We start from the raw sequence: 72089 nt of genomic DNA, 5'->3' as shown, positions 1-72089 counted from the left end.
CATGGTGGAATCCCCACCGATCCCCCTGCCAGGCGGGGATCTGGGGCGAGGGTGGAAGCAGGGCTGGCCAAGGCAGTGGTGATGTCAGGGTCAGCAACTGGGATTATGTCCATGCTCCGTCATGGTACTGAAGATTCTGCTGGAAGATGGTAGGTTTCTTTGTTGCAGCTTCAGGCTCTGCAGACCATATTTTGTAGTTTTACATCAACCAGGACCTCATTTTTAGATAAATGTGAATATGTTTTGAGTAGCTGCTTGTGGCTCCCAATCATCTACTTAGTAACTTATCCTCAAATGTGAACAGACATCCAGGACATCACCAGGCATTCGAGGAATTGTCTCAACAAGAGAAAGAGACACTATGGCAAATAAACAGGAAAAAAACGATCATAGAGGGAATCTGAGTAATGCTGAAGACATAAAGCATTAATTTAATCAAAGAGAGCGGTGAAGGTCATAGATAGCAGTAAAGCACCAATGTGGTGCCAAATAAAACTACAGTCAGATGCCAAAAGGCAGCTTTTGCAAGTTAAAAAAATATGATTCTAAGCAGGAACACCACGAGGAAAAGTTGAGTAAATATCCCAGGAAGAAAAGCAAAAGTATAAAAGATGGAAAATATAAAGAAAAGAGATAAAGTAATCAATCTAGGAAGTACAAAATTTGACTGAGAAGGATTCCTACTAGTGAAAGGAAGATATTTTCAAAGAGATGACAGAAAATAATTTCCCAGAGCTGAAATACTTAAATCTCCTGATTGAGTGATTCCAAGGAATGAAAAACAAGTGTCGTTAGGTACATCATGCTGAAATTTCAGAATCCAAGAAAAAAGAAAAATCAGACCACCTTCTAGGGAGGAAACCAACTCACCTAGAAGGCAACAAGCTGGGGACTGGCATGAGACCACAGTATCCCACTGGCTGCTAAAAGATACTAAAGAGCCATCAAATTTGAGGGGAAATTGTTTTCAATCCAGCTTTCATATATAGCAAATTATCAGAGGAGCTTGAGAGTAGAATAGATATTTTCAGACAAGAGCTGAGAAGATTGACTTGCTCACACACCCTTTCCAAAGAATTTAGTTGAGGACGTGCTCCAGAAAAATCACTGGGCATTGTACGGGAAAGGAAAAACACGTGGGATCCAGGAAACATGGACATGAACATTAGGACATGGTACATACCTGTAGTTTTTCCTAATGTACCAAATGTATCCAACCTTGAGACTATCTCCAAGTATGAAGCTGGACGGTGCATCCTATTTGTCAAAAATGCTCACTGGTGTCTTTTAAAAAAGTTGTGCTTTCCTTCATTGATTGACCCTGATGAAGTGAAACTTGTTCTGCTTAACTAAAATGGTGCTATTGTACTTCATAAGAAACCTAATTAAAGGTTTTATGTTCGTGAAAGCAAATGTGACTAAATAAACTAAAATGTTGACAATGTCAACATCATAAACGTTATAAACATGCCCAATGAACCACTAAAATAGATGTTTTTGATGCCCAAATGCCTACACATAATTTTCCTGCTAAATATCTGTCCTATTTACTAGTCCAAAAACACAATATCAGGTTTTCTAAGAGAGAATGATAAAGAGCATACTTTGATATCCTCTCTCCTTTAAGATTTTAAATAACATTGTACTTACGGGGTAGTTTCTGCCCACGTACAGAGCACAAGACACACATAGATTCATATTTATGACCAAGTTTCTAGTATTGTGATAATAAACTTTAATTACCATGCAAAGACAAGAAATCACTCCATCAGGAAGTCAAAATTTTAAATTTCATTAAAAACCTTACATCAAGGGTGGGGCACTTTGGCTCACTGCTATAATCCTAGCACTTTGCGGGGAGGATTGCATGAGACCAGGAGTTCAAGACCAGCCTGAGCAACATAGAAAGACCCAGTCTCTACAAAAAAATAGAAAAATTAGCTGGGTGTGGTGGCACGAACGTGTAGGCCCAGCTCCTTGGAGGCTAAGGCAGGAGGATTGTTTGAGCTCAGATTTGAGGTTGCTGTGAGCTGTGATGATGCCACTGCACTCTAGCCCGGGCAACTCTTGTCTTAAACACCCCCACCCGCCCAAAATACTTTAAATCAAAACTAAAGTCTATTAAACTTGTTGACAATATTTACAACCCAGTCATTTTTCAGATAGTTTCTAACACAGGGTATCATTTTTTTCTATTTATTTTTGCTTGAAGGAATAGATTTTCTTTGTCCTTCTTTTCCATGCAATTATTTCATGGTGGGTTAAATGTACTAAAAATTTAAACTTCTCTTCTTTGAAAGTAGCATCTGTAGTGACTGTCGTTCTTATTAAAGGAACAGTGATACTTTTTATTAAAAAACTGACAACAACAAAAGAACTTATGCTCAGGTATGTACAATGAGTCAAATAAAAAGATATAATTTGGTTAGCTACATTCTTAGATCCCACCTCATCTGTGCCATAGCTGTTACATCTCTGTATTGTCCCTGATCTCTTACTAGAGTACTTTCCTTTCATCTATTTTCCCTTTCCTAAAAATGAATAAAACCTATTAATGACTAGGTTTGAAATATATTTTATTTTCAATTTTGTAAGCCTTTAAGATAATTTCTATATTTAAAATGAAACATCCAAGGGAGTAACTTGACTTTCCGTGTAGCAGCTGTTATATGTTAGGTCCACTGACACAGTGGCCACTGAGTCTACGCTTTGTAAGGACGGGATATGATCGAAGCAGCCTCCGCTGCTTTGCTGGAAATTAGCACTCGCGCGTAATGACAGCAACGGATTCAAAATCGAGAACCGCCATTAGAAGACCGAGAGGCCGCAGCTGCCCGCGTTTTCCCTTCCGCTCCTTCCGTGTTTTGCGTCTCCATCCAGCGTCGTGTTGCTGCTCCAGAAGTTACAAAACACCGCTCATAGATCGCTTGTTTCTTCTTCTTCTGCAACCTCCGTGTTTGCTTCTATTGTGCAATCCCTATGTTTAAACTTCACCTGTGACTCTTAAATTCCAATATCCTGGTCTCCAATCACAACCTTCCAGCGCTACTGTCCTCCTAGTCCATCTGCCCGTTGTCCCCACTGAGACCAAGCTCCAGACCTCACTGTGAGTCACTCTAACGAAGACACATTATCCCAATTCCTTTGTTTTCCCCTAGTGGCCATCCCGCAAATTCCTGTACCCAAACCGTCCTTACCCACGTTGTCAGGTGAGGCTAGAAAAAAAAACCTCACACTCCGCTGAAGCCATGATATCACCACAAACGTATGGCTTCCAGCCTCAGCTCAGCTTTCCACACTACGCCCAGAAATTCCCCCACTGGCCTTCAGTGTCTTCTCTCCTCCCCGTGGTGACTCCTCCACTCCTGCTGCCCCTTCTTGCATCTCCCTGGACTAGAAGCCACAGGAAACAAACTCCCTGAACCCCCAGCCCCAACCAGAGAAACTCCCTTTCCATCCTTACCCATCCCCGCTTCCCGTGCCAGGAGCCCTGCCCCCTCCCAATCTTTCCAAAGTGTCCTGGATGCCTGGCTCCTGCCCCTGCCTGGGTCGCTGTCCACCGCAGCGTGTGAGTACACTCGACTGTCCCGAGGAAAGCCCTCCTCTATCCTGCCTTTCACCCCAGGTTCATTCAAGCAGTAGCCTGCAGTTCATGAAGGTGTTCTTCAGGTTGCCTTCTCTGCAGCCAGGACACTGCGGTGGCGCCTGCCACTGCCACTGCTCTCAGTAAGGCCACGACACTTCCCATCTGCCATGCCCCAGAAGTATTTCTTCAAGCCTTTTCTTTCTTGACTCTTCACTGTGACTTGCCCACGCTGACTTCTGCGACAACACTCCCCCTCACTAGGCTTCTGTGCACTGACATTGAGGATGCAACAACCTCTCAGAGCAGGAAAATAGGATATTTCCTGGTAGCTGCAATAGTTTGAAAACTGTTAACTCAGATTTCCTTTTATCTTGCTGACCTCTCAATAGCTATTCCTTTTATAAGAGCCTCTGTCAGTTTGTCTTTCTACTTAGCTCAGAATCTCTTGAAGTAATTTGGACTAATGTCACCAGTTGTTTGGGACTGGTGTCATATGGTTTGGATTGTTCCTATTTCTTGTAACTATTAAAATGATCCTCTTGAACCCTTTTGTCCCTTATGTTCCCTGTGTATGCAACAGCACCGCTGTCCCTACCATTACTCAAGCCAGGCACGTAGACATTAGCCCCAACTCTTCCTTCACATTTGTCACCAAGTGCCCTGTCTTTACATTTCTCGCAATAACATCCGGTAGACTATTACAAGTAGGGGGTGAGGGGCGGGCAGGTTGTAGTGGTCGCACCCCCCTTGAGAGGCACGATCAGAAGGCAAGGTGGTCAAAATTTTGGTAAATTTTTATTATTTTTTGCTTCTTTAAAAGAAAGGAGTATGTACGTGAAAGCAAAAAGAAGGGTAACCACAATGATGAGAGATTTGGAAGCTGTATCATCTGAGGAATCGATTATGTTGCCCATGACTATAACTTTTTGGTAATACCTTGATTTTAACTCTAAATCAGACTCTGCATTGGATGATCACATAAAATCACTCCCCAGCCCCCAAAAAGTTTGACTGAATATATCATGTCCACAATAGATTTTCAAGAACCAATTGTAGTACTTAACTTTAAAGAAATGAGGGTGCTTTTTAAAAATGCGAACCAATAGGCTTAAATAAATTACATTTGTATTTGCTGTTTATAGGATTGGTGTCAGTGTACCTTTTGAGTTTACAGTCAACATATCATCCTGAAATATTCTTTATGAGCTCATAATTACTTTCCCTATTCTCAATTTTAAAAGAAAACTCAAGAAAAGACTAAATTACCCACCATTCTTAAATATCTTTTATACACATATGCCATCATAAATGATGTAAATAAATGCTATGAACAACAATCATAAGAAATGTGGTGGTTTTTAAGTTGTTCATGCTCTTATTTAGTGTTAATACATAAATGGTCTGCCTGTGTGGTCTTATCGTCTGTTTTGTTATAATTAAAAACTTATTATGCAAGTTGAAAAAAAAGAGTGGATTGGAGGTTGGATTAAAAGGCAGTTTGTAGATAAAAATCTTCATGCCTTCAGTGTAGAAACAACAGCTAACGCTGAGATAGTTATCTCCTAAAGGAAAAGAAGGGGCAAAAGGCCACAAAGATCCTTGAGGGGAAAAGAACTGGTGTAGAACATTTTTACCCCCATAATATGCTGAAATAAAAAAAGAAAAAGAAAGAGAAAACAGTACTGAACAGAGTCAGTAAAGTAAAAGAAAGGAAGTCAAGGAAAGACGGAGTTTCAAAGAAGGGCAAGTTAACAGCACCCAAATATGGTTCCATGAGCAAGGAAAATAAAGAGAAAAAATGTTACTGCAATTATCAAGAAAATCACTGAATTTATTTTGAGAGATCAACTTCTGCAATATGGTGGGGATAGATGGATATTAGAATACAGGGGTCAAAAGAAATGATTATGAGGAAATGGTGGAGACTGCCATAAAGAACTCATCCATGGGAAAAAATGAGAAAGAGAGAACTGGTGCTAGAGAGGGTAGCTGGGTGAAAGTATAGCTGTTATAATATTCACCTTGTTAAGTAAACTCTTATTATTTTTTAATTAATTTTTTTTTATTTTTTAGATGAGGGAAATGTCCAGATAAACTCATATTATTTCTAACAATTTGTCTATAGATTCTTTTTACTTTTCCACTAAAATGATTATATCAATTATATAATCCCTTCCTTTTTCCAATAGAGGAGAGTCCAAAAGATATTTGGAAGTAGAGGGAAAATGCTAATATTGTCCTGAAAGGTAACTGAATAAGTACATACTTGTCTATCTCCTTTTCCCAAAATGCATGGAAATGAACCAAAAGTGAAGAAGAAAACTATATATATTGAAACTATGAAATGCATATCATCTCATACCAAAGATGCTAAAAAATATTAATATCTACAAGCTATAAGAGAATGTGGGTCAAGCAAAAGAACTGCCAGGTGGTCCCCATCTATTCTAATAGTGAGTAGAAGCTGACTTTGAAACATAGGTGGGAGGGCTAAGTAGCACCATCCAGCCTTGAGCAGAGACTGAAGGCCTGCAAACAAGTGGAAAAAACCCAGCACAGGAATCATGTGGACACCAAAAGTATCAGGGCAGAGAGTAGAAAACAGGATCACAAGAATAAGTCATCTTGGTCCTTCCTGACCTAGAGTTCTAATAGGGAACATTCCCCAGGATAACTGGCCCTGGTTCTGGGGAGCGGGGGAGGGCAAGTGCAACGTTTAAGAGGAAATGCTCCAGATTCAGTGATAAAGTATATGGAGACAACATATGAGGCTATCCACAGTCCCTTATCTTCCATGTAGTTTTGAAGGATGAAGAAATCAACAACTGCCAATAGTAATCTCTATGGCACAAGTTCTTAGGGTACTATTAATATAGTTCCCAAGTGAACAGGGATAAAGAAAAATCCACATTATTCCCAGGTAGCAGTCCTGGATGGAATTTCCTTCCTTTTCCTCTTTCCTTCTTAAGAACTATCTGTTAAACGCCCAGTATGTAAGAGACATTGTGCTAGACACTGGGAATCCTCACACAAAACAGGGCCTAGTGGGGAAAATATATATTAAAGCCACACAAGTGTACTGAGCAAAATAAAAGAGATGCACAGGGTGCTACACCCCATCTGACAGATGGCCTGCTGAGTCCAGAAGCTTTCAAATGGATAATGAGGACAAAAGAACCAACAAGGGATCTACAAATTAAGTACATCAAGAAGGCAGCAGAAGAGAGTATGCTAAACAAAAGCCAGTGACTTTCACAGAATTATTTCAGGAAAGAGAACATACAAATTAGCAGAGTTACAAGCCTTTTGGCTTGTAAGCCTTCTCCTGTATTAAATTTGTAATTCTTGGGGCATACCAGGATCTAACTCTAGTTATTGGTCTCTATATAATGGAAGTGATTAGGAGAGTATTGAGAAAGACTTACTGGCTCTTGCAAAATAATTTCCTCAGATAAAAAAGTGTATTAGTCTGCTAGGGCTGCCGTAAAAAAGTACCACAGACTAGGTGGCTTAAAGAACAGGAATTTGTCTCACAGTTTTGGAGGCCAGAAGTCAAAGCTCAGGGTACTGGGTGGGGCAGGGTAGGTTCCTTGTGAGGACTGTGAGGGAGGGATCTGTTCCAGGCCCTTCTCTTTGGCTTGTAGAGGGCCATTTTCTCCCTAAATCTTGTCACATCTGTGCACATCTCTGTCCAAATTTCTCCTTTGTATAAGGAGAAATTATAGGGCCCACCCCTAATGACCTCATTTTAACTTGATTATCTCCGTTAAGACCTTATCTCTAAATAGGGCTACATTCTGATGTACTGGGGTTAGGACTTCAGCATATGAATGAGGGGGACACAATTAAACCCATAACAAGAAATAATAACATAGTTTTAGTAAAGCATAAGAAAAAATACAGATTTGATCTTCGTTCCAGTTCCAGGCACATAGCTCCTAAAACCTTTGGAATTTCCTGAGTGATAAGATTATCTTTCATGTGCTGATGAGGTGACTGGTGGCTGGGGACCCCTGGATAGCTTCAGAACGGGGGCTGGTTGACAGAGAGACCAAGACATCATTAGGGGGTTAGAACTTCCAGCCCCAACCCCAACCCCTGGGGAAGGGAGAAGGGCTAGAGATTAAGTTAATTACCATTGGCCCAGTGATTTAATCAATCATACTTACATAATGAAACCTCCATAAAACCCCCTAAAGGATAGGGCTTGGAGAGCTTCCAGGCTGGTGAACACATGGAGGTGCTGGCAGGCTGGTGCACCTGGAGAGGGCTAAAGGCTCTGTGCCCCTTCCCCTGCACCTTGCCCTGTGCATCTCTTCTATATGGCCATTCCTGAGCTGCATCCTTTATAATAAACTGATAATAATACGTGTCTTAGTCCATTTGTGTTGCTATAAAGGAATACCTGAGGCTGGGTAATTTATAAAGAAAAGAGGTTTATTTGGCTCATAGTCCTGCAGGCTGTACAAGAAGCATGGTGCCAGCATCTGCTTCTGGTGAGGGCCTCAGACAGTTTGCACTCACAGCAGAAGGGCAAGGGGAGCCAGTATGTGCAGAGATCACATGGCAAGAGAGGAAGCAAGAGAGAGCAAGGGAAGTGCAGGGCTCTTTTTAACAACCAGCTCTCTTGGAAACTAATAGAGCAAGAACTCACTCATCCCCATACCCAGGGAGGGGATTAATCTATTCATGAGGGATAAGCCCCCATGACCCAAACACCTCCTATTAGGCCCCACCTCCAACACCAGAAATCAAATTTTAACATGAGATTTGGAGGGATCAAACAAACCATATCCAAACTATAGCACTAAGTAAAGTGCTTTAGTGCTTTCCTGAGTTCTGTGAGCCATTCTAGCAAATTATCAAACATGAGGGTTAGAGTCCATGGGAACCCCCAAATTTGTAGTCAGCTGAACAGAAACGTGCATAACCTGAGCACTCCATTTGCAGGTGGCACTTGAAATGGGAGCACCATTGTGGGACTGAGCTTTTAACATACAGGATCAGATGTTAACTACAAGTAGATAGTATCACAGTTTAATTGAATTGTTGGACATAGAGTTGATGTCTAGAGAATTGGAGAAATGTTTGGTCTTGGAAAAGACAACATGCATTCGGTGTCAGGAGGAAAACACTCTCAGGAAGATTAGAAGGAAGGAGGGGCTTCTTTGACAATCAGGGGAGTTCAGAGTGTCCACCAAGTCACATTGTTCTCCAAATCTTCTCTAGTGTCCCCGTTCCAATTCTCAGAGTCCTGCTTTTTTCTGATCCTGTGTCCTAACTTTTGCTTACATGACCTGCTGACTAACTGATAGAGTAACTTAGTAACCCTAAAGATCAAATTTTGAGTTTAGTTTTCAGCTATTTCAGCCTTAGGGGTTTTTGGTGTTTTGGGTTTTGTTTGTCTTTAGAAACCAAAAAATAAAAAACATAGCATTGAAGGACCCAACAGCACCTAAGAAAAATAAACTGAATCAAAGGATGAGAAGGGACTGAAAAGGATGAAGACAATCTTGGAGAACGATTAATCATTTTAACAGAAACTCAGGATCTATAGACATGATATTAGGAATAGCAAGAGAAGTTAGCAAGTTGGATAGGTATAAGGTTGTTATACAAAAGTCAACTGTGCTTCTAGATACAGAAGAGAATCTAGATACAGGCCCAGATACATAGGGCATATAAGTATATGATCTCAATTGTGGGGAAAAGATTATTTAGTAAAGGTGTTGGGACAAATGGTTAGCCATTTAGGAAAAAACATAAATCTGAATCTTACATAAACTGCTTTCAGATATTACAAGAAAAAACCCGAATACTTCTACAATGTGTGAGTAGAGAAGGGTTTTATAAGCATGGCAGAAGGCCCAAAAGCCATATGGAATTTGACTACTTAACTATTTAAAAGTTCTTTATAGCACAAAATACAAACACAAAACAAAAACCCTCCACAAAGTTAAGAGATAAACAACAATCTGGGAGGTGGCATGTTATCATAGTTTGTGGCGTCCCTTTTGTCATTGAGTCCTGTTTGAATGCCAGTTCTAAAACTAACTGTGAATTTGGGCAAATTCCTTAACCTCTCTGAACTCCAGTTTTCTTTGTGTGAAAAATGAAAATAATACCTACTTTTCACCAACTGACGTGAGGATTAAATAGGATAATGTATGTAACGTGTTTAGCAGAGCCAAGCCTAGCCTAGCTTCCTTGCACTCAATAAATGCAAGGGAAAAGATCTGCAATACTTGACAAAAACACTTATTATAAGTTAATAAGAAAAAACAATGCATGTTTTAAAAATGACAAAATACGTGAATAGTCATCTTGCATAAATAGAAATAACAGTGATTAATAATCACATGAAAAAATACATAACTTCACTAATCAAAATGTAAAATAAAACAGGATATGTGATTGTACCTATTAGACTGGCAAAGATTTAAAAGAAAAAATTGATAATGGCTGAGCTAGTGAGAATGTAGCAAAAGAATCATTCTCTTGCATTTTACTGAGAGTATAAATTGGTACGCATTTTAAGATAATTTGTTGGTGCTTATTAAAATTTAAATGTTCACATATGTTTATCTTCACAGTTTCACTTCTAGAAATTTATCCTATTGAAATACTTATTCAAGGAAGCAAAATATTTAATAACTGCAAGAATGGCTACAGAAAAAACAAAAATGACAAATAATGAAGTATATCTATAAGGAAATTCCTTTTCAGCAGACTTTTTTTTTTTTTTGGATATGGGGTCTCGCTCTGTCACCCCAGCTAAAGTGCAGTGGCATCATCATAGCTCACTGCAACCTCAAACTCCTGGGCTCAAGGGATCCTCCTGCCTCAGCCTCTCCAGTGGCTGGGACTACAGGTGCTCACCACCGAGGCTGGCTAATTCTTCTATTTTTTGTAGAGACAGGGTCTCGCTCTAGCTTAGGCTGGTCTTGAACTCCTGGTCTCAAGTGATCTTTCTGCCTCGGCCATCCAAAGAGCTAGGATTACAGGAGTGAGCCACAGCGCCTGGCCTCAGAGAACTTGTGTTCACAATACTACCATGGAAATCCAAGATATATACAAAAATAAGTACGTATATATAGTATGATTCCCTTTTGGCAAAAAGAAAGTAATTATGACATATATGTTAATATATTCATAGAAAAATAATCTATAGAGGTTAAGATTGTAGAATTTTTTCCACCTTTAGGGTTTTTATGTTTAAACCATAAGCATCTATAAATTAATAATTATATATTAGTAATAATTTATAATTGAAATACATGCGGGGGACATCAAAGTGGGTCTCTCCAGAGGAAAAAGATAGCATCTAAAGCTCAAGCAAAATGGAGGCAGACACCCAGCTGTAAAAGTCATTACTTGACAAGCTTCTGCCTACTGACAGTTAATATGCAAATCGAACTTTTCATATACCATACTCATTGAGAAATGTAGTATAAATTAACCACTACTTTAACTTTACAAAGAAAAAAACTGCACTACTGTTTCTTAATTTAGACCTTCGTTAATCCTGAGAGGGAGAGAGCTTTCTTTTCCTCATCTTACTTGAAATTAACTCATGAGTGTAAATTCAAGCATGTCTGTGCAAATGTTTTGCCATGCTAAGAGAAGAAGAGTGCTAGGTTGTATGCATCTTTAGCCTGAGCTTACGTGGAACAGCAAGCAATAAGCATATAAGCTATTCCAAGGAAAAAGGAGTTTTACTGCTCCGTGTCAGTAAAAGCACATATGTTTATTTTAATATTCCAACATGAAGCTTTATATTTAAAAACTGAATGCTATTTTTAAGCACAGTAGTCTTTCTGAGTACAGTATCAATTCTTCACATATATGTAAATGTTGCCCAAAGCTGCAATTTCGTTTTGCTTCCAAAACAATCTCTGCCTTCACATACAGTACCTCTAAATTCATCCTATGTTGTAATAAGACCATTAACATAACATAGGCCATTTCTGTTTCCTTTGCTAATCCAAGTCTTTTATTCCTAATCCTAAAAATGCTTCATTTAAAAAAAGCACTGAAGGGAATAAATGCATGGAAATGGAACTTGCTCAACAGTTTCATGTGTAGGCAGATACAAAAGACATCTGTGTAGCAGCAATTCAGGAATCAGATTACTTTACTTGTCCCTGTTTTTTCAAAGATGGTAGAAGGAACGGGTGTAACCATGGAAATGTTCCTTCCAAAAACACAAATCTTCCAAAGCCTGGAAACATCAAGGAGACCAAGAGCTCTAGCCTTCCAGCAGAGAACTCACCATCACCATGACACAGAGTAGCTAAAAAGAAATCTTTTCCAAAACAGAAAGAAAAGTGCTACAAAAACACAGCCTTCCGCTTTTATCCCAGGCAGGATGGCTTTTATTCTGGCGTAAAACACTTGTTAGCAACTACAGAAATGAAATATACATCTAAAATTTTCTTTAGAAAGACTATTACTCAGTAGCTAGATCCAGTCACTTTCTTTAGATAATTGTGATGTGGAATTTAAATCCTAAATTAAAGCTGGATATCCCTCATTTACTGATTGAAATGGGGGTAATCCTATGGGGGACATGGATCCCTCTTGGTCTAACTTAATCAGAAACAACCAAAACTTGGGACAAATTCATATAAAGACAGCAAAAGTCTCTTTTGCCAAAGAGGCCAGAGTATGGACTAACAACATTGAAATAAATTATTTAAACAAATATTTATCACATCCTATCATATGCTAAGCACTGTCAAACAGATGCCAATAAAAATAGGCCCAATCTCTAACTTTATAGAATTTATATCCAATTTGGTGATCAATTATTAAATAAAGTAAAAAGGACAATTGTATATAGTCTCAAATAATGAGAAGGAAGTAAAACAGGGCAATGAGATGAGGATGACTTGTGTGTTTGGGGTGGGAGGCTACCGGACACAGAAAGGTCCGGAAGATGTGACCTTTGAGCGAGGCTGGAATGCCAGGAAGAGTGAAGGTTGCATAGACCGGGAGGGAGAAAGTTCCAGGCAGAGGAATAGCAAGCACAATGGTTTTGGGACAGGAATAATAAGCTCTGAGAATTTCAGTAAAAGAAAAAGAGGTATAACAGAGAATTAGGGAGAGCCAATCATGGTCTTACGGGCCACAGTAAGGAGTTTAGATTTTATTTTACCTATGATGAGTAAACACTGATGGATTTTCGCTCTGATTAATGTTTTGAAGTCAACAGGCAGGCACTCGCCTTCCTTTAACCTAAATTAATTAGTCATGGAAAAGAACATGATTGCAGGGTCAGGAGTGGGCTGACCTCAACCCCTATCATTATTTTACTGTGGGGGCAACAGATCTCACTACCCAAGAAAGAAAGAAAAATTTTACTCCTAGGACCAAAGAGACACAACTCGGAAATTTACAATAAGAAGTTCATAACCATTTCATAAATCCTTAAACAAACAAACAAAAAAACCCTAAGAATACATTCTAAAGATTTGAGTAATAAAAATTGCAAGAGTTTTTTGTTTGCTTGGTTTTTTTTTTTTTTTTGCTGAACCATGCAACAAAGCTGCTTATTTAAAACATCTGAAAGGTGGTAACCAGTATGAGATCAAATGCAGAAGGTCAGATTATAAAAAATTAACCATATAATGTGAAATATTGAAAACAGAAATATGAAAGATCTGAAAAATCATATGGGTATATTAGAAATGGACACGTGAAGAAAGAACACACAGAAATATAAGAAAGAACACTATGGGAGGATGGTGAAGTCTAATATGCTACTACAAAAAAAATTTCATATTCAAAAGAGAAATGCATTGAATGTCTGAATTCAAAGTGACATAAAACAATGACTTCCACCTAAATACCATGGTCTCTGGTCTATATAGAAGGAAAAGTCTATGTTCAGGTATGCTTTGTGTATAAATTAGATTTTCATATGTCAAACCACTGTTTCAATAAGTATTATTACATTATTGCACTGATAATTTCAGAGATCTATTTCCCATGAAAACCTATGACCTTCTCAAGATATAAAATTTCAAAGAAGTCCATCAGAAGACCTTTAAAAATACATGTTTAATAGAAAAACAATTTCTAATAAACAAGATGAAATATTACCAACAATATGTTATATTATGATACATTCAAGATGATATCTAAAATTTTTAACCCCTGGTGTGGGTTCTGACCAGAGAGCGGGCTGACTCTAGTACCAGAACAGGATCCTGGAGGCCCCTAAAGGGCCAGGTGTTAACCCTTTAGCTACTGGAAGGTTGGGGAGGGGTTCAATGGGAAGGCATTCAGAGGGCTCAGGGTGGCACCATTTACTAACCAGCATGCAAGTCTTTCAGTATTTTAACAACCACTATGGCTGTTCCAGCAGCAGGGAGGGCAGAGCATCAGTCTTGGGCATGTACATATAATACAGTACTCTGCAGCTACTACATCCATTAATATTTAATGACATCAAGAGTCATTCATTAGGCCGGGCGAGGTGGCTCAAGCCTGTAATCCTAGCACTCTGGGAGGCCGAGGTGGGCGGATCGTTTGAGCTCAGGAGTTCGAGACCAGCCTGAGCAAGAGCGAGACCCCATCTCTACTAAAAATAGAAAGAAATTATATGGACAGCTAAAAATATATATATAGAAAAAATTAGCCGGGCATGGTGGTGCATGCCTGTAGTCCCAGCTACTCGGGAGGCTGAGACAGGAGGATCCCTTGAGCTCAGGAGTTTGAGGTTGCTGTGAGCTAGGCAGACGCCACGGCACTCACTCTAGCCTGGGCAACAAAGTGAGACTCTGTCTCAAAAAAAAAAAAAAAAAAAAAAAAGAGTCATTCATTGACCCTGTCTCTACAAAAAAAAAAAAAAAAAAAAAATTAGCTGGGCATGGTGGTGTGCGCCTCTTGTCCTAGCTATTCGGGAGGCTGTGGTAGGAGCATCGCCCGAGCCCAGGAGTTCAAGGCTACAGTGAGCTATGATCTACTATGGAGTAGACAATATTCCAGCCTGGGCAGCAGAGTGAGACCCCGTTTCTAAAGAAAATGGAAAAAAAAAAAAAAAAAGAGTCATCCATGATACATTATCATATGAATAAGGTAGATTGCTTAACAGTGTGCATATTCTGACCCTTTAAGTACGTTGTCGTGTGTGTGGGCAGGAACAGACAGGACTGAGATTTATAGCCTCTAGTAGGATTGTTGGAGATTTTTATTTTTTCTTAATGCTGATTTTTATTTTCCAAATTTCCTACAAGAAAAATAAATACAAGTTCAAATATGCTTAGAATTTAGTATTATACTATTTTAGAAATTTTGATTGGTAAAGAAATATGGGAAGAGGAATACTTACCAGCGAAGAAGCTCTGACTCAAAGAAAGCAGTAATCTACAATTGTTCTCCCTGTTTTTCCATTTTTATTACAAATAATAACACTGTCATAGAAGCACTGTACTCTTATAGCAATTCATTAAGACGCTGGGATCTGAACACTGGAGTTCTATAAACCTGAGGTTGTATTTCACGTCCACAGAATCATGGAATTTTATACCAACAAAGGCCCTTAGAAGATCACATCCTCTGTGCTGCGGCCGGGCAGGCTTCTGTTCAGGCATACTTGGAAGGATACTAACCCTTCTGCTGGGTTTGTTAAAATTCAAGAATCTGCCTTTAACTGACAACATACGACACTTCTACTCTACGTTCCTGACAGAAAGGATAAAATCAAATTCTTTGCTAGACTATGCTTCATAGAAGTTTAGTCTCAAAACACACTCAGGGAGGAGTGCTCAGAAGACATGGCGTCCATCTGTTCACCTGATGGATATATAATCTGTCCTCAGATCATGCCACACAACTGAAAAGGCATACACCAGAATCACAAGATATTGGCTCCTCAAAGATTTATCATGTAAAAAAAAAAAAAAAGCTTCATGCTATTTACTGGAGGGTTGTTATGAAAAATAGTGTTCACAATGTCATATGGCATCAATTTTATAAATAGCCAAAGAAGAAATTTTTCCCAGGCCCAATACCTAAGAAAGTCCGCATTTCCCATGAGCAGTTGCTTTGCTTTTAACCTCAGTTAATGGCTTTGATAATAGCACATGGTTCAGAGCATGAAATCCAGAGCTCTGCTATTTAGTAGCCATGTGACTCTGGGCAAGTCACTTAACTCTCTGTGACTCAGATTTCTCAACTGTTAAATGGGGTAATAATACCTATGTTATAGGATTATTTTTAGAACTAAATGAGCAAATACATGTGAAGCAATTTGAACAGTGCATAGCACATAGTAACTGTTATTATTAATCCAAACCTTTTTATCTCCTATGAAGAAATTGATACTGAACACAAAGGTCTCTTTTCAATAAACGTAAATCAGCTTTCTAATATCCAATGCTCACTTATATTTTTGAAAAAGCAGAGGACATAGTAACTTTATTTACAGTCACTGCATTTGGAGATAAGTTTCAATTTTTTTTTCAGAGCTTTCTATTAGCCAAAGAGGGTGCTGGTGGTGCTGGGCAGGGGTTGCTGGGGAAGAAATACAAAGATTCACTGTACACACAAATAAAAACAAAGAAGTTCCTCAGGGAAAAAAAATGAAAAGTTATTTTTTTATTTCCTTCTCTTTTCTCTTTCCTCCGCCCTCTCTCTCCCCCACCCCTCTTTCTGTGCACATGTGTATGTCTCTCTCTCCCCTTTCCTGCCTGCCCAGCATACATGGCAGACACGAAGGAAAAGAACCTGATTTTATTATTGTTTTATTATTTTCTGTTAATGACAGAGCTGGTTGGATCAACTCATTTTACTCACTCACATATATACAATAAGCACATTTTAGAATACAAAGAAATAAACATCACAACTGAAGAGACAGACACTGCACTTGTAACAGTTAACGACTTTTCTATGGATTTTTCCCCTTTGGAAAGCTTGCAGTGGCAAAGAAAGATATATTGGGTCTAGTTTCTTTCTTTTTTAGAAGTACAGATTCCATCGTTGAAAGTAATACAATAAAAAATTATCTCTCTGAATTTCACATCAATAGCGAAATCTATTATAAATGGAATTTGAGATAACAAAGTTTAAAATTTCCTGGTATGCTCAATGATGCTCAATGCATTTTCAAGCACATTGCTGGGATCTTTGTATCATTTGTGACCACAATTTGTATAAGGATTTCAATAATTTTTGTGCAAGTGAACAAAAGCCAGACACTGCTGGCTGTTTAAAAAAAACTTATTTGTCAAACATCATCAAACAAAAATTCTTTAAAATATGCAAGTATAATTAATACATTCTTCATATTATTATAAAATTAAAATTAACTACTATTTTATCTCCTTCATGTATAGTTAAGAGAGTTTATAGTTATGATGGTTTAAAGAACTAACTACCTCAGTGATTTTAGATAAGAGGCTTGAGAACATACATGAAGAACAAAAGACACAAAAATGGAGAAGTGTTTCCAAGTGACGCAAAGAATGGACTGTGGTAAACAAGAAGCATGCCCAGATCCCCCTTCACGAAAGGACTTGCTGCCCAGCTTGAGGGAGAGAAGTTCGGCTGTCGGTAACTTCAGTCTCTCAGAAAGCTGCAGAAAGCCACCTTGCTGAGGGCGGCCCACATCAGGTAACTAAGCAAGGAGTGGGTAAAGGCATGGCCTTTAAAGAGGTTTGCTGATTAATAAGTTTTGTTCAACAGTACATTGAGCGTAATTGAGGATACCAGAAAATTTTAAGCTTTGTTGTCTCAAATTCCATTTAGATTTGGCTATTGATGTGAAATTCAGAGAGATAAGTTTTCATTAGATTATTTTCAATGATGGAATGCATACTTAAAAAAAGAAAGAAACAAACTGGATCCAGTATATCTTTCTTTGTCACTTCAAGCTTTCCAAGGGGGAAAAATCCACAGAAAAGTCATTAACTGTTAGATGACATGATCTTGTACAATAAAAATCCTACGGAATCCATAAGAAACTGTTAGTGCTAAAAAGCAAGTTTACTAAGGTTGTAGAATATAAGATCGATATTAAAAATCAATTTGATTTTTATTTCTATACATAGGCAATGAACAATCCAAAAATGAAATTAAAAAACTCCATCTACAGTAGCATTAAAAAGAATAAAATACTTAGAGATAAATTTAAACAGAAAAGTATAAGACTTTTACAATGAAAACTATGAAACATCATTGAAGACCTAAAAAAAGATCTAAATTTTAAGAAGATGACTTAAGTAAATAAAAAGACAATCTGTAAAATGGATTGCAAGACCTAATACTGTTAAGATGACAACACTGCCCAAATTGATCTACAAATTCAATGCAGTCCTAATCAAAATCCCAGCTGGCTTCCTTGCAGAAATTGGCAACATGATCCTAGAATTCATACAGAAATCCAAGGGACCCCGAATAGCCAAAATAATCTTGAAAAAGAAGAAAGTTGGAGAACTCACACAGTTTCAAAAATTAGGGTGTGGTGGCTCACACCTGTAATCCCAGCACTGTGGGAGGCCAAAGTGGGAGGATTGCTTGAGGCCAGGAGTTCCAGACCAATCTGGGCAACACAGTGAGATCCTCGTCTCTACAAAAAAATTTTAAAAATTATCTGGGCACAGTGGCATATGCCTATAGTCTCAGCTACCCGGGAGGAGGCTGAGGCAGGAGGATTATTTAAGCTCAGGAGTTCAGTGTTACAGTGAGCTATGATTATGCCACTGCATTCCAGCCTAAGTGATAGAGCAAGACCCCATCTCTAAAAAAAAGAAAAAAAAATTACTACAAAGCTACAGTAATCAAGACTGTGTGATACAGGCATAAGGATAGACATACAAATTAACAAAATAGGATTGAAAGTCCATAAACCCATATAATTATGGTCAATTAAATTTTGACATGACTACCAAGACAAGTCAATGGGGCAGAGAACATTCTTTTAAATAAATGTTTCTGGGAAAACTGGATATTCACCTGTAAAAGAATGAAGGTAGACGCCTATATCATAAATATACAACTGAAAATAGATCAAAGACCTAAATGTAATAGCTAAAATTTATATATTTCATAAATTTAGGTACTTTAAGACTTTTGTAACTCCTAAAAGAAATCACAGGAATAAATCTTTATAACCTTGGATTAGGTAATAATTTCTTAGATATGGCACCAGAAGCACAATCAAAGAAAAAAATAGATAAAATTTTTATCTATAAAATTCTCTTGTGCAACACAATATCAAAATTCCTATAACTCAACAGCAAAAAACCAAACAACCCAATTCAAAAATGGGTAAAGGACTTAAGCAGACATTTCTCCAAAGAAGATATACAAACAGCCAATAGGCATATGAAAAGATACTCAACATCAACTAGCCATTAGAAAAATGTAAACCAAAACCACAATGAAATACCACTTCACAACCAGTAGGATCACTATTACCAGTAAAACAGAAAATGTGTTGTCAAGGATGTGGAGAAATTGGAACCCTCCTGAATTGCTAGTGGGAATGTAAAATGGTAAAGCTGCTGTGTAAAGCAGTTTGGCAATTCCTCAGAAAGTCAAACATAGAAATTGCCATATGAATTCCAGCATGTATTTTCTACGTATCTAACAAAGCTGTTTTTACTCATAACACTTCTGACACCAAATACATGATGTCTTTTCTAACACTACTTCTCCAGCTCTCTGACACCAGGTGGATATACTACAATTCAATTCATTTCTGGCACTGTCTACCCAGAGTTAGTGTCAGATCACACAGCTAAAGGCTCAGTCCGTCAAGATTGCCCCCACTTCAGACACCAGGTGCAAGACCAGGCCGTCAACCCTACTAACCAGCTATAAATCTATAAATTCAGGCGGTTCCTACAGTTTCCTCCTCATGTTTAATAATTTGATAGAACAACTCACAGAACTCAGAAAAGTACTTTGATTGCTACTGTTAGTTGGTTTATTATAAAGGATACACCTCAGGAACAGCCAAATGGAAGAGACGCATAAGGCAGGGTATGGAGGGAGGGCATGAAACTGCCATGCCCTCCCCAGGCACACCACTCTTTCAGTCTCTTGATGTGTTCACCAACCTAAAAACTCTCTCAACTCTGCTGTTTAGGAGTTTTTAAAGGAGATATCATTATGTGGCCATGATTGATTGATCACTGGCCATTGGCGATTAGCTCAATCTCCAATCCCTCCCCTTGCCTAAGAGGTTGGGGAATGGCGATGAAAATTCCAAGCTTCTAATCATGCCTTGGTCTCTTTGGGAACCAGTCCCCCCTCAAATCATCTAGGGGCCCCTCGTCATGTTCAGTAATTTGCTAGATGAAGAAAACCCTAGATGGTTTCAGGATAGGGACTGGTCCCAGAGAGAACAAGACATACTTAGAAATCTGAAAATTCCAAGAGTTTGAGGAGCTATGTGTGCCAGGTACTGGGGACGATGTTTATTATGTAATTATATCATAGTATATATCATAGTATGTATAATTATTATATCACAATATCCGAAAGCATTGTAAGCAGGGACTCAAACAGGTCCTTAAACCAATATTCATAGCAGTATTATTCACAATAGCCAAAAGGTAGAAACAACTCATGTCCATTGAGAGATGAATGGATAAAGAAAATGTGCTATTCTGCAATTCTAGAGGCAATAGGAAAAATAAATAAATGAATAAATTTTTAAAATATGAAATGTGGTATACGCATTGAAAGGAATATTGTTCAGTCTTAAAAAGAAATGAAATTCTAATACATGCTACAATATGGATGAACCTTGAAGACATTATGCTAAGTGAAATAAGACAGACCCAAAAGGACAAATACTGTATGATCCCACTTACATGAGGTATCTAGAATAAGCAAATTCACAGAGATAAAAGGTAGAACAGAGGTTATCAGGGACCAGGAGGATGAAAAAATGACTTATTGTTTAATGGGTACAAAGTTCCTATTTGAGATGATGAAAAGTTCAGGAAATGAACAGTGGTGATAGTTGTACAACATTGTGAATGTACTTAATAGCAGTGAATTATCCATGCCAAAACTGTTAAAAATGTTAAATTTTGTTATATATATTTTACCACAATTTTAAGAAATTATTTTAATGGGCAAAGGATTTGAAGACATTTCTCCAAAGAAGATATACACATGAAAACACGCCCAACATCATTAGCTATTAGGGAAATACAAATCAAAACTACAACGAGGCCAGGCGTGGTGGCTCACGCCTGTAATCCTAGCACTTTGGGAGGCCGGGGCCAGAGAATTCCTTGAGGTCAGGAGTTTGAGACCAGCCTGAGCAAGAGCAAGACCCCATCTCTACAAAAAATAGAAAAAATTAGCAGGGAGTGGTGGCATCCCTGTAGTCCCAACTACTCAGGAGGATGGCTTGAGCCCAGGAGTTTGAAGTTGCAGTGAGCTATAATGATGCCACTGCACTCGAGCCCTGGAGACAGAGTGAGGCCCTGTCTCAGGAAAGAAGAAGAAGAAGAAGACAGCATTTTTCAACAGTATCAGAGAATACCAAGTACCTAGGAATAAATTCAATAAAGAATATGCAAGATCTCTAAGTGAAAACTACAAAAGGACATTTGGACATTAAATGAAGAGCTGAATAAATGGAGAAATACACCACATTTATGGGTTAGAAGGTTCAATAATGTAATCTAATCAAATCTCAATAGGTCTTTTTCATGGATCATGTTAAGCTCATTCTTTATAAAAACATAAAAAATAAAGATTTTTTTAAAGGCAGGAAATTTCTGAAGATTACTATAGAGGAACTTGCCCTATCAGATATCAAGACCTAGTAGTGTTACAGAAATACAGATGGTGAAAAAAAAAGACTTAGTACGAAGCTATGGTAATTAAGACAGCATGAGAAAAATTTGACAAATTAACTTAATTCAACAGGGAGCCACAACAGATCCAGGCATCTATAGAACCTGGGCTATGTCAGAAGAAACATGTCAAATCAATGGGGACAATAGGGACTATTCAATAAACAAAGGTGGATAAAAATGATTGTATATGTGGCAAAAGGTGAAATTAGAATCTATTATCATGCAAGATATAAGATCCAAAGCCAAATGTATTAAAAGCTTAAATTTCAAAAACAAAACTTAAAAGCTCTTAGTAGAAAGCATATGAAAATATTTTATATGCTTTTTATATTTTAGACTTAGTAGGTGGAAAGAGTTTAAAAAATGTAAACAATACAAGAAAAGCACTAACCATAAAATAAAAAATGATAAAATTAGGAATTTTTTTGTTCATCAAAATATAAAAATATCTTTTCTTTTCTTTTTTTTTTTTCTTTCTTTCTTTTTTTTTTTTTAGACAGAGTCTTGCTCTGTCACCCTGGGTAGAGTGCAATGGTATCATCATAGCTCACTGCAACCTCAAACTCCTGGGCTCAAGCAATCCTCTTGTCTCAGCCTCCTGAGTTGCTGGGACAACAGGTGCATGCCACGATGCCCAGCTAATTTTTCTATTTTAATAGAGACAGCATCTCGCTCTTGTTCAGGCTGGTCTTGAACTCCTGAGCTCAAGCAATCCTCCCACCTTGGCCTCCCAGAGTGCTAAGAAAAATATATTTTCAAGATGTCAGAAAACATAGTAATAAATGAGGAGAATATTCTTATAATTGAAATCAAGAATATACAAAGAACTTCAAATCAATAACCAAAAAAAAAAAAAATAGAAAAATGGACAAAAGACAAGAATAGACATTTCATGATGAGAAAATACATATGGCCAATAAACAAATGAAGAGATGCTTAACCTTGTTAATAACAAAAGAATGCTAATCAAGAATACAAAAAGATAACTTCTACCTTTATTCAATCTGTAAATATCAATTGTTAGAGAAGATGCTAATCACAGAATCTCTTATCCATTCCATGGGATTCTAAATGGATACAACCACTCTGGAAAATATTTAGTATTATAGATTTTGAAGAACTGAACATTCATAGCAATTCTACTCATTGGTTCAATACCAAAAGAAATCATTGCTTAAATACAACAGAAAGCAGGAAAAACCTTGAAACAAATTAAATGTCTATCAATAGAAGAATGGAAAATAAACTCTGGTTTATTCACACAACAAAATAGTGTCAGAAGATTCCACATAGTCTTGAAAGATGACATACAGCATGAATCTTTTTTTTAACAGAATTAAGAACAAGTGTTTAATATTTTTCAGAAACAGATAAAATAAAACCATGTAAATCAAAGGAACAATGGCAAAAAATAAAGGTATGATAGTTGCCCGGTGCAAGGAGGCAAGGAATGAGAGAGAATCATGCCACATAACTAGATGTGGGTTAATACCAAGATCCTGGCTGTTGAATTGGATGGTGGCTTCATGGATGCTTAATGAGTATTAAAAGTAAGTAAAAAATAAATGAAGGCCTTGTATGGGCCATTAGTGAAAATGTATCATGAAGCAGAGATTATGACTAATCTATTTCTGTGTACCACTTGTAATCCATTTTTAAAAGGCACAAACAAAAAATAATAATCTCAGACTAAAATTTTAGATTTCTTAAAATATAGGCATATAACAAGGGAGGAATGAAAATATAAATCAGGTTAAATGTTTTATCTTACTTGAAAGTTGGGGGAGGTTAGATAGTGATTAATTCTCACTATTGATAGAAAGATACATTTCAAATGTGACTAGTAAAAATTTAAGCACAACAGATAAAAAACAACCATAATCAACAAAGCTTTACAGGCAAAGGGGGAATAAAGAAATAGGAAAGAAATAAGAAAAGGAATAAGAAATAAGAAAGCTTAACAAATGAAAAACTTCAAACATCAGGAATAAGAAGAAATATCAATTATCACAATAAATTTGTGAGAATTAAAAGAGGATGAAACAAACTCAGTGTTTCAAATATTATTTTATTAATTTAGAAAAAAATGAGGGCAAATTATGACATGCCATTTGAGATTGTAAAAGATTTTAATATAGTATACATTGAATTGGCTTGAGAAGATAAATAAATAAATGGTAACTGGTCAGTACATAAATATATATGTTAATTAACTAAAAATGTAAGTAGCTATAGAGAGTAATGATCTATAATTTCCTTTATCTGACCCAAACAGGATTTTCTTTAAGTAAATAATGTACATCCAAGACTGGTAAGCTAAAGGACAGCTTCTTCTAGCTCCATCTTTTAACTGTTCTTAGCCTCTTCAGGACATAGAAATTCTATTTTGTCCATTAAAACTATGTGTTACTCTCCCCCTCCCCTTCATCTTTTTAAATAGATGAGGAAACCGAGGCTCAGAAATATTAAGTAATCTTTTCAGGTTACAAAGCTGGCAAGTCATACTCCCAGGGTTCAAACCCTGACAACTATACCCCAGAGCCAACATTGAACCACTAGGCTATCAATGATACCATAATCCATGTGAGATAATCTATGCAGTACAAAAACCATATGAAAGACAACCCAGAAACTAAGTAAAACTGTAACTATGCCTTCTGTTTTCCATTACTCTTTAAAGATTGCTATTAAGTTCACAATAGGATAAGAACAAAATAAGAACAAAATTATGCTTGTTCTTTGCTGCCCTCTTATGGAAGATGTACACACAGAGACAAAAATCCACAGCCAATAACTGCAGTGTCACTTTGCCATAATATCTAAACTATATCAGGTATACCTAGCTTTACATGATAGATGAGTTTCTAAAACAAAGTGACTAGTACATAAGAGGTACTCAATAGCTCTAGAACTGAACTGAAAGCTTTATCTACTGACTCTTTGAAATGTATTAATACCAAGAGCTCAATTTTATAAGAATCCTAGCCAGGTACAGTGGTATGCAGCTGTAGTCCCAGCTACTCAGGAGGCTGAGGCAGGAGGATCACTTGAATTGAGGCTGCAGTGAGCTACAATTGCGCCACTGCACTCCAATTTGAGTAACAAAGCAAGCCCTATCACTATAAAAAGATCATCTCAATAGATGCAGAAACAGCATTCGACAAAATTCAGCACTCTTTCATGATAAAGAAAACCCTCAACAAACTAGGCATAGAAGGAATATATCTCAAAATTATAAAAGCCATATATGACAAACCCACAGCCAACATCATACTGAATGGGGAGAAGTTGAAAAAAAGTTCTTGTCCCCACTAAGAACTAGGACAAGACAAAGGTGGCCACCATCACCATTTCTATTCAACACAGTGCTGGAAGTCTTAGCCAAGCAAGAAAAAGAAATAAACGGTATTCAAATTGGGAAATAGGAGGTCCCAAATTTCCAAATTGGGAAATAGGAGCTTTTTGCTGACAACATGATCTTATATCTAGAAGACTCCAAAGATTCCACCAAAAGACTCCTGAAATTGAGAAATAAATTTAGCAAAGTCTCAGGTTACAAAATCAATGTACACAAATCAGTAGCATTTCTATATACCAATAACGGTCAAGCTGAGAGTCAAACCAAAGACTCAGTTCCATTCACAATAGCTACAAAGAAAATAAAATACCCAGCAATATACTTAACTAAGGAGGTTAAAGAGCTCTACAAAGAGAACTATGAAACACTGAGGAAAGAAATTTCAGAGGACACAAACAAATGGAAAAACATATCATGCTCATGGATCAGCAGAAATCAACATTGTTAAAATGTCCATACTACCCAAAGTGATTTACAGATTCAATACAGACTTCATCAAAATAACAACAGTGTATTTCACAGATCTAGAAAAAATAATTCTACACTTTCTGTAGAACCAGAAAAGAGCTCAAATAGCCAAAGCAATCTTAAGCAAAAAGAACAAATCTGGAAGCATTATATTACCAGATTTCAAAGGTAATAGTAACCAAAACAGCATGATGTTGGCACAAAAAGAGACACAGACCAATGGAACAGAACAGAGAACCCAGATATAAAACCATCTACATACAGCCAACTGATCTTTGACAAAGCAGATAACAACATACACTGGGGAAGAAAAGCCCCTTCAATTAATGGTGCTGGGAAAATTAGATAGGCACATGCAGAAAAATGAAACAGGATATATATCTCTCACCAAATTCAGGGATATTCTACAAAATACCTCTACCTGACCAGTATTCCTCAAAACTGTCAAGGTCATGAAAAACAAGGAAAATTTGAGAAACCGTCACAGCCAAGAGGAGCTTAAAAGACACGGTGAATAAATATAACATGGCATCTTGGAAGGGATCATGGAACATAAAATAAACAGTAGATAAAACCCAAGAATATCTGAATAAGGTATGCACTTTATATATAACAACAGTAACATATCTGTATTGTTTACTTTTTTAAGAAAAGTGCACCATAGTCACGCAAGATATTAATAAAGGAAATGGGCTGTAGGGTTCATGGAAACTCTGTACTTTCCTTGCTACTTTCCTGTAAATCTAAAATTCTTCTAAAATAAAAGACTTATTTTCTAGGAAAACACAAAGAATCTTATGATAAATTATTTAAAGTTGAATGACTAATCACCCTTCCAGTGTGATTCATCTTTGTGATATACAGATTTGTATATATCACATTTATCTGAAATTATAAAATTGCCTCAGTAGCCTACTTAGTCACAATAAAGTATGACTAAATAAAATCATAATGTAAAAATTTTCAGATTAATCACTTGTTTCAAGCACCTTTGTCTCTTTTTAAAGCCAAAATCTAAGAAATAGTCAAAGTGAACGGTTCAAGTTTCTTCTAATTTCCTGCTTTTTATTTAATCTTTGTTGGTTGTGAACATAATCTCTCAGGAGAGACTAAGTGTCTTGAACTCTACAATAGACAGACCCGATCAATTCAAAACAAAATCTATGTAGAGAAGCATTGCTTGAAGTTTTAATGTCAGTAAATAGTTATCTCCCTAGTTATTCCAGTTTTGACAAGGCTGTTAATCACTAAACATTAAAGTCAATAACCTTATGAAGTCAAAACAGTGAGTGCTTTTTGCAGCTAAACAGTAACAATAATTGTTTCACTGATTCATGGATGAATGGTCTTCCATGGAAGACATCATGGAGGAGAACTTCTCCAGGCTCTACACTGGAATAGAGTGTTTGGATCCCTAGAATTGGACCTCACCTGGCTCTCTTCACCAGTACTGGGAAAAGCTATGTGTATCACTGAGATGTGTGATGTAAATCATTCCTAAATATTGGGTAGCTACCACAAATTAAGAAAAAAACAAAGTTTCTGGTGTATTCTCCAAAAATATTTCCTGGATTCCCCCTGCCCCCAATCCCCAGTGGCTGTATCACCACAGCCCGTGCCTAGTTCTTCAAGGGCTTTGCTACTCATATCTTCCTTTCTATTTTAAATAACATCCCACTAGTTCAGGCTCTTATCTTCTTACACCAATTCTGTATGAATACTATATTTCTTGAGCACCTATTACTATGTGCAAGTATTGTATTAGGAGCTGATAGGGAGTGATAAACAAAAGAGACATGGTCTAATCTCATATAGCTTATGGTCTAATAAAAGAAAAAAGACACCAAACAAATAAACATGCACATAAATATACTGACAAACAGATCAACAAGGTTTTATTAGGAAAAACAACAGGATACTTTAAGAAAGTTATAGAAAAAATAGGTCCTAATTTACATTGGGACCAGAGAGAAAGGTGTCATTCGGAGAAGGGCTCTCTGTGGAACTGACATTTAAGCCAACATGTGAAGAATAAGTCATAGTAATCAAGGTGAGGAAAGGGAAATCCAGGCAGCAGAAATAGCAAAAACCCTAAGCCTTAAGGAAGGAAAAAGAATGGCATATTTTAGGATTAACATGAGGCCAGTATGGCTGAAAGATGAGACTGGAAAATAGTCAGGGCCTAAGTCTCAAAGCCTTATGGACCATGTTAAGAAGTTTCATTTTATTTGAAGTACTACAGTACCACAAAGTGGTTTTAAACAGGAAAGTGACATGATATAATTCATGCTTTTAAAAGCTTGCTCTAGTTTCTGGGTAGAGAGTGGTAGGGAGCACGGCAAAGGCAGAAGCAGAGAATCGTAAAGGAGGCAACTGCAGGAGTTCCAACAAGAAAGAGGCTTGAATTAAGGTGGCTACACTAGAATTAGAAAAAAGATGAACTTACTATGTTTTAAAGGTAAAAATAATAGAACTTGACACTGGATTAGATGTAGACTGGTTTGAACAATTCAGTAATGAAGGTGGCATGTACTGAGATAAGGAAGCTAGAAGGAGCCAGTTTAGTGGGGAGGGGGAATAAGAATTCAATTTTAGACATGTTCAGTTTAAGATTTCTGTGAAATATTCAAGTAAATCGTCAAGTAATCAGTACATAAATGATAAAATAATGGAAATGGATGAGATCACTTAAAAGAGGGTGTGCAGTAAGAAGAAAAGAGGCTCCGGACTAAGCCTTAAAGAGAGTATAAAAGAAGAAGAGCTTCAAAGACCCAGACAGGAGGAAAGTCAGGAGAGTATTATGCCACTTAAATTTATGTTTAGTAATTGGAACTGTTAAATGAATGTATGAATAGTATTATAGGTTAGTCAATTTGATGAATTTCTTAAAAATTAAATGTTCAAAACCAGCATATTTTAGTGGTTTGTCTCCTAGTATTATTATGATTTCATCATAAACCAGAGCAACCTGTTTTCAACAGGATTACGGGTCTCCTTTCTGTCTTTTGTACACATCCAGTGTGTTCCCACCACAGGGTTTTTACACTTGTTTGCAACACTCTTCCCCCTAGTGGCACTTCGTATCATTCACATCTCAGCTCAGATGTCACCTCCTCAGAGCAGCTTTCTGTGATCATACTCTAAAGTAGCTTTCCTCCAACACATCATGCCACTTCATTTTTTCACAGCACTTCCTATTATCTGTTTCCTACCAGCTAAATGTAACCTACATGAGAGCAAAGATTTTTGTCTATTTTGAGTTCACCATCTTGGAAAAGTGCTTGAAACAGAGTAGGTACTCCATAAATGTATGGAATAAATAAAATATATAATAATTTCCCAATAAGTACAGAAAATAATTTTATTCATGATTTGGAAAATACTAAAGACAGACCTGCATCAGACAGAAATAATATGTATTCTAGAATTCCGAATCCCTTATTGGAGCCTTACCTTTCCTCTAGTCACGAGGACCCCACTGTGCTTCCACACTGCACCCCTCCCACTTCCTGACCAGAGGACTCACTGGGCAGTATCACTTCCTCTCCTACAGTAAGCCTAGCATTTTCTGGGGCCCAACCTTCACCTAGTTATGACACCTAAACATGAAACTAAGCCACAGTCTCTTTATCCACAATCACAGCTAGTGTCAAGGAGCCCTGGACTCTTTGCAGTCTTTCCTATGCCAAGGGCTAACCAAAGGCTAATTTCATCAAAGAAATTTTGTAATAGATGATTTATAAACTGTAGCATCACTTAATGAGGAATAAACAATCTGTTTTCAAAAGCAAATTCTACTAAAAGTGAAATTTATACTATATGGATATTGTTAGCAAAAACATGTATATACTATGTATTTCCAATTTTTAAAAATTGGTACACATTTATTCAGAAAACATTTCCTAAACACATACTTCATCCTAGTAGTCAACTACACATTTTCAAAATGCAGAAGCACAGTAGAAAATAAAGTTATTTTCACAAAAATGTGCAATTTATATTAACAAATGAGTTTATCATTGATATTTTAAATGAATCAATCAATAAACATTTTTAAATTCCTCTATTTTAATCTATTACAACAAACATCAATAGATATAACCCACATAAATAGAAGCTCTTCAATAATTTTAAGGACATAAAGGGGTCCTCAGACCAAACTAAAAGCAGGAAAGGTTAGGAAGATGGTTTTGTGAGTATAGCATGATAACTATAAAGGGAAAGGATTGAATCTGAGGACAATTAACAGCCCTAAATATCTAAAGATTTGTGATACTTCTCTCATTATATATTCAAAAAAACCCAATACAAACCATAAAATAAGTGTAAAGAAAGGAAACAAATTTCTGATATTTTCTCTTATTTCAATGATCTTTCTGAAATATCAAATAACAAAATTTTCCACCTACCCCACACATGTTTAGATACCCCAACTTCGATGATACCCAAAACAGGTGCTTATCCTATATACATGTTGGGCAAACAAGTTCCTTGCTACTCTTAAGTGAGGTCCATTGACCAGCCATGGAGGCATCAGCCTCCCATGGAGCTTGCTAGAATTGCGGAAAGTCAGAGTTCACCCCAGACCTACTAAATCAAAATCCACATTTAACAAGATTCTCCAGATGACTTTTATATAGAGTGAACTTTGAGAAACACTGAATTAATATAGATGCTAACGAATTAGTTATTGATAAATGTTAGATTAACAGAAGAAAGTTCAAAGGACTAACAGGATGGATGGTGATGATAAAGTTAGGAAATGATCTTTCTTTAATATTGAATTCAATTCTCTGGCACATGAAATTGATATTTTATTTGTGATATAACATAAGAAAGTAAACATAGATAGATTCTCTAACTACATAAAATGCATACAACATAATGGATAGATTTTCAGGATCTATGTAATGTTTTTTTAGAATCTATGCTTACATTATTAACTATATCAAAAATTCATTAGAGAACTTCTGCTTCCTGCTATACAGAATAACAGGAACCAGACTTAATCTGCTGTCTTAATAACTAGAAAACTGGACAAAATATAAAACAAGCTGTTTTGAGATACTGGACAGCACATATCACAGAACTACCATTCCTCAGAGAAGAGAATCAAATGAAGAGCTCCCTAAAACTGCCCCAGCTTTTGGCCTACAGGCACATTACAGACTGCAGAAAGGGAAAGAGGATTTCAAGTTAGTCACAGTGGTCCTGCTAAGTTGAGGTATTAAAGGGTGGTGTTCTGAGAGTTTGAAGCAACTGAAAGTTGCAAGGCAAGATAAATGGTAGACAGAAAAATAGCTCCAGAAACCTTCATGAGTCCCCTGGACTCCTTTGCTGAATACTATGATTAGCACACAGAGTATGATTCTACATGAGGTTGCACAAAGAGGAAGTGTGCAACTATGAGCTGGATGGTTCCCAGGGCTCACATATAACTGGATGTAGCAAGGATGGACAAGATAAGAATGCCCACATTTGCCACTTATGTGCAACACAGGACTGGAAATCCTAGCTAGAGCAATTAGACAAGGAAAAGAAATGACAGGCATCCAAACAAGAAGGGAAGAAGAAAACGGGGGAGAAGTTCTGTGACACTGGTGTTGGAAATGATTTTCTGGATATGATACTAAAAGCATAGGCAACACAAGCAAAAATAGACAGATGAGACTATATCAAACTAAACTTCTGTACAGCAAAGGAAACAATCAAAAAATGAAAAGGCAACCCAAAGGATGAGAGAAAATAATTGGTGAACCATATATCTGATAAGGAGTTAATATCCAAAGTATAAAAGGAAGTCATACAACTCAACAGCAAAAATAACAAATATTAATAGCCGTATTTAAAAATGGGCAGAAGACCTGAAGAGCCATTTTCCCAAAGACATACAAACGGTGAAGAGAAGAAAATCAAATGAAGAGAGCCCTAAAACTGCCACAGCTTTTGACAGCTGTGCATAAGGAAAAGGTGCTTACCACTAATCTCAGAGAAATGCAAATCAAAACCACAGTGAGATACCACCTCACACCTAATTAGGATAGCTATTATCAAAAAGTCAAAAGATAAGTGTTGGTGAGAATGTGGAAAAAGGGAAACCTTAAACGTTGTTGGTGGTAATGTAAAATTGGTATAGCCATTATGGAAAACAGTTTGCAGGCTCCTCAAAAAGTAAAAATAGAACTACCATACAATCCAGCAATCCCACTTGTAGGCATATGTATAACGGAAATATTAATAAAATCAATGTGTTGAAAAGATATCTGCACTCCCATGTTCATTACAGCATTATTCATAATAGTGAAGATGTGGAAACCATCTAAGTGTCCATCGGTGAATGAATGGTTAAAGAAAGTGTGTGTGTGTGTGTGTGTGTGTGTGTATAAAATGGGATATTGTTCTGCCTTTAAAAAGGAAATCCTGCCATTTGCAAGAAGATGGATGAACCTGAAAGACATGCTAAGTGAAACAAGCCAGACACAGAAAGACAAATACCTTATGATCTCACTTATATGCGGAATCTAAAAATCAAAATCACTGAAGGAGACGGGAGATGAGATGGTGATTACCAGGGGAAGGGGGCACAGAGATATTGGTCAAAGGGTATAATCTTGCGGTTATAAGAAGAATAAGTTCTGGACACCTAACGTACAGCATGGTGACTATAGTTAATAATACTAAATAGCACACTTGAAATTCACTAAAAGTAGATCTTAAGTATTCTCACACACAAAAAGAAAAGAAAGAAAGAAAAAGGTAACTATGTGAGGTGATGCATATATTAATAAGCTTTATTGTGGCAATAATTTCAACATGTACACGTATATCAGAACATCACATTATACACCTTGAATATATATAATTTTTGTCAACTATATCTCAATAAAGCTGAAAAAAATCCTGGTGATGGTTGACAATTATGTAAATGTGTTAAAAACTATTGAGATATATAATTAAAATGGGTGATTTTAAAAAATTTATTTTATTTTTAGTTTATTTCAGAGTATTACGGGGGTACAAACGCTTTGGTTACATAAATTGCCTTTGGACCACCCAAAAAGTGTGCCCATCCCCCAGACAGCATGCAAAATGGGTGATTTTAAGATATATAAATTATACCTCAATGCAGCTGTTTAAAAAAATGTATACCTGAAAAAAAACAACTATGTAAAACAATATGCATATAATATATTGTAACATATAGCAATGTAACATATCTGTTATAATAATAACGGTACAAAGGAGGTGGGTAGGAACAAAGCTGTATTAGGCAAAAACAATTACTCCAGATGGTAACTTGAATCCACAAGAACGAGAAATGAACAGAATCCAAAATGATAAATAAGGTTAATATAACAAAAGCTATAATTATATACTTGTCTTTGTTCTTTCATTTTCTTTAAAAGACATAAATAATTATAACAATGTATTGTTGGATTTGTAACATCTATAAATATAATATGTACAATAATATCACAAAAAGGAAATAGGATAAAACTATATTGAAATAAGGTTTCTATATCTAACTGGAATTTAGTATAAATCTGAAGCTGATTCTAGTAAGTTAAAATGTACAATATATGGTAAGCCTTAGAGCAACTAGTAAAATTGGTCAAAAAATTAAAAAAAAAATGGTAAAAAAAGTCACTAAAAATTTTAATATGATACATTAGAAAATATTCATTGGATGCAAAAGAAAGCAGTAAAAGAGGGATAGAGAAAGAAAAAGACATAAAACAGAGCAAACAAAAGTAAGACAACATAAATCCAACTGTATCAACATTAAACGTGAATGGATAACAATTGAATCAAAAGGCAGAAATTGTCAGACTTGATTGAAAAAAACAAGATCTAACAAGATAATGTTTACAGGAGATGCACTTTAGGTTCAGTGGCACAAATCATGTAAACAGCAACCACAAGAAAGCTGGAATGCTTGCTTAAATATCAGATAAAATAGACTTTACAATAAAAAGTTACTAGAAGACAAACATATATAAACATATATGCACCTAAGATTAAAGAATGCATGTAGAAAAAAACTTACGGAAGAGACAAATTGACACCTCGGCAGTAGTTGAAGTCTTTAAGACCCCACTTCCAATGAGACATGTAGTAGATTCTGCAACACGTAACACGAAAACTCTTCAGTTTTTCTCCGTCTAAAATCTCCTCCTAAAGTCTCTTTTCCTTCAGTTGCAACTGCATCTGTCCAATTGCTCAAGCCAAAAACCTTTAAGTAGCTTTCTCTGGTGCCCCACGTAAAATCAATCAGTGAATCCCATAACCTCTCCCCTCAAAATATATCCAGAATCCACTTTTCCAATTTACACCTTGATCTGAGCCACCACCATCTCTCACAGGGATTACTGAAATAGTCTCTTAATTGGGCTCCAACTTTTATACACTGGCCTCCTACAGTCTATCTCCATACAACAGCCACGTGAACCTTCCAAAACAAATTAAATCACATCACTCCTTAACCTCAACTGACTTCATTTAGTAAATTTTTAATGAAACCCAAATCCTACAATCTCCCTTTCCTGCTTTATTTCCTACTCTCTTAATCACTCCACTCTCCTTACACTGGCCTCTTTACTGTCCTCAGCAAGTTATTAAACAGAATTTAGAAAATAATCCTATTTTTTTAAAAAATCACATTTATATGCATAAAAAAGTAAGAAACGATAGCCCAAAAATGTGAATAATAATTACTTATGGGCAGTAGGATTATAGACAAATTTTTTATTATTGAAAAAAAATTTCTAATTCAGGCATTACTTATGTATTAAAATCTTTTATCAAACTGTTTATCAAACCCCTTACACCCAGTGTGGTAATAGTTAACCACATTCAAAATCTGGAAATATATCATATGTGTTACAAAAAAATCCTAACAAAATAAAGAAACAAACAAAAACTTGCCTATAGTAATAACTAGCATTTATGCCAGGCACTTTTCACTCATTATTTCCCTTAATTCTCATAATAGCTCCATGCGATGAGAACTATTATTCCCTTGTTTCTGACGTGTAAAGTAAGGCTCAACAAAGTTAAATAAGTTGCTTGAAATGGTACAGTAAGTAGTCAAGTCCAGGTCTATCTGACTTGAATACTCATGTTCTGAATACTAGCTATTGCCTCATCATACACTAGTTTTATACAATAGCGCAAAAGTGAAATGCTCTAAAAACCCAATAACAAGAAAACGGGATAGTGATGCAAATGTTTATTGAAACTAGAATTATGTAAAAATTGAGACATATTACATCAAAAATTGAACTATCACATTCTATACATGAATATAAGAAAATTTACTATTTCATGTGGAAAAGGCTAAAATAAGCCGTTATGTTGAAGTTGGTAATTTAGTGTGGGTAATGGAACTCTAGGTGGTTTTCGTTTTCTTTTGCTTTCTTGATTTTCATAAACACATATTTCTTTGAAACTAAACACTAAATCAGTTTCATAAAATAAAGAAAAACGTTTGTGTTTGCCTGGGAACACATTGCTCAGGCCAATGTGTTCCGGAACACCAAATTCCAAGTCAAGGTTTAAACTGGATAGAACTTCACAAAGGAGATCTACGTTCTTTTAATTGACATCTGGCGACTCTACATGGACCAGTAATTTTCTTCAAAGGAGTGTATGATACTCTCGTTTGTAGCCTAGATTATAATGAGCCTATTAAAGGCTTACTGGCACTGATGATGGCAGTGTAGTTTAGAAGGTCTAAATTTAATCCCTCAGCACAAGAGGAACACAATTCAAAAATATTTTCTAACTTGTTTTGGGGATGTGTATCTTGTCTGGAAGTAATAATACTTAAAAGAAAGCAAGCAAAGACCGAAAGAGAAAATGGAAGCGTTCAAAAATGCAGGCTTATCCCCCGAACCTTGTTTCCGGGTCAGTAAACTTTTGGTGTTGTTTGGCCGCGGCGGACGCCAAGGGCAGTGGTTTCCACTGTCCCCGTCGGCAAGCAGGGCCGACCTCGGCGTTTCCGAACGCGCTCGCCACCAGGTCCAACTAATGCGCCAGGGAAGCGGACGCCGAGACGCGGGGCCCCCGGCCGGAAACCCGCAGCCCGGGTTCCCGCACCTACCCCCTCCTCGGGCCTGCCCAGCGCCCGGCAAAGCCGCCTCGCCTGAATGGCAGCAACAGCGCCGCCGCCGGCAGGGGCTGAGGAGGGCGGGCTTAGGGTTCAGGACCCCGGGGAGGATACACCCTGGCTGGGCGGTGGGGCGCAGCAGCACCCGCGGGAAGAAGCAGGCAGCCTTCAGCCCGAGTTGGCGCCTCCAGGGCGTGGACAGACCGTGGCATGGAGAGAGCGTACCGCGGACTCCACCGCGCCACAGATGCGCCCGCGCCCGCGCCCCGCCCCCGGCCCGGACGCAAGTACGCATGCACCACCCAAGCCCCGCCACCGGGAAGCGTGCGCTCGCCGAGGCCGCGCCCCCTGGAGGACTTCCGGGGGGGCGGCTTCCACTCCTGAGCTGTCTCCCCGTCATTCCCTTAAACGGGGCTGCCCCAGACGGCTTTCAGTTGCAAAGGTTCCCGAGTCCTAGGAGAAAGAGGAGTAAGATTGAAATGTTAGGCATAAATTTGTTGCTGCATAAACGTTTGCTGAATGAATAAACTGGTAAGTGGATGCTTTAGTTTTAACTCCGCCTTTAGAAAGCACCACTCTTTCAAAAACTACAACTGCAACATAGTTTTGGATGTATCCTTGACAAATCTTATTTCACAGTCCTCAAGTGAACTTGGTGAGAATTTTATAAAGGAAGTTTTTGCCAGCACTGTTTTTTGAAACTTTTTACCATACTCTTTTTAAAAAACTGGAATGGTTTGCCCAACTCTAAACTTGAGTCACACAATCTGTCTTCAAACCTCAACAAACTTAGCGCCTATTATTCTGCTCCACCTATCCTTTCCCACGCTCAGGATGGTTAATCTCTACATAGAGCCCAGGTCTACGGCAAAATAACGTAGAGCAGGTGAGGAACTGGGAGATAATACTGTGGTTCAAGAGGTTGAGACCAGTCTATGAACTCCCGACTAATCAATCAGCAACAAGGAAGAAACACGGGGAAAATAAGGCATTTACTTATAATAGGCCTCTGAAACGAGGAAAGTAAGGCATTTTTGGATTCCAACCTAGTGTTCTTTCCATTACCTTTACTCAACAAACATTTGAATGCCATAAAGTTGTGAGGGTGGGTCTTCAATAAGCAGATGTTAAACAAGATTATATTTCTGTGAGAAGCAGCCTGACAAGAACAGACTTTTGAGTCAGATTTTGGTTCAAAATCTCCTTGGGACTTGGGAACCCAGTTGTCATAAGCAAGCTACCTTATCACTTAGTGTCAGTTTGTTCAGTGTTAGTGTAAAATGTGGTAATAGTGCCTGACCCAGTCTTCTTTTGCCTTCAAATATATTACTCTATTGTATTGCCCAGATGAGATCTCTTATAGGTTTATATACTACATACACTGTTAGTTTTAAAGTTATTTATTTAGTTTACTAACTTTTTATTTTTAAAAATATATTTGAGCTATTCTTGGCACAGTGACACATATCCTTGCCTTCATGTATGGGAGAGGGGAACAGAGGATATAATAATTAACTGTAAACACAAGGCTGAATTTGTAATGTTTGAAAAGATACATTAGGGATGAGAACCTTGAGGTAGGAACAGTTAGAACTCAAATCCAAAATTATACACTATTAGTGCATAAATATATGGCTGAAAATAAAAATCATTCTTGACATGTTTCTGAAAACTTTTCCTGTGAAAGTATTCTGAGTTATTATACCTGAATCTGATTGTTAAGGGGAGAAACCCTTCATGAAGAAACAGTACCTTTAAGGAACATACAAAGAAATGCTACGATGGGGGTTGGTTGGGGTTTATCCACAAAAAGTAATTATTATCTAAGAATTAATTTAGTATTCCATGTTATTAATAGAGTCTGTAAGGAGAAAAGCTTAATATTTTAATACGTTTAGAATTCAGCCAACCTGGGACTATTTTGTAAGAATATTTGAAACTCTTTTCTGGAAATCAAGAGCTATATAAGGAGACCACAGATTCCGAGCCTGTATTTTTAGGACAAACCCAAACTCAGTTTCACCCTGCTTTTAGGTTTCAGAATGCAGAGAAAGATGTGTGTGCGTGTGTGTGTGTGTATATATAGACATATATTTTTTTGAGCGGAATGTAAGAAACTCCTTGGTACTGAGAGCCCTCCAAGAGCCAGTAAATATTTCCCTTACAATATTTCATTTAATCCCATTACTGTAGAGTCATTATAGAAAAACAAAATTTCATGAAGCAACTTGGCCAAAAAAAATATTACTTAAAAATTCAATTTACAGAAACAATGAACCTAACGATTCCTGAATCATGTTATCCCTGGACTAGGGAAAAGTTGAAAAGATGTTCAAAGGTTTCAAATAAATGCACAGTAGTTTCATATTAAAAGACATTTACGTTCGAGGTACAGCCCTAACTTTCCAATATCCTTAAATGGCCTTCTACACTTAATGCCTTAATGCCACTTAAGTTGAACTATCTAGTGAGGTGGTTAAGCATTTACTGTGTCTCTAACACTGTCCAGGAGTAAAATCATGTCGTTTGCCCTAGTTTAAGAGAATGTTACCCAACATCTGGTCGCCATAACGACCTAGTTCTCGGAAGTGCCCACACGATACCGACAGCCCACTCCCTTTGCTCCCCTCTCCAGCAGGTTTCCAGGACAAATGCACTGATTCTAGCATTAACTAGCGCGTTCTAAGCCAGACAAGTCACCAGCCCGTAACCCTTAGCAGGCACCGCCCCGATGGTACCGGAAGTTGCGTTACGACGCTCTGCGCCCCGTCCCCGGATGTAGGGTTTTGTATCCGGATTCTTCGCTCGGACTCAGAACTCCGCTTTTGCCTTCGCGGTTAGCACATGCGCGACAGCTCTTTTCCTTTTTCCTTCACTTCCACTAGCTTCCGCCGTCCCGGGAGCCTCCGCCACCGCCGCTGAGGAGTCAGGAAGTTCAAGATGGCCGCCACGGAGACTCAGTCGCTGCGGGAACAGCCAGAGTAAGTAGTCTCTGTGAGTGGGCTGCTGGCTGGAGCCCGGGGCACTGTCGAATTGGAAACGGCGGAGACCTGCACGGGCGGGCGGGAAAGTTCAGGCCTAAGGGCAGGAGCCAAACTTTGCCTTTCCCTGCCCGATACGTTGTGGAGCGGGAGGCGCGGGGAGCGGGCGGGCGGCCTTGGAGCTTCGCTCTCCCAGAGGCCTCGGCTGTTGGGGGGAAGGCGGCCGCGGCCTGCCGCGCGTCGTTGCCCCGGGAGGCGTAGGCGCGAGCGGCCTCTACAGGTCCAGTGCGCGTGGCGGCTGCCGCGGCAATGAAATCGCGCCTTCCCTCCTTCGGAGACCAGCGGAGCTCCCTGGCCGCAGCACTTAGCGGTATCGGTGTTGGGGACATGAGGGTCATTGGTGCCAGGTGGGGCAAGCCTGAAGTCTAGTCTTGGTCACGCAGTATCCCCGGTCGTCCGGCTACTAGTGTCAGCTTTAGGACCTGAAAGCAGAGAGGTGAACGGGTGCTAGGGTCACACTCTAGGACCATCCCAGAGCCAGTCTGTGGCCAGTGGGATACTACATTTTCCATCTGGTACTCTTCACTCCAGCAATCACCCGTTTTTTTGTTTTTGTTTTTTTTTTTTCGCCCCTGCCTGTTGGCAGCTTATTTACCAACTTGCAAACTTGAGGCAAAGTAAGATAGAGTCCTTGGTTTTGAGGCCTGGCAGTTTTTGCCTGCGTTTATAGCCCTTCTTTAGGAGGACTAGTGGAAGAAGTAGCGGGAATTGCTAGCTACTGCCAAACCACTGTGTGTCTGTAATTAAGCTAATGTAGGAATCCATGCAGGCAAGTGGAAACATACTTGCATATGCTGTAAGGGTTAACTGTTGCTTAACTGAAAGCAGTATTTTGTTTTTTCATGTTTATGCTAGGAAAACTCAAACAAGAACCTAAAAAAGAGAATGGATTTTAAAACAGTGTTCCTGTAGTCACCATATTTTGCATCTGCACTATCTAATTTGTTTCTAGCCATCTTAGGAAAGAGGTATAGTCTCCCAGCAACTTGTGACTGAAAAACAGGAACAATCTTTGCCACTAGACAACCTGGCACTTCGTTGTGCATCCAATTCTGGGCTCCTCATTCATCTGCTTGGCTCAGCTAGGCAGAGAATTATACCAAGTTTTTCATTAAGGGCTTTTCAAAGCTGCTTTATTATTTTCACAGTTTGATTTAGCAGAGAACAAATGGATTCTAAAGTTTGAAGCTAGTTTTAGCCTCTTATTGTTTCTCCCCAAGTTCACTATGTGGCAGTTACAGTGTGTACACCAACACGCTACAAATCTCATGCTATACAGCTAAATATTCTACTAATCTGAAAAGTTCTGTAGTATTATGTCCATTTGTTTGATTTTTAGGGATGGTTCACATTGAGGAGTGGGTCAGCTGTATTTTATTCACATACTGTATTCAAATAATGCTAGATTTAATAATATATGTATATTAGGCCCCTATAGTATAAATGACACTGAGATACCGTTTAACTTCCTCTCCCCTCCCCACAGAACATTTAGTGTAAATGGAATATTTCATTTGTATGTGTCCCACGTTCACTGATTTGAAAATATTTAACAAAGTAAGTTTGACGTGAAAGCAAGTACTGTGCATGCTGCTCATAATGAGTGCCAAAATATAGTGTACAGAATAGTTCTTTAGAGGATGATGAGTAGTTTACAGTTATATGGAATCTATTCAAAATAGAAAATTTAGAATAAATATAAAAAGTTTTTAAGCTTCCAGAAGGCTTTAATTCTTACAACAGTCCTCTAGAGGTAGATTCTGTTATTTTACATTATTTACAGATGATGAAACTGAAGCACAGAGAAATTAAGTAACTTGCCCAAGGTTACACTAAGTGGCAGACACATTCAAACTTGGGCAGTCTGATTCTAAAGCCCTGCTCTAACTATATTGTGCTGTCTGGCCTCCCACTATACATTGCATCTTTTTTTTAAATTGCCTTTAAAGTTTGAAATCATTTTTATTTCTTTACACTGTCTCAGAAAGAACCATTTTTTGATGTGACATCTCTAATTTGTTAAAACTTAATTTCCCAAACCTGATTTGGAAAAGATTTGGAAAAGAGGAGAGGTTTGTGTTAAGATGAGTTAGTCTTTTGAACCTGCTGTAATTTTTACATCTACATTAATTGTGTATTGAAAGTATTTTAAAGCCAGGTGTGGTGACATGCGCCTGTAGCTTGAGCCCAGGAGTTAGAATCCAGCCTGAGAAACACAGTAAAACCTTGTCTCTCTAAAAAAAAAAAAAAAAAAAAGTATGGTAAAGAAGCAGTGGGTTTCACTTAGCTCACCGCTAAAAAACATTTTTTTAAGAATTGTCTAACTTGAAAAGTATCTCATTCTTACACAAATTTTGAATTACTCAGTTCTCTATGTCTCCAAAGCATAAGTTGAATGTTTCCCAGATAAATTCATCAAGACTACTCTTTGGAAAAGTATGCGAAGGAGGTTAAAATAACACTAGTAGTTGGTGATTGTACACTATATTATTTTAAAGTTGTTCATGATTATTTTCATTGTTCCAAATGCCCCAAGACCTAGATTGTTTGAAGGGTAAAACAACACTAATGAACAGATACTGTTAAGCATCCATATTGTCTGCACTTCTAATTCCTCTTTGCTTCCAAATAATATGATCTGAAGGATGTTACCCAGTATTCAATAGATTCTCTGTAAATATTTTTTATGACAGCTGTGTAGTAGACCAAGTTGGTATACGTATCCACTTGCTAAATGTGTAATGTTAAATTGTAAATGTAAATGTTACAGTGTACATTTATATAGATGGAATTTATATAGCCTATATTTATTGTCAGTATAAACAATCTAAGAAGACAAGAAACCTTTTCCTAAAGCTTTAAAAGAAAGTTGTTGATAATGAACCTAATTTAGCTGTGTTAGCACAAGCTCATTGTATGTAACAATTTATACTGTTGACTCACTGTTTCAAGTTTTCCTGATTTAGCTAGTTAGACTTCAGTTGTTATTTTCTATGAAATTTGCTTTGAGAGATCAACTGAGGCCAGTGAAGGTCTACTATATGCCTAGCCCCACTGAAAGAGAACTCTTAATAAACTCTAGGTTTATTAAGGTTAACCTAGTTGGCCCTAAGATGCTTGTAGCATTATTATTAAGAACCTACTCATTATTTCTTGAGATAATATTCATTAAATTATGATAGAAATGGGTCACTCATGGTAATGACTCTTATACAGTAATACTGGGCATCATGATGTATTTCTGATTTCCAGAAGCTCTAGGAGCTAGATTTTTTTAATTTTTATTTTTTGAAGGAAGTTGCTTCCTGTGTAGGTAAACTCTTAAGAATTTTGAATAGAACTCCTAAGACTTTTTTAAATTGTTAGAAAACATTAGAAAAGATAAGGATTCAAAAAGCAGATTTTTCTTTGGAAGGGGAGTTAATTAAATTTAAATAATTTTGAATATTGTGACTTCAGCACATAGGTATGTGCCTACTATGTGTGTACTTTCAAGCACTAGAGATATAACTGAGCTGAGATACAACTAAGCAAAAGCAAAATCTTAACTTTCAAGCACTAAGTCTATAATAGGTAGTATAAACGAGTCTTAGTCTAATGAATGCAGCTTTTATATGTTATTTTGCATACATCATTTCATTGACTCATAAAATACTTAGTCCCTACAATAGGTTAAATAATCTGTGCCCTAGAGATAGAGCAATGAACTAAACAGATAAAAATTCTCCTGTCTTAGTGCTCCCAGTATAATAGGGAGAGACAAACAAGAAGAATTATATTAGGTGGTGGCAATTGCTATGGAGAAAAATTTTAAGCACAGAAGGAGAATATATGTGTGGTGGGGTGGGGGGTTTGCAATTAAAATGGATTGACCAGGAAAACTTGACTGAGAAAGTAACATTTGAGCAAAGACCTAAGGTAGGCCAAAGGAGCCAGCAGTGCATGTATCTGGGGAAAGCATTCCCAGCCGGAGAAACAGCAAGTGTACCAAGACCCTGAGATGTGAGTATACCTGTCCAAGGAAGGTGGTGTGTTCAGTATGCAGATGGGTAGATTTTAAAATATGTGGTGGGGGAAGGTGGCATAGCTGGAGCAGGGTGAGTGTGGAGGGGCAGAGTAGTAGGTTCAGAGTGTTGAGGAGGTTGGACAGGTAAGTATAGGGCCTTGTAAAGGATTTTAGCTTTTGCTCTGAGTAAGGCAGGAAGTAATAATCAAGTTTCATGAAGAATAGTTACATAGTATAACATTTTAAAAGCATCTTCAGTCAAATGGAAGAGGTTTTGACTAACTTGGAATGTAATACCAGCCTTCTCACTGGCTTAAACCCTTAAACCTCCTTGAACCTCAAAGTCTCATCTGTTATATGGAGAGACTACATTTCTTGAGCACTTACTGTGGGAGCCTTTTATAGTATGAGCTCATCTAATTATGGTGGTAAACCTATGATTTGTTGGTACTATTATTTCCCCAGTTTTTACAGTTGGGGAAACTAAGGCCAGAGGGGTGCAACTTCTCTAAGGTTACAATAGCTTTGTTGTGTTGAAGGCAGCATTTAAACCAGGTAGTTTGACTCCAGGTGCTCTTGACAATATTCCTCAAAATAACATTCTTATTAGCCCTGTCAGTTCCACGGGATTGTTGTGAATAAACATATTTATCCAGCATACATACAATAATAACAACTTATGGGGGGGGGGTGCGCTTGGTCTGTGCTAGGCACTGTCGTAAGCATTTAATGTCTATTCACCCACAGAAGCTTCACAGCACCTTTTCAGGTAGGTACCGTTATTTTATCCATTTTGTAGATGATATGCCTGAGAATTGGGCATCTTAAACTTCCCAAAGTCACACAACTAGTTAAGTAATGGAATCAGGATTTGAACCCAGGCAGTGTGGCTCTGGAGAGTGCTTAACCTTCAACTATTCTTTGTTTTGAGGACAGTTAGGTAGTTTGAGTTTTAGCTTAATGACTAGAATTTTATATATAAAACTTATATCATTCTCAATTTTTAGAAATGTTCTTCATACCTAGCTTCATAAGTTGAATTATCCTAATTTTTCTCAAACTTTTCCACCGTATAAGTCAAGGTTCAGGAAAAAAAGACACACCTCACTTTCTGGCTTATGGAGTGGGAGATTACTGGGGAAGGGGGTTAGTTACCTGTATGAGGGTGTGGCCTGTATTAGAAATAAAGTTGAAATGTCTTTGGATCTTTTACTTAAATCTATGTAATTCCCCCCCCTCCATAATAGAGCAATGTTGGTGCTTTTTAATAGCAAGGTTCTGTACTTTCTTTTTCCAAGTCTTTGAGAAAAATTAATGATCCAGAGAACACTACTATATTTATCCTGTATCTTCTTGTACTCCATTAGAGAGAAGCTGGCCCAAACTAAAGCCTGACTTTCACCAGAGCACACAGCTTCCTCTGCATCTCTCTTCAGTAGTTTTTCTTTCCCTGTACTTCATGGTACCAGAAATGGAGACTGGCAATCTGACTTCCCAGAATTAAAGTTCTTTGAATACATTGTTATGTGGTGGCTTTGTGTTCTCCATTCCCCCTCGTTGTAGGCCAATAACTTCTCAGTCATACCATTTTTCCTCCCACCCCCACCAAGTTTGTTGAAGACTGACATCTTCAATAAACTTGGTGGTCCAGACTGTATACCCCATCTACTGCCATAGTCCTCAGAAATACCAGTGTCATTTTAGACAGCCTAACCAGCAACCTAATCTTGCAGTTCCAATGATCGTCTAATTCTATCTCAACCATTCACTCCCAGAATCCCATACTGTATCTTATCATCTTCTGGAATTGGTCCACTTGGAATCTTAACCTCTGTTAGACCAGTGTCTTTCACAAGTTTAATCCCCTGGCAACACTGATCTGCTTGTAGTTTGCTATATAAAACTATGTCTTTTGTCACCTGCTTTCTCTACCTGAAATGCACCTTTCCTCTTCTGGTTAATTCCTTACTCATTCTCTAGGACTCTGTTATCCAAGCTTTATTTTTTAAACCATGTTCTTTCTCAATTAACATTTCTTCTCTTCCCCCAAAGTCCCTGCTTAACAAATAGGTTTTTTTCTGTGATCTACAGAACATCTGCCCTGACCATTCTCAAAGTGAGTTTAGGTGATCCTTCAGTGTACCCATAATGCCCTTATTCATGTCTTTATCATTGCACTTCTCCAATGTTTTGTGGTAATGTCACGTGACTTTCTTTTCTACTGGACTGTAGTTTTTTTGAGGAAGGCCGATATTGGTCTTCAACATCTGTTTTCCTGCCACCTGGCTTAATGCCTACATGTGATTGGTGATTTTTAGAAAATTGTAAGAGATTGACAAATAGATTTATGATTTCTTAGTTTGCAAGGGGTTATTTATAGTATATGGAACAGATGCTATACTTAATAAAAATATAGGCATATATAGTTTGAAGACCTGACGAAATAATTTATATCTTTCTCCAAAAATAGTATGAAGGTCTGAATTTGGGTAATTTAAAGTCACCTTTGGACTCATGTTCTAGAATGTGATGGTTTTGTTATGGAGTGACTTTAAAGGGAAAAATTAAATAGTGTTTCTGAACTGCTATTTAACCTGGGATTACTGAACATCAAGGGGCTGATGAAGTAGTTTAGAATCATAGACTCTTACTCAGCATAACTCCACTTAGGCATAGAACCCCCTGTTTACTTAATTATATTTTGCATAGCACCTATTAGTTTTAACATATTTGGGGAAAGTAATTTCTCATTTGAAAGTCAGATTAAATAACTTGCTGAACAGTTACTGGTTTGAACCATATGAAATTGCTGATATTAGACTATTGACCTGCAAAAGGCCCTTCCATGTGAGTCAACCTAATGTTACATGATTGCTTAATGCCATCTACAGGCCAAGGGTCCTAACTCCTGGCTGGTTCTCTTTGAAGTTTTAACCTTTGGGGATGTGTTTATATGGTCACCATCATCAACATCATTTACTGTGCACATTGGTTGAGTGCTTATTTGGGATATAGCTCAGTATTGGCTCTAGAGATTTTTTTTTTTTTAAGATGTAAGGTGAAATCTGCTCAAAACAGATGACCTGCAAGGTTTATTTTAGAGATGTCAAGTTTGCTGGATTTCAAGTAAAGGAGATTAGTCTCCCAGTATATGTCAGTATTGATATGTTTTATGAAAAAAGAAAATGGGACTGGGTATGGTGACTTATGCCTGTAATTCCAGCACTTTGGGAGGCGGAAGTGGGAGGATCACTTGAGGCTCAGGAGTTTACGACCAGCCTGGGCAACATAGCAAGACCCTGTCTCTATTTTTTTTAGAAAATTTTTTTTAGAGAATTAGTCATCCGTGGTAGTGCACGGCTGTGGTCCCAGCTCCCAAGGAGGTTGGGGTGGGAGGATTGCTTGAGCCCAGGAGTTCGAGGTTGCAGTGAGCTATGATTAGGCCACTCCACTCCAGCCTGGGTGACAGAGCGAGATTCTGTCTCTTAAAAAAAAGAAAAGAAAGAAAGAAAGTGAGTTTTTCGGTTGTTTTAAAGTATGTGTGAGAAATGCTGGCTTACAAATCAAGTTACTAAGTGACTATTTTAACTAAATCAGCATTAACAAGGTTTTACTGTACTATAATTTTTTTAACCTCTCCCCGTTATGTATTTCCTATAATGCTTTTGATATGTGAATTCAGCTATTAACACGTTAAAGTTATGTCACCATCTAACTTAGTTCTTGCCGTACACTTTCCTTGAAATAAATGAAGCTCTTCTGAAAAAAATTTTAGTGATTAACTTTATATATTACATTGAGATGTATTTTATCATTACAATTATTTTATGACTCTTTGAATACTTGATTAAATGATGTGATTTTAAAATGTGTTTGGTACATACATAGGGTGGAAGATGCTGATAATTCTGAGAAGAGTATAAATGAAGAAAATGGAGAGGTGTCAGAAGACCAATCTCAAAACAAGCACAGTCGTCATAAAAAAAAGAAGCATAAACACAGAAGTAAACATAAGAAACATAAACATTCTTCAGAAGAGGACAAGGATAAAAAACATAAACATAAGCATAAACATAAGAAACGCAAAAGAAAAGAAGTTATTGATGCTTCTGATAAAGAAGGTATGTCTCCAGCAAAAAGAACTAAACTTGATGATTTAGCTTTGCTAGAAGACTTAGAAAAACAGCGAGCCTTGATTAAAGCTGAACTTGATAATGAGTTAATGGAAGGAAAGGTCCAGTCTGGGATGGGGCTCATTTTACAAGGTTATGAGTCTGGCTCTGAAGAAGAGGGGGAGATTCATGAAAAGACAAGAAATGGAAATAGGTCTAGTACTAGATCTTCAAGTACCAAGGGGAAACTTGAACTTGTGGACAATAAAAATACTGCAAAAAAACGAAGTAAAAGCAGATCCAAAGAACGGACTAGACATAGGTCTGATAAAAAGAAAAGTAAGGGAGGTATTGAAGCCGTTAAAGAAAAAACAACTAGGAGCAAGTCAAAGGAGAGGAAAAAGTCTAAAAGTCCATCCAAAAGAAGTAAGTCTCAAGATCAAGCAAGAAAATCAAAATCCCCTACCCTTAGAAGGCGATCTCAAGAGAAAATTGGGAAGGCCAGATCTCCTACTGATGATAAGGTTAAAATTGAAGATAAAAGCAAGTCAAAAGATAGGAAAAAATCCCCAATTATAAATGAACGAAGTCGGGATCGAGGTAAAAAATCCAGATCCCCAGTTGACTTAAGAGGTAAATCCAAAGACAGAAGGTCACGGTCCAAAGAGAGAAAATCAAAACGGTCTGAAACTGATAAAGAAAAGAAACCAATTAAATCTCCCTCTAAAGATGCTTCATCTGGGAAAGAAAATAGATCACCCAGTAGAAGACCTGGTCGTAGTCCTAAAAGAAGGAGTTTGTCTCCAAAACAGCGTGATAAATCGAGAAGAAGTAGATCTCCACTTGTAAATGATAGAAGATCTAAGCAGAGCAAATCACCCTCTCGAACTGTGTCACCTGGTAGGAGGGCTAAGAGCCGATCCTTAGAAAGAAAACGAAGAGAACCAGAGAGGAGACGACTTTCTTCTCCAAGGTAACTTGTTTACAAAATGTTAATTTTTTTTGTTACAAATGCACCAGATTTTAATGGGAAAACTAGAACTTGTGGACTTGAGTTTAATAATTTTAAGCATAATCCAGTCCATTTAACTATTTACGCTTTGTCAGTGAGTATTTCGATTGCGGGTATTTTACAAATACTATGCTTGATGAGAGTCACTTCTCCTCCCCGCCCCTGTTCATGATTTAATGTAGTATCTAATTTACTAACTCCTTTAATTCCAAGTAATTTGGTTGATAAATCTTCATGGGGGGGGGGGTGCAGAGAGAATTAATTACTTCATTGAACAGTATGGGCTGAAACTCCTAACTTTGAAAAGGGGGAGGAGTAATCAGTTTAAAGATTATGATCTGTTTATTCTCTTGCATTTGCATGATTTTGAATTTTAACAATATAAAATGAAACTAATACCAACTTTTTTGGCCCCCTGAATATACTTAAACTTGGACACTTTTTTCTTACTAATTGTGTCAGTTCATTGGAAATACCTGAAGCTGAGTAATTTATGAACAAAAGAGGTTTATTTGGCTCGTGTTTTTGCAGACTGTACAAGCTTTATGTCAGCATCTATTTCTGCCAAGGGTTTCAGGGGGCTTCCAGTAGAGGCAGAAGGCAAAGGGGGAGCAGGCATGTCACATGGTGTGAAGGAGGAAGAGAGGGAGGAGGTGGTGCTACGGTTCTTTAAACAACCTTCTTTAAACAACTGGCTCTAATAAAGTGAGCGCTCACTCATTATCTTGGGAGGGCACCAACCCATTCATAAGGAATCTGTCCCCAAGACCCAAACACCTACTCAGACCTGCCTCCAACACTGGGGATCACATTTCAACATGAGATTTGGAGGAGCCAAACATCCCAAACTGTATCACAAATACATATCTCATTGTTGAGAAAAGTGTCTCGTAAGTTTAGGAAGAATAGTGCAAGAAATGATTTTATTTTGAACCAATTATAATGATAATTCACATTTGAACAATGCATTCAATGTGTCAGAGTTCTTTTCTCATAAATCCTCATGTGATTATCTTAACTCATGAGGTGGGGGCTTTCATACCTAATTTATAAATGTGGAAATAGAGAACTTATATAATTTACCTAGAATCATAGAACTAAATTATTCGGGGGAGTTGTTTAGACCAGTCTAAACTACTTTAGAAGTTGAAAGATTAGTTGGGTGAGGTGGCCTGTGCCTATAGTGCTAGCTACTCAGGAGAGAGAGGCGGGAGAATCCCTTGAGCCCAGGAGTTCAAGGGTACAGTGAGCTATGATTTTTTTTAGGCTACTCTACTCCAGTGTGGGCAACAGAGTAAGATCTTGTCTCTTTAAAAAAAGAATGTTGCCTTATACTATGGAAAGATGTCATGAATTCTTAACCATTTACTGTATTTATATTAATGTTTTCTATATATGGGTATAAACTTTGCAAAGTGCTCTGTTTTAAGAGACTCTTGTTTACTTCTAAGTGGCAATGTAGTGAAATAACCCCCTTTTTCCTTTAGCTTTCTATATTAAGATAGTTTTTAGTTTTACTGATTCTGTTCCCTAAAGTGTTTCTTAATTATCCTGGTAGTCTTTGAGTTTGTTTTGGTTGAAGAGCAAATTCTGAGGAGTTTATTAAGGACTAAAGCTGAGCATCTGAAACAAAAATATTTTTTTTAATTACAGAAGTGGTACATACCAATGAAAGAGAAATCCAGATAATGCAGAAATCTGTAAATTTGCTCACTCTGTCCCTCCACTAGTCTTAAGAAATTTATGTCTTTCTGGCCGTTTTTCTGTGTGCATACAATTATATGACTATAAGGTTTTTTTTTTTAAAACACAAATAGAGTTATACTATTCATTTTAATGAATGGCTTGCTTTTGCCATGAAACACTTCTGTGACAGTACGTACAGATTTTTTTTCTCATTCTTCATAGTAGCAACATGGTATTTCAGTGTAGATATGTCATAATTAATCATTTTTTGTTGAAACGTGAAAATTTAGATTGCTTCCAGTTTTACACTATTGTTTGCAAAGATGTTCATTGGTTATTATAAGGTTTCTTTATGGAATAGATTCATAAAAGTGAATTTGTAAAGTTTCAGGGTATGTACATTTACATTTTGGAAAGTTACTGCCAAATTTCCATCCAGAAAAGTTAGACCAGTTTATACTTCCATGACTGTGTGGGACTGTCCTTTTCCCCAAATCCTTATTACCAAGACACTTTGTAGTATCATTTTGTTATTCTTTAATTTAAAGGAAAAAACTATTTCAATCTAAATTTCTCAGGTCACTAGTAAGGTTGAACATTTTTATTTTCATTGCATTTGAGCATATAACAAATACTCCATTCCTTCTATACTGTTTTACTTTATCTCATCCATTTATATTTTTACTTTTGAGACAGTGTGTTTGTATGCGCAGATTATGTATAAATAAAAGAATTTCCTCAAATGGCCTTGCCGAGAAATAACAACTGTAAGTCTGAGTCTAAGTCTACCTTTACTCATTTTGGCTGGATTAGAGAAAGGTTCTTTTAGGTTCTGAACAGCATGTTCAAACATGTAAGACAGGTGGTATTTTTATGTTTTGTTAAATGGGGAAAATATTGCAATGTTATTTAATTGTGGAGACAAACCTATTTACAATCTGACTTCAGTCAGAATAGTTCTATTAAAATCTGGAATAACTAAGAAATATGCAAAACCTATTTTAAAAAAATAAGTTGTAGGTAGGCCTATTAGACACATGAGTAAATCTTATTGGAATATACTTGTGAAACAGGTGTTGAAAAGTTGATTTTGAGGAGGAGAGACAGATATTTCCTTAGTTCTGAGGTTAATGTTGATTGTAAGATGCTATTATACTTAATTGACGTTAAAAAGGAGATTCTTAATTGCAGAAATGTCAAAATGTGAAAGAAAAAAAGTCCTAGTATTGAGGTAAATGTAGTATTAGTACTTGGGTAAGTTTTATTTGAGTTGTGAATTTGAAATTAGAAATACTATCTTTAACAGTATGAATAACCTTCAATAATTCTTCGAATTATGAGATCAGAGGAAATAAGACTTTTTATTGTGTGTTTACCATGACACTAAAATGTCATTGTGGTCATCTGAATTTTTTTGTTGCAAAACACATTAATCAGTGTTTACTTTCTTTAGGCTAGTGTGCCTTTTCGTATAGGTAGATGTTCTTCACACGTATAATTCATTTAGTTTGATTTATTTTTCTGTTAACTTGCATTTGATCTCCTTAAGAACACGACCTCGAGATGATATCCTCAGTAGACATGAAAGATCAAAAGATGCCAGCCCCATCAATAGGTGGTCTCCAACCCGAAGAAGAAGTAGATCTCCCATTAGAAGGAGATCTCGTTCCCCACTCAGACGTAGCAGGTCTCCAAGAAGAAGAAGCAGGTCTCCTCGAAGAAGGTAAAGATAGATTACAGATAATATCCTTTTAATTCATTAAACTCTGAATGTTTTTGAAGCTCTAATGAGCTCCATTGGTGGGTTTTCTCTTAGACATTTTTCTCTGAAAAATTGTAGCTGTAGTTCCATACTTTGTTTTACCAGCATGTGCTATTCCACACCCAAAGATTTTTATTTTATACAGTTTTCCCTTCAAATTTAAACAAATCCTTGCTCATTAAAAATGCAATTAAATTAATCTTTTAAAAGTAGGACTTTTTTCTCTCTCTTTTATGAGTGTTAAGTACTAAATGAGCTAGGCTTGGGTTTTTGGTTTTTTTTTTAAACTAGCAAGATAGATTGTAGGGATAGTAGATATGGAGCCCAGTATCCTGTAATTTTATAATGTTCTTATATTCCATATATTGATACTTCCTGACGACTCTTGAGCAAAAACCTATTTAATTCACCAGAGAAACCATTTTATCTGAAGCACATATACTTCAGTAGTTAGTTGGTTAATCAAAAAGGCTTTTAGAGCAGGGAATCGTTTCTTAAAATCACATATACATTAGATATTTTAACCTAAAACATAAGTGGACATTTATTTGCCAGTTTTTTAACATTTTTAATTGAAGTAATACATGAATATAGTTTTAAAAGATACCAAAGGCTTATATTGTAGCCATCTTTACATGTCTCTGAGAATTTGTATACTACATTCCTAGAAATAAAAATTGGTAGTCTAAGAGTACTTTGGACAATGAGGGCTTTTTTTTAATACCACCCCTCACCCATGTTTCTGTTTTGCCTAATTTCATCACATTTCTTATTTTTCCAAAGTCAGTATAGTTGTTATTATGATCACATATACATCTTGTCATTGCTGAGCAAATAGGGGAGGAAGAGAGGATCTTCCTCCTGAGGCTCCTGTCTGCTGGCTCCAAACTGATTTCTAGAGGCTGCTTGTATAGTTACCCTTGTGGGTTTGCTTTCCTTTCACCATCTTGGTATTTCCTTGTTTCTCTTTTACATTGTGAATCCATTTCCTGTGTCCAATGTCTTCATGATTTTTTATTCCCTTGTTTTGGTAATGCATCTCCAGTAGCTTTCTGAGGAAATCACATGGAAAGAACATTTTGGGGGACCTTATATCTCTAAAAAATGCCTTTTATTCTCATTGCTGATGTGGAAAGGAATAGAATCCTAGGCTGAAATCATTTTTCCTTGAGAATTTTGAAATTGTTGTTTCACTGATTTCTAGTTTCCAGTATTGCTATTAAGGAGGTCCTATTCTGTTTCCTGGGCATTTTTAAAGGTCTTGCTTTTTCCCCTGCCTTCCTCTTTATAATAAATGTCCTGTGTTCTGAAATTTTACTATAATGTGCCTTGGTGTATGGCTCTTTTTCTTCTATTTATTTTGCTGGCCACTAGATAGGCCCTTTACAGCAGTAAGATTATGGCCTTCTATTTTGGGAATTTTTTTCTCTCTCTTTTTCTTTTTTTTTTGCTTCCTCCCCCATCCTCCCACCAAGTTGGACCTTCTATATTTCACTTACTTTTCCTCACTTATCTTTCATGTTTCTCATTTTGTTGTACTTTCAGTGTAGGTGATTTTTCTCAGTCTGCCTTCTCACCATTCCATTGATTATTTTAATTTATTTGTTTAATAACACTCATGTTTTCTGAAAATAGCATTCTTTCTTTCTCAGATGATACTGAGTTTATTTTGTGTGATTTTTGTTCTTGATAGTTTTCTTCCCTGTACTTTTTTCTTCCCAGATGCCTTTTGCTGCTTATCCACCTTTTCATTTGAAGACTTTCTTCAAACAGCTGGATCCTTCACTTCTGCCTATTCTGATTTAATAGTTAGGCACTGAGAAAGCTGAATGGAAGCTTTCTTCAATTGTGACAGTGTAGAACTTGTCAACTAGTGGCCATCACTTCAGGGTAATCAGGTAGAGATTTTTTGATATCAGTGACTATAGATCTTTTCTCTTGGACTAGTAAATTTCTGAGAATCCTCTCCTTTCCGGTTGAGGGAGCATATAGAACTAACTGGCTGCCAGTAGAGTTCTGGTCCTTCATAACGTAAACGTCCGCTTAATCCCTCTATTTTTGGTACAGTGTCTCCCAGCATCTGGTACAAGTTTTTATAACAACCAACACTTCTGGAAAGTAAATTGTAAGTGTTCTGCTAGGATGTGAAGGGAGTGGTTGGCATTTTCCACTGAGTTGGGGAGGGGAACATACAGAGTCTGGCTGTTTCTAAAGGTTATCAAGCAATTCTGTTTTCAACTTTTATCTCACACTCCGTCTTTCAGAGGGTGAGGTGTCTTCAATTCCTGAGGTTTCTGGGGATGTTGTAACATACACTGACTTATTTCTGATTTACCTTGTCTGTTCCTATTGGACTGGTATTCAGCTCAATTTCATTTGTTACTACTCTTCCATCCAATGTGCACATTTCAAGATTTCATTGATATCTATGCTGTCATAGCTCTTAAAATTCTCTTTGCCTCAGGATTTTCTTTTTAAGTGTTTTTATACTGTCATTTTGGTAAGGTTTCATTAAGTTGAGTTCATTAAAAACTATATATCACTTACATAAAGTAAAACTCACCCTTTTTGATGTAACATTGTATGAATTTTGATAGACACATAAGTCACGTAGTCACTGCAGTCTTGCTAGAGAACATTTCTATCACCCCACAGTTCCCTCATGTCCCTTTGTAGTCAGTCTCTTCTTGGACTCCGGTTTCTTTCTGTGTACCTTGGTGCTATAAGAATACAAAGAACAGTAGATATTGAGCCCCGTAGAGCTTACATTTAAGTGCATGTTCATGGGAAGCGTTTTAGTTTAAAATTTAGTAAGAACTGTAGCTATGTTTTAGTTATCTTTAGCAAAGCTGATTATCTCAATCTTTCAGACATTATTTTACTTAAAATTTTTAAATGACCTTTAAGAGTTTTAGATTCACAGCAGAATTGAGCAGAAGGAGTTCCCATATATCCCATACCCCCTCACATACATGCTTTCCCCCACTTTAATTGACTGTCTTTTAAAAATGTCTGTCTTTTTCTTTAAATAGGGACAGAGGTCGGAGGAGCAGATCTCGCTTGAGAAGGAGGTCTCGATCACGGGGTGGTCGTAGACGAAGGAGCAGAAGCAAAGTAAAGGAAGATAAATTCAAAGGAAGTCTTTCTGAAGGAATGAAAGTTGAGCAAGAATCTTCATCTGATGATAAGTAAGAATAGAACTTTTCTGCAACTTCATTCTTGCTGTTTAGACAAGCCCTATTTGACTTGAAAGTCATTAAATAATTTTTACTGGAATATCATAAGTGAATCCATTAATTTCGTCCTGAATTTAAAAGTTAATCTTTTGTGTATATTGTGTAGGTTATGTGGCAGAGGTAGTGGTTTTCTGAATTTAGGGGTTTTGGCTTCATCTAGAGTGACTCTTGGGTCATCCTTTTCTTGTGAGTCTTCCCTTTGTTTTTATTAGGAACCCAGATATGTTAGTCCTGCCAACAGATTTGAGAGGGAAATTTCTATACAAAGTTTAGATTTTTCATTTTGTGTCAGATGATACATACTTTAAAATTGAAGTTCTGGTGGCAGCTGTCCCTATTACAATATGAAAATGGAGAAACATTTCAATATGTAATAAAACAGTGGGGAAATTTTTAGGATGCTGACTTAGTTGTCTGTGTCTAGGTAGAATATCTCAAAAATAAATAAGACTCATTTAGGGCAGTGTTTCTCAACAGGGTGTTATTTACCTCCTTCCGGATATTTTGACAATATGTGGATACATTTTTAGTTATCTCTTAGCTAGAGGCCAGGGATAATGCATCCTACAATGTATAGGGTAAACTCCCCCAAAACTATCCATGTCAAAAAATCAGTAGTGCTAAGGTTGAGAAACCCTGAATAAACGTAGGAGATTAAAAATAGTTGAATAGGGGAAGGGTGTTCTGTATAGATCTGGTAGAGTCGTAGTGCAGTTTGCTTAGGCTTCTTAAGTGAACGTTCAGCAGATAGGATCATAGAAAAGGTTGCACTGGGAGGGATCCTAAAGATTGTGGAGGTCTTTGAGGGATGAGTGGGAAGGGTCAGAGGCAATGTTTTGGGGTAGAGAGCCACATTCTCCTTCAAACATTTGCATGTGCATTTTTGATAGGGAAGGAGATAGTAGCTTTCATGAGTTTTCAGAGATTTCTGTGATCCAGAAAAGGTAGCAATTTACTTACCTGTACTAGCCCTCATTTTATAGATGAGAAAACTGAGGCCAAACAGGTAAAATAACTTTATTAAGGTCATGGAAGAACCAAAATGTTTTTTTTAAACTTAGAGATCTTTCTTTTGTTCCTAATTTTGGTACCATGAAATAGGTGAGGAGAAAACTGAGACAAAGGAAGATTAAATTACTTGCCTGGATTCCAAACCAGGCAACTGAAACAGTTTAGAAATGAGAGTAATAAGGCTTGAGACTTTTGCTTGAATTTAATGATACTTACATTTCCCAGTCTTTGACATGAAAATGCATAAGAGTTACTGGTTTTAGAATCTGTAAAGATGTTTGTTTTTTTTTTTTTTTAAAGCCTTGAAGACTTTGATGTAGAGGAAGAAGATGAAGAAGCCCTAATAGAACAGAGAAGAATCCAAAGGCAAGCGATTGTTCAGGTATGTGACTTTAGTGAAATTTTTATCAATCCTCTTAATCACTATTCTAAGTAAAATAAAGATTTTTTTTTTTACTTTTTACTTTTTTACTTTTTTTACTTTTCTTACTTTTAACAAAGAAGTGATATTAGTAATAGTTCAACAGGTCTTTATTAAAAGAAAGTATATATAATTTGTGAGATTTGAAATAATTTTTTTAGTTATTAAAACAGTTGCCTTTATTTGTTAAACATATAAGTCTGATATAAACTGCTTTTGTAAGATAATGAAAATATGAAGTTTGCTTTCTTTTTTTAAAGTTAATGAACATAAATGAGTATAGAATAAATTGGAGGATTTCATTTAACAAAAAATTAGACCTGTTACTATGTGAAAAAATAAACATTTTAGCATCTAATAAAGTAGTGGCAAGTTTTCTAATGTGAGTATGACTGTTTAAATGAAACATTTGAAAAATAATTTTAAGACGGCTTTACAGCTAGATGATGAAGAAAATTGGGTGGGGAGAGGGTGTTATATGTAGATCTTGATATAGTCATTTAACAAGTTTTGCTGCCTTGGAAGATTATCAGTTCTTCCTTGGACAGAAGACAAAAGAAAGGAACGGCTGTGGCAGCTCAGCTAAGCATACCTAGAAAACCGTAAATCAAGTATGTCATGTTGGAATGCAGGAAAGAATTTGAATCACCAGAAAGGAAGTAAGGCAAAACTGGAATTCCAAAGGAAGCTTACTTTTCTGGGGCACTGGTGAAATTGTTGTTATTAAACTGATATCCCTGAAGACATGGTTGAATCTTCTTTTGTTCTTGCCCAGGTCCACAATCCCTTATCTCCAACCCTTGGGGCCAGATGTGCTTCAGAACTCAGAAATTTTTGAATTTTAGAAAGGTAATATGGTGCATCTATTCACTTAGCGCCATCAGTGGGGTCTTCTGGAGGAGGCCCCATAATCAAACCCTTCAGTCTTTCTGCAGTGGGGCACACTAATAATCACATGGGGGGAAATAAGACAATACATAGCGTCTCATCTGGTCAGGTTGTTTTGCTACCTGATGAACGTGCACCAAATACAGAAAAACTTAGAGATTTTTGTGAATTTTGGAATTACATAGGGGATTGTGGATCTGGTTCAACCAAGGTGTAAATACCTTTTTTTGTTCTTGTACATTATTTGACACTTTCTTTTAACTTTTTAATGCAGCAACTCTTAACAAATTTATTCAGAGAGCATCAGATTTATGAAAATATTATTTTTTTGTATTCTTATTGCAGAAATATAAATATCTTGCTGAAGATAGCAATATGTCTGTGCCGTCTGAACCAAGCAGTCCTCAGAGCAGTACTAGAACACGATCACCTTCTCCAGATGACATTCTGGAGCGGGTAGCTGCTGATGTTAAAGAGTATGAACGGGAAAATGTTGATACATTTGAGGCCTCTGTAAAAGCCAAGCATAATCTAATGACAGTTGAGCAGAATAATGGTGAGTGAGATATGTTTTTGTCAAGACCATGTTTTTCTCTGAATTTTTAGCTTTATAACTTTAATTAGAGAACTTATTTGGGGTGAGATTTGGGATTGGGGAAAAATGAAAGGGATTAGGAATGTTGCTCCTGCTAAATATTACAGTAATACATTGTTAAATGTCTCCTTAGGAATGTTCTCTAAAATGTGTTCTTATTCATGTATCCTTAATATATACTGAACTCCCACATACTCATTACCTTTTGTTCTGTTTGTAGAGTATTTTAAAGCAAATCCCAGCCATGATTTTATTTCACCTGTAAATACTTCAGTTTGTATCTCTGTCAGACAAGGACTTTTAAAAACATTATGTGAAAGAAGTTTCCACTCTTTGGGTTACCCCAAAATATAGTGTCTATAGGAAAGTCAGGATAAATGCATGATTATTTTCCTTTATTTGACAGTATTTTAGACTAGAATAGAGTCGGTGCCTTAGCAGCATCCAGAGATGACTAATGAGATTTTGATTGTTTTTATTAGGTTTTTATTATTTGGTATCATTGTGTACTTGATGTGTTTTAATCCATTGCTGTTATTTTTATTTTTGAAGCTCAGATTGTTTGCTCCAACCAGGTTAGGGAGGAAGCCCTTTTAAATTGGTTTCTAATGTCCTTTTGACCCAGTCCCTTTAATACTGAATATAGCTTTCTTTTTACGACAGGGGCAGCAGATTTTTATGTAAGGGGTCAGGTAGTAAATATTTTAGCCTTTAGTAATTAAACTTTTTTCCCACTCTGTTCTATATACTGAACTCTACTGTTTTAGTTCAAAACCATCCCCAGACAGCACATTGATGAATGAGTATGGCTGTGTTCCCAAAAACCTTTATGGACACTGAGTTCTGAGTTTCATATAATTTTCGCTTGCCACAAAGTATTTGATTTTTTCCCCCCTGGACACTTAAATGTGAAAACAGACCATACAGAAACAAATGGCAGCTACAAACATCTGTGTGTAGTTTGCTGGCTTCTGGTCCAGCAAGGTTCATCTTGTAATATCCTGCCCCAGAGCAGAATCGGCTATTTCTCCAAGGAACCCTGGTTCCATTTAATAGGAAATGCCATTAGACGTCACAGGACACCTAGGGGTACCGATTATTTCTGGGCCTTTTCATTTGGACAAAGTTAGGAAATACATACTTTTTTGGAAAGAAAGTTCATACTGATACTACCAATATTTTGAGAGTATAGAGGTTTTATTAACTTCTATCAGATTTTATATTTCTATCTCTTTTCTGTTACAACGAAAAACTTAGTTCCTAATAACACAATCACTGATATATTATTCTTATGAAACTTTTATATACATAAGATAATCAGTATGATTATCATTGCCAAATGTACTGAATGCAACTTGAAATTTCAGTGGTTTTTTTTTTGTTCTTAGGATACATTCCAAGGTGTATAAGCACAATTCTATTTTAAAATCATTTAAAATAATTCTCTGTATGGTTATACTACCAGTTTGCTAGATTTAGGTTTATTTCCATTTGCTTTTGGTTTTTAGAAATTGTCTTTTTTTTTTAATTGTTAAAACATATATCTTTTGTATGTGTATGTGTTTTGTGTTTTACACACACAGATTATACACGTATCAGTATGATCTTCCACATTCCTTTTTATAGGACATGCCATAGTTTATTCAGTCTTCTAATATTGTATATTTGGATTGTGGGCAGTTCTTGTTTTCCATTGTATATTAATTATAATAGCATTGCGCATTAAGTCATTTTTTTATCCTTGGCCACTGCATTTTAGGATAGTTCTTGTAAGTGATATTGCTGGGTCAGAAGAATGAATGAATATGTTATTTTGCTATAGTCAAATTCCCCTCTTGTATTAATATAAGGGCTGTACAATTTTGCCATCCCATAAGCAATTTCTAAGTGCTTGTTTATCCAGATCTTTGTTAACAGAATGTTATCATACTTTTGGGTTTTTAGCCAGCATCAGAGGTGAGAAATGGTATCTCATTGTAGTTTTAATTTGCATTTTCCTTAATGGAGGGAGGTGATAGTGAACATATGTTCATATGCTTAAAGTCATTGCATTCTTTTTTTCTTGGAACTCATTTTAATTTTTTTACGCAGTTTTCTGTGGGATTGTTGGACTTCGTAAGGGAGAAATAGATGTTTTATCTATAATCAGTGTCTGTATTGGGCATATGAATCCTTTGAGATTTAAAGAGTAACTTTCATTTTAATATAAGGCATTGTTTAGCTGTTATTCATTTAAACTAACAATGGTAAAAGTTTATATTAGGTCTTTCAAGTTTCTGAAATGCAGTGATTCATAATTGAATACTGATGTGTAAGGGGAAGAAAGTTTGAATTACTGTTAGTAACTTTCCACTGACTTGTGTTTTAATTTGTGTCTCTTCCTTTTTCAAATATGAATGCTAATTTCCTTTAAGGTTCATCTCAGAAGAAGCTCTTGGCACCTGATATGTTTACAGAATCTGATGATATGTTTGCTGCATATTTTGATGTAAGTAATTTTAAATCAACTGTTAAACAGAAAAAAATATGTATAACATGTATGTGTATATATACATATATATCAAGAAAGAAGGGTAAAGCAAATGTAATAAATATTACCATTTGGACAATCTTGGTGAAGGGTATCTGGAAACTCTACTAATGTTGGACCTTTCTTCTAAATCTGAAATTATGTCAAAATTTTAAAACAAGTATGGCAGAACAATTTGAGAGTTTCAAAAATGTCACATACCAAATGACTTAAATGTGTAGTTATTTGTGTGTGAATTATCTGTATAGGTAAACACACACACGTAGACATAGATGTGATTTTAGGTGAGGTAAGGAGATACCAGTATTTTCCAGGTCTTCGTTAGAACAGAGTCTGCTTTTGGGCCTCTGTATTGTGGGCAATTGAGAACTTAAGGATTTGGAGCCTAATAGAATTCATTGAAGAGTTGGAAATGTTATAAGGAGTGGATTAAGAAATTTTGGTCATTTAGCCATTCTTTTTCTTAAAGATTTATCAGTGCCTTTTGTTGAAAAGGTCTTCAACCAAAAATACACTCAAAAGCGTGAGGCCATTTTCAATATAAATTTCAAAGAACATGAGAAATATGAGGCCTTAGTAAGACGAGGTAGGGAGGATAAACATAAGGAATTAAAATGAAATAGAGTAAACGGTGTACAGGCCCCTGAAGACCTTGGTAATTGGCTCAAGCAATGTGCTATGATAGGAACACCAAAAATTAGGTGGATTAGGAGAGGGTAAGGTAGCCTTGAGCCAAAGTGTTGACACTCATCATTTGCCTAGGTGATATTGAAGGATCTTCTGGTTATGGAAAGTGAGTGAAATGCAATAAAGAATCTTCAGAAGTATGAGATATTCTTATTTTTAAATTTTCTGTAGACTCATCTAGTACAGCCAGTGAATGTTACATTTCATGCATATGTGGGAAGAATGCAAATGTTATAACAGCTATAGAAAATCAGATCTGGTTTTGAGTTTTTATTTTCATTTATAATGCCCTAATCATTCATAAAAGCTTTAGAAGATACTTTGTTAATTTTTTTCCTGAGCATTATTGTGATATAAGAGACGTTGGTAATGATGTTTTAAATATATCGCATTTACATAAGTGATAGTAAGAGTTTATTTAATTTGCAGCAAAATGCTTTTATTAAATTATAGTTGGTCTTGCTCTTTTTTGTTTTAAAGGAAATGCTTTAAATGTCTGATTAGTGGGTAAACTGTTCATGTTACCTCTTTTTTAGAGTGCTCGTCTTCGGGCTGCTGGCATTGGAAAAGATTTCAAAGAGAATCCCAACCTTAGAGACAACTGGACTGATGCAGAAGGCTATTATCGTAAGTTCACAGTTTGTATGCCCTTTAGAGTTCTTTGTGACACTTTGTAAAAGCGTGTTGCTTGATGCAGTCACATATTGGAGAATGAAAAATGACACCCACAGTGCCATCACTTAAAAAGTGTGGCACATCCAACAGCTTCATGAACCCATGTTGTATTCTAGTAAGCAGCCCAGAACCATCACAAATTGAGGTAAGGTAAAGACTTCATGTTCAACCTAAATCTATTCAAAGTTATTTTCAGCCATGAGATAATCCTCCAGAAGGAAGGGGTACGTCACTTGCTTGTCTTGATCTGAAACCAAGAAAACAACAAGAAACTTCGGATGCCAGTCATGCACTATTTGTCATGCAGGACTACAATTGGAAACACTTCAGTGAGCACATTTCTTCCCTACTCAATGTTAAAATCGTCAGCAGTAGATAGGACAACGGGAACTCTTCTTCTAGTGATCTGAAGTGGGCATGCAACTTCTAACCACATTCCGAAAGAGTGATCAATGGAGACATGGCTTTGATTCTTCATTGTGTCTAGGAAACCACAGTAGAGATTTGACCCAAGTTTTAGGTGACTGCACTGTGTTTCCTACTTTCTGATTCTATGTATTATGGTCAAAATTCTAATTTTTAATTTACTTTTTTAGGTGTGAACATAGGTGAAGTCCTAGATAAACGTTACAATGTGTACGGCTATACTGGACAAGGTGTATTCAGTAATGTTGTACGAGCCAGAGATAATGCAAGAGCCAACCAAGAAGTGGCTGTAAAGATTATCAGAAACAATGAGCTCATGTAAGTTCAGAAAACATATGTGATGAAACCTTTACTAACATAATTTATTATACATCTTTCTTTTTTAATTTTGTTTATAGAGACAGGGTCTCACTCTGTTGCCCAGGCTGGAGTGCAGTGGCCTTATAGCTCACTGCAGCCTTGAACTCTGGGCTCAAGTGATCCTCCCACCTTGGCCTCCCAAAGTGCTGGGATTATAGGCATGTGCCACTGCACCTGGCCTAAATGCCAATTTTTTAAAAGCATAATACATGTGGCACAGTCTGTGTAAAGCAAGTATTATATCCATAAAGTGACAGGGACAGTTTATTTTGACTGGATTTTTTTTTTTTTTTTTTTTGTCTAGTCCCTGCTTGAGCAAGGATTTTTAATTTGTAGCCATGTGTTATATGTATTAGCACAATAGGCTGATTGTATTCGATTCATTTCAGTGCATTTCAGTATCTGCTGTGTGCACTAATACTAACTTGGACTCCTTCGTTCTACTGCTTGTCCATTGCTGTGAATGTCTTAAGACCAGTGGTGAGAAATGAAAAGATTGTATTTACTAGCTGTCACTGAATACATAGTGGCCTGTGAAAAAGTGAAAACTGATTTATCAGAGAGTGATGGGAATTATTTGTATCTTTTGTCTATCTGTTGCTTTTTTCCTTTAATAGAATAGGTAATTGTCATACCCATACATTTTAATACAGAATCTGCACACACACTGAGCTGATGTTAAAGTTTTTGAAATGTGAGAAAGAAGTGTTGAAGAAGTTTACATTGCCCCAGGCTTAGCAAAGGATTTTTGGTTTGGTTGGTTATGGGTTTTTTGTTTTGTTTTGTTTTGTTTTGTTTTGATTTAAGAGACGGTTTCTCTCTGTCACCCAGGCTGGCGTGCAATGACACAATCATTGCAGTCTTAAGACTCCTGGGCTCAAAGGATCCTCCCACCTTAGCCTCTCCACTAGCTGGGATTACAGGCATGAGCCACTGTGCCTGGCATTCGTTTGTTTTGATGGGAAGGCTCAACTTCTGTATTCTAGCCACTCACTTTAAAATGCAACTTGACAAATTATAGCCAGAATTTCATAAGATAACCAAATATTAAAATTTGGTAAGGCACCAAGTAGCACATATTCTTAAAAGAACCAAGACTAGTATACAATGTTGTTACTTCCATTTCTGATTTTAAAAAAATTATGTCAAGACATTTTGAAATAAAATGTACAAGATTAATATTCCTTCAAGCAAGGTGGGTTCCTCAATGTTTCTGTTTTGTGCATTGATTATTTTGGAAATTAACTCTATCCATGGAAATAGTACTTGGCTATGTATAAGGTAATATGTGAATGATATATAGAGACTTATTTCCTCAATAATAGATTTATTAGTACTTTAAAAATGCAAAATACTAATATCACCTACAATAGATCAGACTAGGACTAGTATATAAATATTATTTAGTTTTAAATTCTGTGTATATTCAATTTTGACTTAAATTTTCTTTTTCTTTTAGGCAAAAGACTGGTTTAAAAGAACTAGAGTTTTTGAAAAAACTTAATGATGCTGATCCTGATGACAAATTTCATTGTCTGCGACTCTTCAGACACTTTTATCACAAACAGCATCTCTGTCTTGTATTTGAGCCTCTCAGGTATAATGTCGAAACCTATGCATTAAACTGAAAATTTAGTTTCTTTGTCATTACCAACCTCACTCTGGATAAATGCCATGACAGATTTTCTGGGTGTTTGATTTGTTTTTTTCCATTCAGCTCTCATGTTTAACTTTTGGTTAAGAGCTAGCTTCTGGAATGAATTGTGAGTGTACAAACATTAATTGACTGTGTACCAGGCACTAAGCTCACGTGGCCTACAGGTCACCAGAGAGATTTTCTTAAAATTAAATACTTCAGGGAAGGATTAGGCCAGAATGAAAAGAAATGGGAGTGGTGGGGTAGAAATACAATTTTGACCTTGAACAGTATGGTTTCATTGTTGTGCTTTCAAATGTAAACCCATTCTAAAATCAAAATAGGAATTTTATGCATATCTTCATTTCTACTTACTTTGAAAATTGAATTTTATTGGGAAATTGTGCTATGTACACACAGTTTGATAAGCTCTCATTTCAGTGTAAAGTAATTTATCAAATGTTGGAGGTGCAGATTCTTAAACAGAATATTTTCTTTTTTTTTTTTTTTTTTTTTTGAGACAGAGTCTCACTCTGTTGCCCAGGCTAGAGTGAGTGCCATGGCGTCAGCCCAGCTCACAGCAACCTCAAACTCCTGAGCTCAAGCGATACTCCTGTCTCAGCCTCCCGAGTAGCTGGGACTACAGGCATGCACCACCATGCCCGGCTAATTTTTTTCTATATATATTTTTAGCTGTCCATATAATTTCTTTCTATTTTTAGTAGAGATGGGGTCTCGCTCTTGCTCAGGCTGGTCTCGAACTCCTGAGCTCAAACGATCCGCCCACCTCGGCCTCCCAGAGTGCTAGGATTACAGGCGTGAGCCACCGCGCCCGGCCAGAATATTTTCATTGTTCATCGTATTTTGCACTTGATGTTAACTTTATGCTGGAAAATGTTTTTGCCTTTTTATGTTTTCATTTTGCATTTTAACTTTTTTTTTTTTTTTCTGTCCTAAAGTATGAATTTACGAGAGGTGTTAAAAAAATATGGTAAGGATGTTGGTCTTCATATTAAAGCTGTAAGATCCTATAGTCAACAGCTGTTCCTGGCATTGAAACTCCTTAAAAGATGCAATATCCTACATGCAGATATTAAGCCAGACAATATCCTGGTAAGTCAAAACACCAGGCTACCTTGTACATCATGCCACTCTTTACTAGCAATGTGATTATTATGTTGTTCCAGAGATGACATCTTAGAAGCATAATTCAGTGTATTAATAATCAATTTCAAATGGCTTTACCAATTTTTACCTCTTTTGGAAATTGGGCCATGAAATTTTAGAGGAAATTATGAAGAAGGAAGAAATTGGCCATTGTCCCATTTTTTTTCTATTGATTGATGGATTCAGAATATGCACAAACCCAAAGAACACTTTAATGTAGTAATAATGGGCATCCTCAGGTATCTGAAAAAATGCTGCACACGTTTGTCGCTGTTTTAAACTAAGGAGCGTTCACAGTTTTTTCCCCTCAAATTTGATAGACTAATGGAATTAGGGACATTAAAGGGTATAGAGTTGAGTTTAAAAGGTACCTAGGAGTAACTCTTGTTTTCTCTTTATTTATTGCTTTAGAAGCTGTGGCTCCTGGGGGCCCAAACACAATAAACTTCAGTTGTGGTTAGGTATTGTATTGAAAGACATCCCTTTTGAAGTCTTAACCTCTCTTACTAATGAGTTTTGGTATAGTAACATGCAGATTTTACAATGTTTATAGTTTTCAAATTTGGAAATACTTATCATAGTGGTGTGATTAATGCGCACACACACTCCTCCTCTCCCTGGCCCCGTTCCTCCATGCTGTTCTGTGGTTTTCGTAGTTTGGGGCATGTTCACAACTTGGAGAATTCCTAGCTCATCTGACAGTAACATGTTTATTCTCCATTGCATTTTTTTTCAATGGGTACCTTATATCAACTGTCCTGCATTGATGCCTAGGAGAGAGTTTTAGGAAAAACCAAGTATGTTAGTTGTCCTTTATTGGGAAATATTTGAACTATGACAAAAATTCTTTAAAAGATTATGATCTCATTTAAGTTTAAAGACTCTTTATCAATAGCTAAGATCTTTAGTTCAGATTTCTCTTTGTTAATAACTTAAAATATTTCCTTCCAGACCACCACATTAATAATGAAGTACATTCCATTTTTACGTTTGGTCTCAGTTTATATTCTATAGCTAATACAACTTGGAGTTAGGAGAACTGAGTAATTACTTTGAAATGGCAAGTACATTATAATGAATTGTAGAATTGCCTAGCCAACTTCACAGTTGATTTTTTTACCTCATTGTTTTAAGTTTAGAATATATTGCCCATATCAAAGAATGCACAAAACATGTAAATTTAAAATGTAATTATACAGTAAACATCTTTATAAACATTGTGGAGGTTAGAGAGTAAGACACTTGCCAATGTCTTAGAAGCTCTTGTTTTTAAAACCTCATTTTTCCTTGAATTAATGCTAAGCCAGTATAGGTTTTCTCCTGGATTTCAGAAACTAAATGTTTTCCCTCCTTTCTGAGGAAGAAAAAAAATAAACCTCAGAGACATGTGGAGCTGATGTCTATTAGTGAAAATCCAAAGCCTGTGATTTCAGCCATCAGTGTGGTAGAAGTCCCTCCACATTTCCTCATGGAGGGAGTAGAATTTGTGTAGCCAACTGAAGTGCATATGAATGTAGATACCCTGCTAATTATTAAGGCATTTCAGCCAGTCTAAGAGTCCCATTGATAGATTCTAATTTTAAAATGGTTCAAATGTTTTCTCTGGGTATTGAAGCTGCTTCATTGAGTAGCTAAATTCAACTTACACTTTTAAAAAAACTTCAAAAGAACTTTTCCATTTTAAGATTTCCATTTTCCTGATTCCCAAAATGCAGCGAATGGTAATCAGTGTGGCAGTTAAAAATAATCATCTCTGTTATTAGCTTAATTCTGTGGATATCATTTATAATAGTCCCATTTGTAACACTGATCAAGCTTTATGATATCCCTACAGAGAATGCCTAGGGCTATTTAAAGTATTATGTTTGGGGTGGGAACAGTAGGCCAAGTTCAAGTCCCAACTCGGAATTTGTGTGTGTCTCTTTTGAAGGGGGGAAGGGACTCTGGAATATGAATTATCTTCACTTGTTAATCCTGAACATGCTTCTGACTCATGAGTGGCAGCAGTCATGGGAGCAACTCCAGCCTTTCTCAACAGATGTCACTGTTACTGTGTATGTTGAAGTATTTACAAAGGAAAAAAGAAACAAATGACTAATATAGAGTTCATGTTTATCAGTTTTGCCAGATATATTTAACATTTTCTTGACTAATACCTTCTTTATATTTAAGGGAGTTAATATTTTTTAGACTTGAAGTGATTGCTAAATTTGGGATGATCTAGCAGCTTCGGATGAAGAATGTTTTTGTTTTCATTTTGTCCAGATTTAATCTGAATCATCCTGCTTTCATTGCCATTTTAATTTTCTGGCAACTGAAAGTTAACTTTAGTCTGATTATTAATGAAACTTGACTTTATTCAGGTATTCGGGGCATTTTTAGAAGATGCTTTGCTTCATGAAATTAGATTTTTCTCTCTGTCCCATCCTTTAAAAAATGCTGTTATTAAAATTAAATTTATTTGTTACTGTCTCACATTTTCTCATTGAAAACAGTTTTTACTAATTATAATCAAACATTATAGCCCTTAATTTTTCATAATTAGGAAATTGAATTAAGTAAATAGAAAAGGAATTTTAAAGTGAGTGACTTTATTCTCAGTGTTGGCTTCTCAAAGCCAATTATTTTTATTTATTTATTTGTCTTAATTATTCCTGGCTTGAATTAAATTTTTTTGAAAAAATGTTTTGCAGGTTAATGAATCAAAAACTATTTTAAAGCTTTGCGATTTTGGGTCAGCTTCACATGTTGCAGATAACGACATAACGCCTTATCTTGTCAGTAGATTTTATCGTGCTCCTGAAATCAGTAAGTTTCTTAAAATGTTTGACCTGGGCCATCGTATATGGTGGAAGCAGCATATTTAATGTCTAAGCCTGTTTTCCATCACACTTTAGCAGCTGCACAAGTTCATTCATGAGAAAGGGAACCAGAGTGAGTTCATCCTCCTCAGGTGGAATGAAGGTAGTTGTGACAGGAGTATTGATCATGTCGGGCATGAGTAGCAAAACATTGTGGAAAATCCTCGACTTTAGAAGACTGCTCTTGATTATTCAAGGTCTGATTATCACATTTGTGGATTATGTGGACCTTTCTTTTTTCTCTTCCTGTTACCTTGCTTGAGGCTGATTAGCACCTCCACCAAAAGGTGAAATGAACAAAAGAGAAGATAGACATATTTTCTTTTACTTCTTCAGTTCCTCCCCCAAGCCCCCATTTTTTAAGGTTTTTAAGTTTGAATCTCTTAAGAATTAGTGGGAAAGAACATGAAACTAATCACCAAACTAAGGTATTAAGATAGTGATTACATTCCATGCTAAGTTAGTCCCCCCATTAATGGAAATAAAAATTATTAGTAGTCAACCATTTTTATCCTCATATATTACAACTTTCATTTTGCTTTCAGTTATAGGTAAAAGCTATGACTATGGTATAGATATGTGGTCTGTAGGTTGTACCTTATATGAACTCTATACTGGAAAAATTTTATTTGCTGGCAAAACCAATAACCATATGTTGAAGCTCGCTATGGATCTCAAAGGAAAGATGCCAAATAAGGTAGGACATAAACATGAGCTTATTTTTTCAAGATCTTAGTTTCTTACAAACTGACAGACTGCTGACACTTGCTCACCATTAGTGAGCTATAAAACAAAAATTTCAGAGAGGCAAGTTAGATGGCTACCATGATTTTTTAGCTTCTTTCCCATTTCTGGTGTTTAAATTAGTGTTTCTAATTAGCCAAGAGAATAAAGAGAACTTTTTCAGTGATGGGCAGAGAAGCAACAGTATTCTTGGGCACACACACTTGTTGGTAAATGTTGCAAATTTGGAAATGGAATGAAAAAAGGTGCAGATCAGGTGAGTTAAAATGTAAGGAAGTCCTTAGTGGTCAGAATGAATAGGTCGATGTTGGATATTGTAAGAGGAACTCAGTTTATTAAAGATTGGAGGTTATTTGGGAAAGGTACCAAGAAAATGCATTTGATGTGACACCTTTCTAACTGTGCTTCAGCTCTGATGCCAGTTTCTCTTTAACATGAAGGAAGAATTTTAGGCATTTGTTAAATGTCTAAGGGCCATATCTTAGCTAAAAGATTTCAGCTTACTTGCTGAATTTCTGATTGTTTTCCTTGTAGGTCAGAAGCCATTAATGGCTTTTAAAAATCTCTAAAAGCCCGATTCTATTATTTTGAACTTGTTTAGAGTAAGTTACACAGAAATTGGCTATGTTGGTATTTGTTTCAATGAAGTGTGACCTGTATTGTATCAGTGCTATGTTAACATAATTGTAAAATGTCACTAGGTTTCCTAACTGCTAAGAGAGAAGACCTCAGTATTTTTACTAAGAACAAATTATTTTAAGTGTTAATTCCTAATTTTAAATAGTGAAAGCACAATTTGATAGTATAATTGGCTTTAAGTCACTGCTTGGGAAAATATTTCATGCTATTAACTAGTGGTAAGGTATAGCATTTATATTAACTTTTCCAAGGATGTTTAAAAAATTCCTGATGGCAGAGGAATCTGAGGTCAAAGAAACCCAGAGCAACTAAGTATGTTTGTGTGACTACTATGTATTAAATTGTTAGTAGGCTATGTGGTATCGTAATAGTTCAAAACCCAAGTTTTTCTGTTTTGTTGTGTAGATGATTCGGAAAGGTGTATTTAAAGACCAACATTTTGATCAAAATCTCAACTTCATGTACATAGAAGTTGATAAAGTAACAGAGAGGGTAAGTCTGTTTTAATGTGTTAAACAGTTATTTTATTGTTAATGAATTGAGTACTAAGTGGCATTAGAAGGTGTGAATATTTTTTTTAAAAAACACTGAATTTCCTTTTTGCTAATGGCCAATTCCTGAATAAAATATCAGGCTATGAAAAAGATGAAGGGATTTAAAAATGTTTTTCTAGTGTGATGAATTTGTTTTTATTATAGATAATATTATTATAGGCTCATCACTTCTCCCTTGGATTACTTTCTTGATCTGGCTTCCTGTCTAGATTTCATACAGCTGCTGGAGTGATTTTTTTTTTTTTTAAATGTATCTGATTATGTTATTCCGCCTGCTTAAAAGCCTTCGTTGGCTCCCTGTTACCTATACGATAATGTTTAAGTTCCTTAGAATGGCAAACCAGGTTCATGATACAAACTGAAATACAGTTGAAATACATGTTCTGTATGAGCCTTTCTAAAACCTCCAGGTTGAAGTAATGATTTTCTTATTTTTGCCCCATTATACTATGTGTCCCTGACTTTGTCAGAGAATCTAACGCTTCATGGAGTCAACTTGTTTACATGTTGTCTCTTACCACTTCGGGGTAGGGTTAGGGAAGGTACAGTTCACACAGCAAGGACTTACTGTTAGTTTTCATTGCTAACTTGGGGTTGACCTTTTCCATTTAAGTTTTTTGATAGCTTCTTGAGAGGATGTAGAAGTTAGAGGAAGCCACATAAAAGTTTTAAATCAGTAGACGATGATAGTCACACTTGGCTTAATGACTAGGAGAAACGCCTTGTTAGGGGATTTCATCATTGTGTGAACATCGTAGAGTATACTTAAACAAACCTAGATGGTAGACAGCTTGCTATACACTTGGGCTGTGTTGTATGGCCTGTTGCTCCTAGGCTGCTAACCTGTATGGCATGTTACTATACTGAATACTGCAGGCAGTTGTAACAAATGGTAAGTATTTGTGTCTCCAAACATAGCAAAAATACAGTATTCTCCTCTTACAGGACCATTATCTTATATGCAACCTGTCCTTGCTTGAAACATTGTTACGCAGTGGGCGAGCGACTATGTATATATTTTTATGTATATATTCTTAATATTTTTTGATAGACCCAGAAACAATCTGATTTAAGTTATATATGTTTAGTAACTTATTTAGAGATATGCATTTTAAAAATTATTTTTAGGAGAAAGTTACTGTTATGAGCACCATTAATCCAACTAAGGACCTGTTGGCTGACTTGATTGGGTGCCAGCGACTTCCTGAAGACCAACGTAAAAAAGTACACCAGCTAAAGGACTTGTTGGACCAGATCCTAATGTTGGACCCAGCTAAACGAATTAGCATCAACCAGGCCCTACAGCATGCCTTCATTCAGGAAAAAATTTAAACGAGATGAAGAAACTCCAAGGGTTTAAGTAATTAAATACAAAGACTGAAGGAATTTCACAGCAGTTTATTAATGTATATAAACTTATAAATATTTCTCCAGCAAATTTGAGGAAGCATGATATATTTGAATTAACACCAAGGGTGGTATTTCTTTTAGAAATGTTAGTTAATCTGTTTTGTGTCTTATGTGAAATTTCACTGTAGAACTGTTTGAATTGCCAAGACTGCACAAAATTACAGTGCTAATGTATATGGTTGCAGTTCACATAAAAGACAGAAGCATCTGTTATAAAATGAGTAGTAATACTGGGTGGTTGATTTGTGTTTAGCAGACTTGGCTTCATTTTGGTCTTCAGATAAAATGGCCAGCGTAAATGCTGTTTATATTCACGTTTTCCTAGGTGTGTGTGTGCAGGCCACAGCAGCATGCCCTTGGTGTAGTCAGTGCCGAAAGGGGTCTGTTCCTTCTTGAGCCTGCCTGCAGGGATGGTCTCCTCTTTTAAAGCAGGTTGTGTACAACATTCAGTACACTGAAGGTAAGCTAAACCATCAACATCACTGGTGTTTTAAGATGTTATTTTATTGGAACAATTGACAAATGAGGGATATTAGCTTTGTGGCAGAATTCCCTGCATGTGTGATAACTGATCTTGTTTTATTTTTTGGCATTGCAACTGTGGCATAGTTACAATTTCTGTTCTGTTCATCACATTTAAAATTGGAAGAGTACGCGCTTGATGGATAGAGCGCCTTCAGTGTACTGTTTCTTATTAACTTTACTTTTTTAAAATCAACTTGCTATAGACTTTATATACATTTTGTTAAATACAGTTCCTAGTGACATAGACAATGCGTAGTTTTCATTTACTAATTACAAATCTTGAGGCCCAATTCTAAAAGTCCTCATATTTAAAGGTTAGATAGACAACGTAATGAAATTTTTAACTATTTGTATGTCATTTTGAAAGTGTACTGCTTTATGGTAAAAGTGTTTTTCATTTGTTCATTGTTTTCATTATTTGTGATCATGTTGTCTTTCAATACAGGCATAAACCTTCCACTCTTGAACAAAGCAGCTGCTTTTTAAAAGCGGTAATTGCTTCTTTACCTTTTATTTCTTTTGTAAATGAAGCTTTTCTTTAAGAATGTGACTTTAAAGTGTTGTCTATTGCATAAAACAGTTGACACTCACTTATTGTAAAGTGAAGATTGTTCTACTGCATGTGAAGTGGACCATGCAGATTTCTGTATGTTCTCAGTATGCATCACTAGATAATAAAGTCTTTTGTGAACAAGGCATTTGTAGCCATTTTTAAAAGTTTTTGTCTTCAGTGCTGGTAAGTCAGGTAAACCAT

The 72089-nt window shown here is 36.6% G+C and overlaps 1 protein-coding gene across 5 annotated transcripts; it reads left to right on the top strand.

The window, feature by feature from the left end:
* Positions 1-38164: 38164 nt before the first annotated feature.
* PRP4K (pre-mRNA processing factor kinase PRP4K) lies at positions 38165-71826 on the top strand. Of its 5 annotated transcripts, XR_011236042.1 has the most exons (17): positions 38165-38332; positions 46287-47483; positions 50758-50931; positions 54003-54158; positions 55518-55599; positions 56872-57082; positions 59536-59609; positions 60875-60965; positions 61610-61757; positions 63259-63396; positions 64395-64548; positions 67296-67410; positions 68009-68160; positions 69252-69338; positions 70529-70806; positions 71136-71270; positions 71781-71826. XR_011236042.1 is itself a non-coding variant. In XM_069492938.1 (15 exons), exons 1-15 carry the CDS (start codon positions 38292-38294, stop codon positions 70730-70732), a joined length of 3024 nt encoding a protein of 1007 aa, XP_069349039.1. In that variant the 5' UTR covers positions 38190-38291; the 3' UTR covers positions 70733-71826. The 5 variants fall into 5 exon arrangements, 2 of the variants coding, with proteins under 2 accessions (XP_069349039.1, XP_069349040.1); XR_011236043.1 differs by lacking the exon at positions 71136-71270; XR_011236041.1 differs by having other exon boundaries at positions 38190-38332; positions 70529-71270.
* The last annotated feature ends 263 nt before the right edge of the window (positions 71827-72089 follow it).

Source organism: Eulemur rufifrons, chromosome 18 (assembly GCF_041146395.1).
Source record: "Eulemur rufifrons isolate Redbay chromosome 18, OSU_ERuf_1, whole genome shotgun sequence".
Lineage (NCBI taxonomy): Eukaryota > Metazoa > Chordata > Mammalia > Primates > Lemuridae > Eulemur > Eulemur rufifrons.
The sequence above is the reverse complement of the archived record's forward strand: the minus strand, read 5'-3'. Positions and strand labels throughout refer to the sequence as shown.

Coding starts and splice junctions, on each gene's coding strand:
- PRP4K (XM_069492938.1), top strand. CDS start 38,292: ATGGCCGCCACGGAGACTCAGTCGCTGCGGGAACAGCCAGA. Junction 59,610..60,874: donor TGTTTGCTGCATATTTTGAT/GTAAGTAATTTT, acceptor CCTCTTTTTTAG/AGTGCTCGTCTTCGGGCTGC. Junction 60,966..61,609: donor TGATGCAGAAGGCTATTATC/GTAAGTTCACAG, acceptor TTACTTTTTTAG/GTGTGAACATAGGTGAAGTC.